General features: G+C 36.1%; 1 protein-coding gene and 1 long non-coding RNA gene across 3 annotated transcripts; one reads left to right on the top strand and one right to left on the bottom strand.

The window, feature by feature from the left end:
- Positions 1–21,327: 21,327 nt before the first annotated feature.
- Positions 21,328–57,949, bottom strand: LOC110271953 (uncharacterized). 2 transcript variants are annotated; one of them, XR_015883673.1, is made up of 4 exons: positions 57,531–57,949; positions 56,836–56,993; positions 56,105–56,201; positions 21,328–21,563 (listed from the first exon to the last, which is right to left on the bottom strand). It is a non-coding gene; the product is annotated as an uncharacterized LOC110271953 (long non-coding RNA). The 2 variants fall into 2 exon arrangements; XR_002362818.2 differs by lacking the exon at positions 21,328–21,563 and having other exon boundaries at positions 53,676–56,201.
- LOC107640552 (uncharacterized) lies at positions 50,320–52,226 on the top strand. Its single transcript, XM_016344064.2, has 4 exons — positions 50,320–50,400; positions 50,529–50,621; positions 50,936–51,304; positions 52,185–52,226. The coding sequence occupies exons 1-4, from the start codon at positions 50,320–50,322 to the stop codon at positions 52,224–52,226; spliced, it is 585 nt and encodes a 194-aa protein (XP_016199550.2).
- Positions 57,950–72,089: the final 14,140 nt, after the last annotated feature.

The following is a 72,089-nucleotide window of genomic DNA, read 5'->3' as shown; positions in this document are numbered from 1 at the left end:
GTATTTATTTCATGTTCTTTTACTTTTTACAATTAAATCTGAGAATTATTGATATCCTGACTAAGAGTTACAAGATAACCATAGCTTGCTTCAAGCCGACAATCTCCGTGGGATCGACCCTTACTCACGTAAGGTATTACTTGGACGACCCAGTGCACTTGCTGGTTAGTTGTGCGGAGTTGCAAAAGTGTGATTGTAATTTTGTGCACCAATTATGAATATTGTATTCTGTATATCCTTTGATTCCTCCGTTCTCTGGCTTATATTCTGTGTTTCTGGCTTGGATTGGGCCGAAAAAGGGTCCAGAAATCGCTGGGGGCATTTTCTGCAGATTTTGTACGTGGCGTCTGTCACGCGTGCGCGTGGGTCACGCGTTTGCATCATCTGGGAGTTTTCCTTGTCACGCGTACGCGTCAGTCACGCGTCCGCGTCATTTGTGTTCTGCTCAAGGTGCGCATCTGCGTCATCCATGCGTTCGCGTCGCTGCATTTTCGTGCTAGGCACGCGTTCGAGTCGTCCATGCGTTCGCGTCGCTGCTTTTTTCTTCACAACTCCATTTTTGTGTTTTTCTTCCATTTTTGTGTGTTTCCTTTTTGTCCTTTGAGCCTTTCCTGCCCTATGAGATCTGAAAATACTTAACACACACATCACGGCATCGAATGGTAATAATGGATAATTAAAATTATTATTTTTAAAGCATAGGAAACATGTTTTTCACTTATATCGTAAAATAAGGAAGGAAAAGTAAAACCATGCAATTTACATGAATAAGTGGGTGAAGAATTGATAAAAACACTCAATTTGAGCACAAATTATATCATAAAATATGGGTTTATCAACCTCCCTGACGATTGGATTTTTGACGGTTTAGAAATTCACAATTGAAATCTCGTTGTAAAGTACAGCTTCTAAACCAACAATAATCCTTTCATACAAAAAGTTGTTTGTCACAAGTAACAAACCCCTAAATTCTATAAACCGAAGTATTTAAACCTCGGGTCGTTCTCCCTAGGAATTACAATGAAGTGTCTTGTTATTGGTTATGGATTGTATTTTGGGGTTTTGGGATAAGAGACATGAAATGTAAATGACAATGAAAATAAACTAACAACTAAAAAAGCACTTGGCAAGGTTGTGAGAATTAGAAGTCCTATCCTAGTTATCCTCCTCAATTGTGACCACAATTGTCCATTGCTACCACTTAGTTAACCTCTAATAATGGAAGAAAGTCAAGTGGATGAATCAACTTGATTCCACAAGTCCTAGCCAACTCCCAAGGGAAAAACTAGCTTTAGTGGTATCTAAATCAATTAGCAACTTCTAATTATCAATCAACAAAGACATTAGATAACTCAAGCGTCACTAATTACTCTACCATAGCCAAGAGGAACAAAATCTAACTAATAGCTATAAGAGACATTTCATCAAAAACATAGAGTGCAATACAAGTGAACACATAAATTTGCAAGAATTAAAGAGAGATCTAACTACAAAGCCAAGAGGTCCACAATAGAAAACTAAATCAATCATGAAACAACAAAGAACTTACCAATTGCATTGAAGGAGAAATGTAGATCTACAAAAGAGAATTCACAAACTACAAACAAAGGAATTACATTAGAAGAAGAATCCTACAAGTGCAATAGAGGAGAGGAACGAAAATTAGAAGAGAGAATAAGAAGAAATAGATCTAGATCTAAGAGCTAACCTAATCCTAATTCTAGAGAGAAGTGAGAGCTTCTCTCTCTAGAAACTAATTACAAAGCTAAACTAAACTAATTGGTAACTAACATATGTTTCCCTCTTCACTCCTTGGGTTAAATAGCATCAGAAATGAGTTGGATTGGGCCCACAAGGCTTTAGAATTCGTTGGCCACGTTTTGCTTTGAGTGAACTAGGTGGCAGCAACGGCGCGTGCGCGTACTTTGCGCGTGCGCGCCACCATACGTGTAGCAACTATGGCAAATCTTATATCGTTTCGAAGCCCCGGATGTTAGCTTTCCAACCCAACTGGAACCGCATCGTTTGGACCTCTGTAGCTCAAGTTATGGTCGATTAAGTGCGAAGAGGTCGGCTTGACAGCTTTCCGGTTCTTCCATTTCTTCATGAGTTCTCCAACTTTTCATGCTTTCTTTCTTCATTCCCTTGATCCAATCATTTGCCTCCTAAACCTTAAATCACTTAACAAACATATCAAGGCATCTAATAGAATCAAGGTGAATTAAATTTAGCTATTTTGAGTCCTAAAAAGCATGTTTTCACTCTTAAGCACAATTAAAGGAGAATATACAAAACCATGCTATTTCATTGAATAAATGTGGGTAAAAGGTGATAAAATCCCCTAAATTCAATACAAGATAAACCGTCAAATTGGGGTTTGTCAATCTCCCCACACTTAAACCAAGCATGTCCTCATGCTTAAACCAAGAATGAAGTAAGGGTATGGCATTTATTCAATGGAAACTAACTAAATGCAATCTACCTATATGCAACTATCTAAATGAATGCAAGTGCTTGGTCAAAATAAATCAATTCCCAAGAAACATATATGCACAAGGGCTAAGGACTAGCAAGTCTAATCCACAATTGAATTGAGTTATTAAATATTTTTACAAACTTGCATGAAGAATGATGATCATAGGTGAAAACATGTAATTGAGCATCAAACCCTCACCGGATGTGTTTGCACTCTATTCGCTCAAGTGTTTAGGGTTGATTCACTCAATTCTCCTCTGTTTCATGCTTTCCAAGATTTATTTTTCTTCTAACAATCAACATTTATTTCATGCATGCATACAAGTATCATGAGGTCTTTTCATTGGTTGTAATGGGGCTAGGGTCAAGGTAGGATGCATATTTGGTCAAGTGAGCTTGAAATTTGAATCTTTGATAAGCTTAAACTTCCCACCTAACCTATGACATCCTATACAATTAAGTTCTAATCTAGCTACCCCTTCTTCACTTTTTCACATACTCATGCATTTTCTTTTCATTTCACAACTCATATGCATTGATCTTATTGAGCTTCACCTTGGGGCATTTTGTCCCCCTTTTTATTATTTTTATTCTTTTTTTCTTTCTTTTTCTAATTTTTTCTTTTCTTTTCCATATTGTTTTTCTTATTTTTTTTTTATATACAAGAACCTCAATGCATAAGGTTTTACATTTGATCAATACATGAGTATGTACCCAATTCCCAATATTTCCAATAACATTACAAAACTACCCTTTTATTCACCCAATATCCCAAGGTTCCCACACTTGAATGATACTCACACACACTAGCCTAAGCTAATCAAAGATCCAAATTAAGGGACAATTATTGTTTTTTCGCTTTAAGGCTTGTAATGTGCTAAATTAAGAACAAAGTGGGTTAATCGTAGGCTCAAATTTGGCTAACAAAGGAAGATTGAAGGTAAGGCCATTTGGGTAAGTGAGCTAAATGAGATGATGGCCTCAATCACATAAATGCATGAATACACAAAATAATGGACATAAAGAATCAAACAAATCAAAGATTACAATCATAGAAAGAGAATAATACACACAAGAAGGAAAGATTAGTGGTTATAAGATGTAACCACATCATTAGGCTCAAGTCTCACAAGCTGTGTTCTTAGCTCAAAACATGTTCCACAATATATATAATTCAAGCAAGTTCTATGAAAAGTTTTCACTCAAATCAATTGACATGCCCTGTAGATAGAAATCTTGAAAAATTCTCATTATTTTGACTAAGCTTATTGTGTATGCATATGAAAAAATAAGAAAATGCAAGTAAAAATCCTAAAATCCTAGAATGAAATGCAAAAGTATTAGAGTTAGAAATTTGTCACCCAAGATTGCCGATCGGTCGGACGACCTCCCCACACTTAAAAGTTTGCACCGTCCTCGGTGCACTCAAAGATGAGCAAGGGGGTACGACGACTCTCCGGATTGCTATGTGTTCTTTCTTCCACTTCCATGGTTGCTTGTGGTGCATTCGTTAGGAAAAACAAAAATATAACACCATAAGATGAGAAGATATACAAGCAAGGAAGCATACATTGTTGGAATGAGGTAAATCACTAGAATGAGGTGAGTGAATTAGTGTGACATTAAGAAATATTAGGTGTGTGAATTCTAAATTGCGCGGTTTAGAATACACATTAGCATAAAAGCTATGTCACAAAAGAAGCATGCACTTCACTTATCCTAGTGTGCTTGAGATGCTTTAAGTAAGCTTGTAAGGTAAGACAAGCATTAGAGAAGCATGAAAGCATTCAAGTCAAACATATGGATGGATATAATCATGAAATACAATGCATTAAGGTAAATGCTCAACATTATCCATCAAGAGATTGCCTAATCAAAGAATACGGTTCAAGTCACATGGTGGCTAGCTACAACATGCAATTCAAAAGAGTTATAAGCTCGAAGACAATTCTCATCACTTGGTAGTTTTCAAAAGGTAAGCATGAAGAACTCAAAACCAAGTAGCAAAATATAACCTCAATCATAGAATCCAACAAAGATTATCTAAAAACATTCATGCTAAAATAGCATTTAGGCAATAAGGGATATAGCAATGTATAGTAAACAAAGTCAATACTCCAACACTTATAATGAAAAGAGAGAAAATAAAATGAAAACTAAACTAAAACTAACTAATCAATTAACTAACTAACTAATTAACTAACTAGCTAACTAACAACCAACTAAAATAAATGGTTATCGATGGTGTTTGGAAGTGTTGGATGAGGGGTAGAAGAAGGAAAGAAGAAAGGAAAAAGGGAGAAATGGAAGGAGGAGAAGAAAAGAAATGGATGGAAGAAAGGGCATCCACGCGCACGCACGCATGGCGCGCGCGCGTCGTTGGCTTATTTCGAGAGTGGCGCGGACGCGTCATGTGCGCGAGCGCGCAAATAGGTTTGTGCCAAAGGCACAACGTTGGCGCGGCGTGGGCATAACTCTCTGGAAAATGTATGGAATGTAGAACTTCTCAATCCACGCGTACGCACGCATGGCGCGCGCGCGTGGATGGTCGAAAATGCTGGAAGTGCGCGTACGCGCCATGTACGCGTACGCGTGGATGGTGCTCTGTTTTTCAAAAAAAAATTTTTCTATGTTTTTGCACCAATCCAAGCATTCCAAACCTCCAAACAGCTACCAAAACACCATAAAACCTTATTCAACATACTTAAACTACCAAACATACTTAACTAACTAAACAAAATATGAAATTAAACTAATTCTACCAATATATACAAAAGAGAAAATGAAAGGATTTTACCATGGTGGGTTGTCTCCCACCTAGCACTTTTGTTTATTGTCCTTAAGTTGGACTTATGGGGAGCTCCTCTCAAGGTGGCTTGTGCTTGAAGCTATCCTTGAACATCCACCAATGCTTGAATCTCCAATAAGCTCCATTCTTCAATTTTAATATCTTCAAGCCTTGATGGAGTTCTTCACAAACCATGGGCTCCCAAAATTGATCCACATATATTCCCGGATCCAATATCTTATTTCCACACCCATCTTCAAGTTGATTATCATTATTCCATTTGGGTGGCATGACCTTAGAATTCTCAATAAAGTGACCAAACATTCTCCTAGACCCAAACAATCTAGCTCTATACCAAACCGTGCAATTAAGCTTTGAACATGCAACCATAATGAGCCTAGAATAATGTTTCCAACCACTAGCCATTTCCTTTTTTCTTTTAAAGCCACAAATATGTCTAAGTTGACCATCCGTCTCAAGCAAACCATATTCAAGGGGAATAATAAAGCTTGAGTATAAGGAATTTACCCACTTGAATGAAAGAATGGATGGTGGTGGCTTGGGGAGAGGTATCTCCAACGTGCTAGCAAGCTTTACTCCCTTGTGTTCTTCCTTATTAATCTCCACCTCTTCATAAGCTTCTTCACCTCCAATCCTTTGTTCATCAATTTCATCTAACTCTTCCTCATCACTCAAATCATAAATGGGAGGTTGAGAGAAATCTACCTCCACATTGCTTTCTATCTCATTGGGAGAAGGTTCTTCAAATTCAAAGGATTCACCACCAAGATGGTTGGATGCATGATCTTCATCACCAAGGGAACTCAATTCTTGCTTCATTCTTTCCAAGTCTTCATTCAAAAATTGTTTTGGAGGTTGTGCACTTTCCTCCTCAACATCAAATTTACTCTTCTTGGAGGGATTTTCTTTGATTTTAGCTTCCCATGGAGGTTCCGCATCTCCTAAGTCTTCAACCACTTCTTCCTTTTCTTTAATAATCATAGGCTCCTCCAATTGTTCTAACACAAAGTAGCATTCCTCCTTTTCCACCGGAGTTTCCAATCTTTCTTTCATGCTATGCTCTTTAATTGGTTCTCCACATGTGACCATGGGAGTGCTTTGAGTGCTCAAGCATTGGGAGGCTAAAATGCTTACTACCTTGGTCAAGGTAGCCATAAATTCTAGTGTCTCCCTTTGCATTTCTCCTTGCCCTTGAAGTATAAGGCTAAGGGTTTCATCCATTGAGAATTGGGGTGGATAAGAGGGTTCATTGTCTTGGAGAAAGAGTTCATTATAGGAAGGTGGTTCTTCTTGGTAAGGTGGTGGTGTGTATTGAGGTGGTTCTTGGGAGTAGTGATCTTGGAATTGTGGTTCCATGTATGGCTCATATGGTTCAAAAGGGGGTTGGTATGGTAGGTAAGGATCATGGTCATATGGAGGTGTTTGTTGAAAATAGGCTTGTGAGTGTGGTTGAGGTTCATGTTGAGGATATGACTCATAGGCATATGGTGGTGGTTCTTGAAAGTCACAAGGAGATTCACCATAGCCATTGGATTGATATGCATCATAGAATGGCTCTTCTTCATAGTGCATTGGTGGAGGTTGTTGCCAAGAGGATTGATCATAAGCATATGGCTCCTCCCACCTTTGGTTATCCCATCCTTGACACACATCTTCATTGTAGCTCCCATCACCTACAACATAGTTGTAATCACACTCATAGCCAAAATGAGAATTCATGGTGAAAAGATAAAATAAAAACAAAAGCTAATAGAAAACAAAAGAAACAAAATTCTACAACTAGCAAATAAAGCAAAAAGCAAGATATTCACACTATTCACATATGTACAATAACCAATAACATAACACCATTGCGATTCCCCGGCAACGGCGCCATTTTGACGATTGGATTTTTGACGGTTTAGAAATTCACAATTGAAATCTCGTTGTAAAGTATAGCTTCTAAACCAACAATAATCCTTTCATACAAAAAGTTGTTTGTCACAAGTAACAAACCCCTAAATTCTATAAACCGAAGTATTTAAACCTCGGGTCGTTCTCCCTAGGAATTACAATGAAGTGTCTTGTTATTGGTTATGGATTGTATTTTGGGGTTTTGGGATAAGAGACATGAAATGTAAATGACAATGAAAATAAACTAACAACTAAAAAAGCACTTGGCAAGGTTGTGAGAATTAGAAGTCCTATCCTAGTTATCCTCCTCAATTGTGACCACAATTGTCCATTGCTACCACTTAGTTAACCTCTAATAATGGAGGAAAGTCAAGTGGATGAATCAACTTGATTCCACAAGTCCTAGCCAACTCCCAAGGGAAAGACTAGCTTTAGTGGTATCTAAATCAATTAGCAACTTCTAATTATCAATCAACAAAGACATTAGATAACTCAAGCGTCACTAATTACTCTACCATAGCCAAGAGGAACAAAATCTAACTAATAGCTATAAGAGACATTTCATCAAAAACATAGAGTGCAATACAAGTGAACACATAAATTTGCAAGAATTAAAGAGAGATCTAACTACAAAGCCAAGAGGTCCACAATAGAAAACTAAATCAATCATGAAACAACAAAGAACTTACCAATTGCATTGAAGGAGAAATGTAGATCTACAAAAGAGAATTCACAAACTACAAACAAAGGAATTACATTAGAAGAAGAATCCTACAAGTGCAATAGAGGAGAGGAACGAAAATTAGAAGAGAGAATAAGAAGAAATAGATCTAGATCTAAGAGCTAACCTAATCCTAATTCTAGAGAGAAGTGAGAGCTTCTCTCTCTAGAAACAAATTACAAAGCTAAACTAAACTAATTGGTAACTAACATATGTTTCCCTCTTCACTCCTTGGGTTAAATAGCATCAGAAATGAGTTGGATTGGGCCCACAAGGCTTTAGAATTCGTTGGCCACGTTTTGCTTTGAGTGAACTAGGTGGCAGCAACGGCGCGTGCGCGTACTTTGCGCGTGCGCGCCACCATACGTGTAGCAACTATGGCAAATCTTATATCGTTTCGAAGCCCCGGATGTTAGCTTTCCAACCCAACTGGAACCGCATCGTTTGGACCTCTGTAGCTCAAGTTATGGTCGATTAAGTGCGAAGAGGTCGGCTTGACAGCTTTCCGGTTCTTCCATTTCTTCATGAGTTCTCCAACTTTTCATGCTTTCTTTCTTCATTCCCTTGATCCAATCATTTGCCTCCTAAACCTTAAATCACTTAACAAACATATCAAGGCATCTAATAGAATCAAGGTGAATTAAATTTAGCTATTTTGAGTCCTAAAAAGCATGTTTTCACTCTTAAGCACAATTAAAGGAGAATATACAAAACCATGCTATTTCATTGAATAAATGTGGGTAAAAGGTGATAAAATCCCCTAAATTCAATACAAGATAAACCGTCAAATTGGGGTTTGTCACTCCCCACACTTAAACAATAGCATGTCCTCATGCTAAATCCAAGAGAAAAAGTGAAGTTAGAATGGTGGAATCTCATGCAATGCAATCTATTCTAAATGCAAACTACCTACATGAATCATGCAATTTTAATTATCACCCACCTATATATGTAGAGCTTACATGTGGTTAATCTAATTCATATTTTCAAGGAATTATATATGTATAGCCAAACCTAGATCATGTTAAAGCACTGTCACAATTGAGTTGGGTAAAAATATTTCATAAGCTTGCAAGACACTTAAATAATTAAGCAGAGATATATGGTGATGAGCTATTGAACCCTCATTGGATTTGTGTTTACTCTCTATTCACTCAGTGTTTGGGGTTAATCACTCTATTCTTTTCTATTCTTGCTTTCTAAAACTTTGTTCTTCATCTAACCAATCAACAAATATCGAATATAGACATACAAAAATCATGAGGTCTTTTAAAGGCTGTAATGGGGCCAAGGTAAGGGTAAGGGTATATATATGATGCTAAGTGAGTTAACAAAGTTGAATCCTTAATTAGTCTAAGATCTCACCTAACATACACATATTCCATATACATTATAATTTCCTTGGGATTCCCAATTTTTTTCACTTTCTTAATACATACTCATGTACCAAATTTAATTTTTGATTCTTATATCATGTGCATTGATTTCTTCACTAAACTTATTATTGGGGTAATTTTGTCCCTTTATTGACTTATTTAACTAAAAAGAAAAAAAAATATATAATTTTTTTTGAAATATAAACAGAACATATATCAATGCACATGGTATTTTTATTTATTTTGGTTTTATATGAGTATGCTCCCAAAATCCTTATTACTCTATTGAATTAATCCTTTTCCTATCAACCCATGTTCCCATGTTTCCCCACACTTAGTGTGCATCACAATTTCTATCTTAAGCTAACCAAGGATTCAATTTAGGGTTTTTAATTTGTTTTTCTGCTTAAGGCTAGTGATGTAGTTATAGAACAGAAGGGGATTTAAAAGCTCAAGGGGGCTAACAAGGGTGATGTAAAAGGGTAAGCTTATTTGGGATAAGTGAGGAAAAATTAAAATGATGGCCTCAATCATCTCTTGGTATGTATCTATATTCTATATTGGACATATAGATTGAAATAAAGTAAAAGATTACCAGAATAAAAAAGAAGGACGAACACACAAGAATAAAATAATTATGGTTAAATAATGTAACCATACAAATAAGCTAAAAAATTCACAGGTTGTGTATTCTCTAGCTCAAAAACCATATATCAGTTATGTATGTCATGCAAGTAGAAATCAAGAGTTCCCATTATACTCAATGTGAATCTTAGGGTGGCCCTTAAAATCTTAGTGTTTTTCCTTGAAAAATGTTATGTAAATTAACCAATCATTTATTGCCATATATATACAGTGTGTGGATTGTTGTGATTCTGTTATACTAAAGTTTTTAGTTTATTCTTTTTATTTTCAATTAATCCAAGTTATCGTATGCTAAAAGGGTAAACTAAACTAATTAATCTATATATTCTATATCACAACTTAATAACTAAAATTGCAACTAAACTAAACTAAATATCTAAGATAAATATATAAATAAATCTAAGTGCAAAATACAGAAATATAGTAAAAATACAAAAAAAAAAGAAAAATGTGCAAGTACTGAAAGATAAATAAGATAAGGTAAAATAAAAATAAAAATACAGAAAAATAAGCAAAATAGGATAAAAAGTGTCTGAAGAGTGGTTCACCAAAATAAAGTATGCCAGAGATGGCGACCTCCCCACACTTAAATAATAGCATCGTCCTCGATGCTTACTCAGGCTGGGTGTGAGAAGTGTCATCTCTGGAAGGATGGGCAGTAGGTGATGACAAGTCATCTTAGCCTAGTTTCACTAGCCTTTTTCTTTTGTTTTCGATTGATTTATACACTTTCTTGAGCCATAAGCAAGCCAATTGGGTAGATTTCCATGTTTCCTTTGATTCAATCAACCATGTATGAATTAATGCAATTTCATAAGATTTTATGCTATAATTGTCATATATTATGAAAGAATAACAAACTCATGATTTTGAGCAAAGCTTTGATGTGTTTGGTTGATTGATGATAGGTGAAAAGAGTTTTGAAGAAGGTTGAAGAAAGAAGAAATGGCTAGGAGCAAGAGAGAACAAAAAGCTTGAGCCAAAGTTTGCCTCAAACTTTAGCTCAAACTTTTAAAAGAGTTGAAAACATACCAGAGGAAAAAAAGCTTGAGCAAAAGTTTGCCTCAAACTTTAGCTCAAACTTTTGGAAGAATTGAAAACACTCCAGAGGAAAAAAAGCTTGAGCAAAAGTTTGCCTCAAACTTTAGCTCAAACTTTTGGGAGAAAAGCTTGAGCCAACGTTTGCCTCAAACTTTTTGGCAAACGTTGGCATCACAAAACCAACACCCTGGAGGAGAAAAGCTTGCGCCAACGTTTGCCTCAAACTTTTTGGCAAACGTTGGCGCCACACTTGCACACCCTGGAGGAGAAAAGTTTGCGCCAACGTTTGCCTCAAGCTTTTTGGCAAACGTTGGCGCCACACACATTTACAAGGGGGCCAACGTTTGAGCAAAAGTTTGACCTCAAACTTTGGCTCAAACGTTGGTAGCAGCAAGCTTAAGCCATCTGGTATAAAAAGTTTGAGTAAAAGTTTGCCTCAAACTTTTACTCAAACTTTTACTCAAACTTTTATGATTTCAACCCGGTTCACAATGGATCTTTCTCCAACTCCAAGAGCAATCAACCAAGGCCTTTATCAACCCAATTCCATCAAGAACAAAGGCCCAATTCAAGGCTTGAAGACCATTTGAAGAAAGTGTATAAATAGCTTAGGATTTAAGTTTTTAGAGAGCTTTTTCGGAGAGAATTTTTAGAACACTTACAGAGAGCTCACCTTTACATTTTTCTGAATTGTTGCTTTAGAATTCTAGAGAATTAGGAAGGAGAATTGATCTCTCTTCTTCCTTGTTCTTGCTCAGCACTCTTTACTTTTCTTGTTTTGGATCTTGGGTGGAGAATTGAAGAAATTCTGTTTCAATCTCACCTTGGGATCTTGTTTAATTTTCAGCATTGAGTTTCCATTTCTGTTAATTGCTTCTTCTTCTACTTATTCTGCTATTTACTTTTCTCTGTTCTTTGCAATTGAATTCTCCATTTGGATCTAGGAAGGCATTGAGATCTAGACTCGGTTATCTAGTCTCTTGGGTCCTGAGATCTGGAGTTTGCATTTTAAATTTTCTGTTTAAAGCTTCCCAAGTTCGTTTACATTTCCGTTTTAGATCCGGTTCAATTCAAGTTACCTTCTACTTGTTTGATTAATGCAATTTACTTTTCCTTGTTTGATTTCTGCAAATCCCATTCCCAATTCCCTTTACAATTCAAGCCATTTACATTTCTTGCACTTTAAGATTCTGCAATTTACATTTCTTGCGTTCTAAGTTTCCGCCATCTAATTTCTTGCTCTTTAAGATTCAGCTTATTTACTTTCTTTGCTCTTTAATTTTCTGCAATCTACCAATCTCCCTTTACATTTCAATCAATTTAGCTTCCGTCGAATACAAACCACTCAAATCAACTTTTGATTTGCTTGACTAAATCAACCACTAAACTAAAATTGCTCAATCCTTCAATCCCTGTGGGATCGACCTCACTCCCGTGAGTTTTTATTACTTGATGCGACCCGGTGCACTTGCCGGTTAGATTTGTGTGTTTGGAATTCATTTTCCAAAAATACACATCAGTAGGTGTCTCGGTGGTGATCTGGGGCTCTGCAGTCTGGATAAGTGTAGGAGGGTGTGTCTGCTGCAGTGGGGGCTCTGCCTGAAGAGGAATCTCGGGATCTGCGGCCTGGATCTGGTGGGGCTCCTCATGATGGAGTGCAGCCTGCTCAGGTCCTCCCTGCTCTGCCTGGGCGTGTGCCTCCTCCTCATGATCATCCGCCTCCGCATCAGATGGCTCAGAAGCGGTGTCAGGCTCAGAGGGGATGTCGCTGCCGGATCAGATCATCAACTTGAGGTGCTCATAGCGTTGCTTCTGGCGACGCTCCATACGATCTAGGCGTGCGAAGAAGCGGTGCACCAGATAATAAATGGGCTTAGGAGCAGGTGAAGGTGCAGTGGGTGGGGCTGGTGCAGCAGTGGATGCAGAAAGGGCATCTGAAGATGTGGCTGCCTCACCCGAGGCAGTGAGAAAAGGAGGTCTGTACCATAATGCCAGAAACTTCCTGTTGTGAGGAATGATCTTCTTGCAGTCTGCAGTAGTTGGCTTCTCATCAGCAAGCTCCGAAGGCACGTCAGCTCGACGGCCTAGCTGGGTGATCAGATAAGGGAAAGGAAGAGTGCCTCTGACATGGACCCTGGCCATATAATACCGGATGAAACATGGAAGATACAGGTCCTTACCCTCCATCACACACCAGATGAGGGTGATCATAGCAGCGGGTACCTCTGTCTCATGAGTGCTCAGCATCACATAGTTACTTAGGATCTGCTGCCAAAGTCGAGCCTCATCATTCAAATATATGAGCTTGATTCCCTTAGGCGTCAGTGTATTCTTTCCCATGACCCATAGGGCAGTAGGATCAAGGGTTATTCTCTGCTTGACTGCATCCCAGTCAAATCTCATGTATCTCATATCTTCTTCAGCTTTTTGGTAACCGTCAGGCTGATTTGACTTAGGCTAAAGGTAGAGGATATCCTCAATAGCTTCCTCAGTGACTAATATCTGTTTCCCTCTGAGGTGCACTGCATCCAGGGAGGTCTTAAAATAGTTACAGTAAAATTCTCTGACCCAGGAGGCATTTACCTCTATCAAGTTCCTTTCCATGAAGAACCAGCCTCTTTGTTTTATCTGTTCGGAGGTGTACTGGCTAAGTTCTTCTGGGATTTTGAGAGTTCTCTCCAGGTAGAGGTCCCTGGTAATGGCAAACACTGGATACTTGAGCTCACAGTATCTGTTCGCAAATTTGATTGGATCAGTTGCAGTGAGGAGCTGGTTGGCCTTTTCCTGCGAGGCTGGTCGGCCTTTTCCTGTAGGGTAAAGTTCTTTTCCGGCCAGGAATCGTCGTGAAGGAGGTCCAAGATAGAGGTAGAAGATTCTCCTCTTTTTCATTTTCATGTAGTAGCCTTGCCTTTTCCTTTCCTTTGGGAATCAGACATCCTGAAAAGCAGAAGTAGTAGGAGAAGCAAGAAAGCAAGTAGGCAAGTAGGAAGCAAAAAGGCAAAAAAAGCAGTAGAAGCATGAAATAAATTAAATATATGTACATTTTGGATTGAATTCGAATGAGAAGTCCGAGTGTAAAAATCACAATCTAAAATATATAGAAGTGGATTTCAAGTTAATTAGGAAAAACAGTAATCATGCCCTGAGTTAGAAAGTTAAAGTTGTTAAGGAAAAAGCCAAAGAAGTTAGAAAATGGAGCTGGTTAGGAGTTAAAAAGGAAGTTAAAGTGAGTGGCATGAGAATGGTTTTCCTAGTTACCAAGAAATTCACAAAGTTGAGGAACAAACAACTCATAATCAGGCAAGGAGTGCAATTTATTGATGATAATTCTGATAAATAAAGAAAGTTTAAAATGAGAATAAAATCATTAATAAGCAATTCAGTACTCAGGGAACAAAAAGGTTTAAGAATGCTAGCCCGTGCATTCATGAATTGTTTTGGTTGCAGCCAAGTAATGCAAAATAATGAGTTTGCAAACCAATACATGAATGGAGTAGATTAAACCAAAAGTTTGCAGAAAATTAGGCAGCATTCCGGCTAAAATTGGATGTTTTCGGGTAGTAAAACAGCAGAAAAATTCAGTTCATATGAAAGTAAATAGCTGAAAGGAGTAGCAAATAGCAATAACATGAAAGAACATGCTAATAGCAGCATCAAATATGAAGAACAACATATGAACAGAATCACCACAACATAATTAGAATTGCGAATCATATAAAAAACAGGTAGCACGAACGGTGAAATTATCATGCCTAAATCCACTAACCACATCCTAGCTACCTAACCACCTAAAATCCACTACAACATGCATCTTTAACTATCCTATTTCGAACAAAAATTGTAAAATATGCAACTAATTGACTAATCAAAAAATGAAAGCGGTGGTTGGCGGAACCTAGTGTGTAGAAACAGAAAGTAGGCTTAGAGAGATGGTGGTGTTGTTGGTGATGCAGCGGTGATGGGTTGCAGCGTGATGGCGGTCGGAGGTGGAGGTATGGGCGAGTTGGTGGGTTTGGGTGGATAAAGTTGAGGGAAGGGAAGAGAGAAGGGGGTGAGGGATGTGTTGTGGTTGGGGGTGTGGTGGTTGGCTGGAGGTCAGGGGGTGGCGCGGTGGTGGTTGGCGCGGCAGCTGTAGGGGTCGGGCGTGGAGGTAGGAGGAAGGGAGAAGGGGAGGGAGGAGAAGAAAGGAAAGAAGAAGAAGGGGGGCGTCGGCGGTCAGGAGCGGCGGCGGTTGTGGGGGTCGAGCGTGGAGGTAGGAGGAAGGGAGAAGGGGAGGGAGGAGAAGAAAGAAAAGAAGAAGAAGGGGAGGCGTCGGCGGTCGGGAGCGGCGGTAGTCCGAGGTGGCGCGGCGGCTGTGGGGGTGGTTGGGTGCTGGGAGAGGAGAAGTTGCAGAGGGGGTGGGGGGTTTGGGGGACGCGAAATGGTAGGGTTTTGCGTGGTTCGGGGTTAAGGATTTTGAATCCACACGAACGCGTGGAGCACGCGATCGCGTGAATTGGGCGAAAAGGGTGTTGACGCGAACGCGTCATTGACGCGATCACGTGAATTGGGTAAAAGGTAAGGGACGCGGACGCGTGAAGCACGCGGACGCGTGAAGCACGCGGATGCGTCGCTGAAAATTGTGCTAAACGCACAGTTCCAACGTCGTTCTGGCGCAACTCTCTGTTTCTAATAGGGTTTATAAAATCCACGCGAATGAGTCGCTCACGCTTTCGTGTGGGATGTGCGAAATGCAAGTGACGCATTCGCGTCAGGGACGTGAACGCGTGGGCCGATTTGTGCTAAAAGCACACCAGCCGCACGATTCCAGCCCAACTTTCTGGGCGTTGGATCTTTACGCCGATTTTCCTTCGACGCCCACGCGTGGCCTGCGCGCTCGCGTGGGTTGATTTTTTTTTTTAATCTGAAATATGCAGTATGCAATATGCAATGCTAATGTAGATGCTATGAATAATTCCAGGTTCAACGAAAGTAATATAAAATAAAAATAAACAAAACGAAATAAAATTGAAGAAGGAACAATCATACCATGGTGGGTTGTCTCCCACCTAGCACTTTTGGTTAAAGTCCTTAAGTTGGACATTTGGGGAGTCCTTTGTTATGGTGGCTTGTGCTTCAATTCATCCAAAAATCTCCACCACTGTTTGGAATGCCAACAGCCTCCGGGGTCCCAAACCAGGCATGTAAAGCCCTTGAGCAGCTTCAAACAGATTCTCAGGTTCCTGGGATGTTGAATGTCAGAATAGATTCCAGGATCCCAAATCTTACTTTTATATCCGCCTTTATCTTGATTTTTATTTTTCCAACTGGGCGGTTTGGAAGTTGCGTTCTCACCAAGATGGCCAAACATCTTCCTAGACCCATTCAATCAAACTCGAAACCAATCCTTACACTTCAAAGTGAAGTGTAGAACTTTATTGAGTCATGCATACCAGCCTTGAGCACAAACCATTTCCCTTTTACTCTTAAAGCCGCAAAGAGCTCTAAGCTGGCCATCTGTTTCAAGTAAACCATATTCAAGTGGAAAAGTAAAGATAAAAGCTAAATATTTTACCCACTTGAAGTTTGTATTGGGCGGTAATGGCCTTGGAATAGGTGTTTCCAGTGGTTTTGCAAGCTCTACTCCCTTGTATTCTTCCGTAAATTCTTCCACTTCCTTGCAGTTTTCTTCAATTTTAATCACATCTTGATCCAAATCTTCGATATCTTCCTCATCGCTCAAATCATAAGTTGGAGGTTGCGAAAAATCTACCTCTGCATCATCTTCGTATTCACTTGGGGAAGATTCTTCCATCTCAAAGAGTTCACTTGCGGATGCAAGTTCATTACTAGGGGAATGTGACTCGTGATCATCACTATCAAGGAAACTTGCTTGTTGAGTTATTCCGTCTAGTTCTTCATAAGATTCCTGCTTTGGAGGTTGTGCACTTTCCTCTTTAGCATCAATTTTTCTTGATGGAATTCTCCTCAATTCTGTCTTCCCATGGAGGTTCAGCATCTCCTAAATCTTCAACCAATTCTTCTTCTTCTATAATTTCAGTGTCCTCCACTTGTTCTAGTACAAAGTCATGCTCCGTACTATCCAGTGGCATTTCTAGTATCTCCTTCATGCTGCGTTCTTCATTAGTTTGTCCACATGTAGCCATGGGGGTTCCTTGAGTGTCCGAATGTCGGAAAGGTAGTCTATTGATCGCTTGATTCAATTGGTGAAGTGTGGCATGAAATTTTTCAAATGTTTCCTTGAGTTGCTCCCTTGATTCTTGGAATGATGGATATGGACATGGTGCGTAGGGAAGTGGTGGTTCTTGGGAGTAATTGGGTTGGAATTGGGGTCGATACGGGTTAGGGTCATATGAAGGTGAATGGTGGTAGTTGGCTTGTGAGTGTGGTGGTTCAAAGCTGCGTTGAAGAGGTGGTTCACAGGCGTATGATGGGGCTTGTCGGTAATTACAAGGGGTTCCACCATAACTATTGTTCTGCCATGCATTATTGAATGGTCGTCGTCCATGATAGTTTGGAAGGTGTTGTTGCCTAAAGGGTTGATCAGATCCTCGTGGCTCCGTCCATCTCTGATTGTTTTGACCTTGATGCATGTTCCTGTTATAGCTTCCATTCATCTCAACATTATTAGAACTAAACTCGAAGCGATAGGGGTGAGAGTTCATAGTAAATAATAAAAATTTAAAACGAAAATAAAAAGAAATAAACAAGTAAAAGAAAATATTTACAATAACCAATAATAAGGCACACAGTTGCAATTCTCCGGCAACGGCGCCAGTTTGACGATCGGATTTCTGCTAATTTAGAATTTTATAAAAATAATCACGTTGATAGTATAGTTTCTGAACCAACAGAGAATCCTTTCGTACAAAAGTTTTGTTTGTCACTAAATCAAACCCAATAAAAAATAAATAACCGAAGTATTTAAACCTCGGGTCGTCTCTCAAGGAATTGCAGGGCAGTGTGATTTAATATTGGTTATGGAAAATTGTATTTTTGGGTTTTGAAATAAGGAACAGATAATTTAAATGACGAGAAAAATAAATTAATAATTATAAATATCTCTTGGAAAGGTATAAGAAATTGAGGTCCTATCCTGACTATCCTTATCAGGTGTGATAAGAATTGGATTTTGCTCCCACTTTTATTAACCTTTACTAACAAAGGAAAGTCAAGTGGACTAATTAATTTGCCCCTCAGGTCTCAGTCAACTCATATGGAAAGACTAGAGTTATTTGAGTACAAATTAATCAACAAAGAATTACAATTTCAATCAACAGCTGAGTTTGATAATTCAAGTGTTACTAATTACTCAACTAAAACAAGAGGGAAAATAAATCTAAATTTAAATTGGAAGCAATCATAAAGAGAATAAAACAATTATTAATCTGAAATACCTCAAAGTATATTAATTAAGAAAATTATAACATGAATGGTTCATAAGTCAAATTGGAACATTAACAAGTAAAAGTATTGGAATAAATAAAAATAAAGGAGAAACGTTAATTGAAGGAAAATATTGAACCTGATATTGAAGTGGTAAAAATAAAAGGAATCCTAATCCTAAAACCTAAGAGAGAGGAGAGAACCTCTCTCTCTAAAAACTACATCTAATCCTAAAATTATGAATTATGAATATTGTATTATGTATATCCTTTGATTCCTCCATTCTCTGGCTTATATTTTGTGTTTCTGGCTTGGATTGGGCCGAAAAAGGGTCCAGAAATCACTGGGGGCGTTTTCTGCAGATTTTTGTACGTGGCGTCTGTCACGCGTCTGCGTGGGTCACGCGTTCGCGTCATCTGGGAGTTTTCTTTGTCACGCGTACGCGTCAGTCACGCGTCCGCGTCATTTGCGTTCTTCTCAAGGAGCGCGTCCGCGTCATCCATGCGTTCGCGTAGTTGCATTTTCGCGCTAGGCACGCGTTCGCGTCGTTCATGCATTCGCGTCGCTGCCTTTTTCTTCACAACTCCATTTTTTGTTTTCTTTCCATTTTTGTATGTTTCTTTTTTGTCCTTTGAGCCATTTCTGCCCAATGAGATCTGAAAATACTTAATACACACATCACAGCATCGAATGGTAATAATGGATAATTAAAATTATTATTTGTAAAGCATAGGAAACATGTTTTTTACTTATATCGTAAAATAAGGAAGGAAAAGTAAAACCATGCAATTTACATGAATAAGTGGGTGAAGAATTGATAAAAACACTAAATTTGAGCACAAATTATATCATAAAATATGGGTTTATCAATAATTTATACGCTTTTTGGCATTGTTTTTACATAGTTTTTAGTATGTTTTAGTTACTTTCTATTATATTTTTATTAGTTTTTATGCAAAAATCACATTTCTGGACTTTACTATGAGTTTGTGTATTTTTCTGTAATTTCAGGTATTTTCTGGCTGAAATTGAGGGACCTGAGCAAAAATCTGACTCAGAGGCTGAGAAAGGACTGCAGATGCTGTTGGATTCTGACCTCCCTGCACCCAAATGCATTTTTCTGGAGCTACAGAAGTTCAATTGGCGCGTTCTCAATTGGGCTGGAAAGCTATATTTGATGGCCCAAACTGGTTTTCAACGACATCCAGAGACCCTTTTCTGGCGTAAAACGCTGGAACTGGCACCAGAACTGGAGTTAAACGCCCAAACTGGCATCCAAGCTGGCGTTTAACTCTAGAAAAGGCCTATGTACGTGTAAAGCTCAATGCTCAGCCCAAGCACACACCAAGTGGGCCCCAGAAGTGGATTTCTACACTATCTGCACTTAGTTACTCAATTTCTGTAATCCTTAGTAACTAGTTTAGTATAAATACTAGTCTTTCCTATTGTATTCGGACCTTTATCACTTTTATCATCTTTTATCAACTTCATGCTTGGCTGGCCTCACGACGATGCCTAGGCTATTTTCTCTTATGTATTTTCTACGGTGGAGTTTCTACACCTCATATATTAAGGTGCGGAGCTCTGCTATTCTTCATGAATTAATGAAAGTACTATTGTTTCTCTTTCAATTCACGTATGTCTCTTCTCCAAGATATACTCTCATTCTTAATTCAGTTAAGTCAGAATGAAGGGGTGACCCGTGACAATCACCCACTAGCTTCATTACTCGCTTAGCCAAGATCTGCGTGCCTGACAACCACAAGCGGTCTACATAATGTTCAATGTAGTCATTGGGCGACAGCTGGAGTATAATCTCTTAGGCCTCTGGTTCGTGACTTTGACTTGCATCTCCTGAAAACAGAGCAGTCGAACTCACAGAGATCAGAACCTTCGTGGTAAAGGCTAGAACAAACGAGCTTCAAACTCACGAATGTTGGGTGCAGTGACAGTGTGCAAAAGGATAGAGAGATCCTATTCCGACACAAGTGAGAACCGACAGATGATTAGCCGTGCGGTAGCTGTGCCTGGTCTTTTTCATCCGAGATGAGAGATCCGACAGATTATTAGCCGTACAGCCGTTCCTGGACCATTTTCACTGAGAGGACGGATGGTAGCCATTGACAACGGTGATCCACCAACATACAGCTTGCCATGGAAGGGAGCACGCATGATTGGATAAAGACAATAGGAAAGCAGAGGTTCAGAAGCAACAAAGCATCTCCAAACGCTTATCTGAAATTTCCACCAACGAATTACATAAGTATCTTTATTTTAATTTACGTTTTATTTATCTTTCAATTATCAAAACTCATAACCAATTGAATCCGCCTGACTAAGATTTACAGGATGACCATAGCTTGCTTCAAGCCGGCAATCTCCGTGGGATCGACCCTTACTCGCGTAAGGTTTTATTACTTGGACGACCCGATGCACTTGCTGGTTAGTTGTATCGGAGTGGTGAAAAGTGTGATCACAATTCCGTGCACCACACACATGCTGTTTCACTTCTTGTGCGACGCATAGTGAGTTGTGCGTACGCACACTCCAGTGTGTGCTTCTCCTTTGTTTTCTTCATGTTTTCTCCCTATTGCATGCTTCTGCTCCACTCTTATCAAGCCATTCCAACCTATTATACCTGAAATCACTCATCAAAACCATCAAGGCATCGAATGGAATGAAAGTGGAATAAAATTGATCAAAATAAGCACAAAAGAGTATGTTTTCACAATTAAGCTCAAATTAGGGAAAGAACACAAAAGTATGCTATTTGGATGAATAAATGTGGGTTTATGTGATGAAATCCACTCAAATCAAACCAAAATATATCATCAAATATGGATTCATCATGGAGCTCCAAAGAGGGATATTTTAGTTTGACTATCTCTCGCAAATATTCATTATCTGGTGGCATAATCATCACTCTTCTCTATCATCTTCATTAATCAAATTAAGAGATCAAATAGATAATGTATCAGTTTCTTATTCCTTCTCTTAGAAACAAAAAGCATTGCTAAAAGCTTACTTCTGGAAAAGGAAGCAATGTACATATATCAAAAGGACCTTGCTCTAAAAGCAATTTATGTTAAAAAAATAAAGAGGTAATCTCATAATTTTCCCTCTCCAGTCCCAAAGAAGAGGAACTTGTGATCAACTAAGTTTCTTCTGACCAATTTTAGGGCCGCGACAAGTCTGGCGAGGACCACCAACGTGTTCCCTACAACAAAGCAGAAGGAATTATAAGAGATAATCATTGGTTAACAAAATAGGAGAGTTGGTCAGAGAAGTTTAAAATCCCAGGTGAGGCTTGAAATTAATTGTCTGTATACCTGCAAGAAACCTCTTAATGATGAGCATAATAAAATTAAGAGTTAAGTACTTTTTTTGTCCTTAAGGTCTGGGGCTAAAATCAAAATCGTCCCCGGCCTTTTTTTATTTTTAAAATCATCCTCAACGTTCATAAACACTTTAAAATCATCCTCTCCTCCAATAACGAATTTTTTCAAACAATTTTACGCTTTAGTTTGTTACTGGTAGTTGATGGTTTTAATGATTTAAAAAAATAACTTAATTTTTTTCTATAAATGATTAGAAAGAAAGAGATTAAATCAAAATATCACCACCAACTAAAATATTAGAACATTTGCTAGGGTTCCAAAGCTTGTAGTGTTGCCATGGCTTTCCAGAGCTCAAGGTCATTTCGGAGTTGCTCGTCTGCATAGAAGAGGGAGCTTCTTTGTGGGCATGGTGAGAGACCTGTGCTGCAAATTTTGGGAACGAAAGATAACCCTGGTCGACAATTTTGGGGCTGCGTCTACTATGAGGTGCATTTTTGGATTTTTGTTCTTGATTGATGATATTGTTTTGTTGTTGGGTGTTGGACTGACTATGGTGGGATCCTGTAAATTAAAGAAGAGTGTCAATTTTTTTGTTGGGCAGACCCAGAAGCTGAAACTGAAGACCCGCATACTGCAAGGTTGAAGAGAAAAATTGTAGGCCTAAAAGCAAAAGTGAAGGAGTTTGAGTGGAAGTTGAAGGTTATTGCAGTGTGGTTGGTTGTCTTTTTTTCTGGTTGCAGATTTCATTGAATTAGAAATAGGGGCTACCTTGTGTAGTACCTCTAAAAATGGCTTGATAAAATTAGTTGAGAAAATCGGATTCTCTGAGTTAGTATGTATTTAGGCTTTTAATAAAAGTGTGTTGTAGCTTGATCTTTTTTGTGTTAATGAAATTAGATTTTGTAGCTTGTCAAGAATTGTGTTAATGAAAATGTTCTTCTGTGGCTTGACAGGATTTGTGTTAATGAAATTGGATTTTATAGCTTGCTCAAGAATTGTATCAATAAAATTGTGAAGCTGTAATTTGACAAGAAATTGTGTTATTCAAATTGGATATGGTAGCTTAAAAAGAATTGGATTAATGAAAATGTGATGATATAGCTTGACAATAATTGTGTTAATAAAGAATTGTATACTTTGACCTGCTTTATTAATGTATAATATGCAATATGCAATATGAATTAACACAATAGAGAACTACAAACAGATACATTAAAACACAACATAATCAATTCATTAATAATCATATGCAATAGTTGTCTTAGTTGACACTTTTACCTCAAAAAAATATTGTCCCTAATGGGCTACAACAACAAAGATTATAACCAAGTCACCATTATCAGCATAAAATTAAATCTAGAGCAACTCTATTATTGTCTAAACAACAAAAAGCATCAAAAATACATAATCAGATTAAGCCAAAATAAAGTCTCAACATACTTAGAATATAATCAACTTAAGCCTACATTTTTCACATAACATTCGACATTTTAGCGTTTTTTCCAAGCTCTTGGAGGCAATTTTGCCATCAACCTCAACTTATATGGAGAAACATGTGGTGCAATATTGCGACTAAGGGACAAATTCTTGATAATTGGTTGGTTTGAGCTTGATGTATCCTTCTCCTTGGGCACTGGAGGTGGTTGGGTTGAACTTCTGATGGGTTTCATCTTGGGCCTTCGGTGGAGAGGAGCTGCTGCTGATGTGTTGGGCTTAAATAATGGTGGTGTGGGCTTGGACTTGGGTTAGGATGACTTGGACCTTGTTGTGGGTGTTGTGCTGGTGGCTGGTTGGGGCTATGATGATGATTTTTGTTGTAGATCTATTCTCTTCCTCCCTCTAGCAGCAGATTGGACAACAGGTAGTGAAGATGATCTCTTTCTTCCTCTATTTGTTTTTTTGACAGCAGATTATTTAGATGGTTGGGCCTAAAAATACAAAAAATATCTCAAATTCCATTTAACCGACCATAACAATAAAACCCTAAAATACATATAGTAAATTCACTTATACGGAGGGGAGGCTTGCTGCATCCTCGCTTCTTGCGACCTAATTAACCATAATTTGAGCACTTCTAAATCTACCCCCTCCTAAACAAGTGACTATGGCTTCTATCCTCAGCTTTCTCAGGTCCTCTTTTCCTCTTCTTCACTGGTTTGTGGCTAGGTTTCTGATAGGGTAGTGGCATAACATCATCAAACTCAGTCTTCTCTCACATATCTGGGCCATTTAGAGGGTATATGACCGAATCATAGCACTTGACATAAGTCTCCTTCTTATAGCAGTCATCAACCTATGCATCCATACCCAGTCCTTTGAAGTTGATAGAGCTAATGGCATGTGTGCATGGAATGCCACTGAGCTGCCATTTCCTACATGAACACTCACGAACAGATAAATCATCAGTATATTTGTTCAAGTCATTTACCACCTCATATGACTGTGCAACAGACTAATAAGGTCTTGATGAATCTATATTTGACGATGTATTTTGATTTGATTTGAATGGATTTCATCACATAAACTCACACTTATTCACTAAAATAGCATACTTTTGAGTTTTCTCTCTAGATTGTGCCTAAATGTGAAAACATGCAATTTTGAGCTTAAATTAGTGATTTTAATCTCACTTTTAGGCCATTCGATGCCATGACATGTTGTTGAGTGAGTTTAGGTCCTAGAGGCAAGTTTGGCGAGGCAAAAGTGGAAGGAAGCATGTACAAAGGGAGAAAGCATGAAGAAAACAAAGGAGAAGCACACAGCCATGTGTGCGTATGCACAAGAAGGAAATCAGCATGCGTGCATGCACACAACAACCTGTGCGTACGCACAAGAACCCAAGCAGAGCGAATCCAGAGCATCGCGAAGTGTGCGTGCGCACAACCCTCTGTGCGTACTCACAAGTGCAAATTTGGCGAAGTGTGCGGACGCACACATCTGTGCATCCGCACAGGTACCAGCGTATGCATCCATTAAAAAGTCATGTGCTGCGCAGTTTTGGGGGTCTCTAGGCCCATTTCTGAAGTGCTGAAGGCTGGTTTAAGAGGCTATATTAAGGGCATGTCAGCACATAACAAAGGGAGCTCACTTGTAGGGTAGAAACACATTTTAGGAGTAGTGTTAGTGTAGTTTTAGGTTTTGCTCTCTTAGGGTTTAATTAGGGTTTTATAGAATTTTATAGTTCAAGTTCTGAATTTTGGATTTTAGCAATCTCATTGTAAGTATTTCTTTAATTTCTCTTTTAATTACTACACTTGTTCTACACTTTCTAATATTTTCATTTCTCTTGCCAATTTATATATAGTCTTGCAATTTTGGTTTTCTAGTTGTTGAATTTGATGTTTGATGCTTATTTTATGTTTGTTTGAGTTGCCTTTATTGATTTTGATCATTTATGGCTCATAGCTTTCATCAATTTCCCAATTTTGCCATGTTTTATGTTTATGCCCTCTATGTGTTTAATGAAATGCCAATTTTGATTATGGGGTAATTTTCACCCCTTGGCTTAGGGAAAATGAGTGTATGGATCACTACAAGAAAAAAGGCCTATGGCCACGCTTTTATGAAGGTGGTGATAAAATAAAGATTTGGCCATGTTTTTTTTGCTACGTTTCAAAAGCGTGGCAAAAGGTGTCTAATGAGTGGATAATTTATACGCTTTTTGGCATTATTTTTAGTATAATTTAATTAGTTTTTACTATATTTTTATTATTTTTCAAGCAAAATTCACATTTCTGGACTTTACTAGGAGTTTGTGTGTTTTTCTATGATTTCAGGTATTTTCTGGCTAAAATTGAGGGACCTGAGCAAAATCTGATTTAGAGGCTGAAAAAGGACTGCAGATGCTGTTGGATTCTGACCTCCCTACACTCGAAATGAATTTTCTGGAGCTACAGAAATCCAAATGGCGCGCTCTCAATTGCGTTGGAAAGTAGACATCCAGGGCTTTCCTGCAATATATAATAGTCTATACTTTGCCTGATTTTTGATGACGCAAACTGGCGTTGAACGCCAACTTCCTGCCCTATTCTGAAGTTAAACGCCAGAAACAAGTTACAAACCAGAGTTAAACACCACAAACAAGCTGCAACCTGGAATTTAACTCCAAAAGAAGCCTCTACACGTGTGAAGCTCAATGCTCAGCCCAAACACATACTAAGTGGGCCCCAGAAGTGGATTTCTGCACTATCCATCTTAGTTTACTGATTTTCTGTAAACCCTAGCTACTAGTTTAGTATAAATATTACTTTTAGAGACTAACTATGTACCTCATGACATTTTACATGTTCCATACTGTATTTCTGACGGCATGAGTCTCTAAATCCCATAGTTGGGGGTGAGGAGCTTGATGCCAAGGCATCTTAGGCTAGTTTCACTAGCCTTTTTCTTTTATTTTTAGTTGTTTTATGCATTTTCTTGAGCCTTAAGTAATCATTTTGGCCAAATAGTCATGCTTGTCTTAAATCATTCAAACATGAAGATTTTTATGCAAATTCCATGAGTTTTTAGTTATATTCCTTGAATGCTATGAATGGAAGAATTCTCATGAATTTTAGCAAGACTTTGATGCAACTGTTTGGATGATTTCAGGGAAGAAGAGGCTAGGCAAGGAAGCAACAAAATCAATAAAGGAAGCTTGAATATCACATGTGGAGTTTAAGTTCCAGTTTAAGCCTAAACTGGAGCTTAAACGCCAAAAATCATGAAGGATAAGAAATGCTGGGATTGAAGTTTAACCTCCAGTTTGACCTCAAACTGGAGGTTAAACGCCAGAATGATAATGCCACTCAGGGAGGAGTTCTACGTTTAACCTCCAGTTTGACCTCAAACTGGAGGTTAAACGCCAGAACCAGGAAGAGTACCAGGGAGCCATTCCACGTTTAACCTCCAGTTTGACCTCAAACTGGAGGTTAAACGTGTTCGACACCTCCAGGGCTACCATTCTAAGCTTCCACGTTTAACCTCCAGTTTGACCTCAAACTGGAGGTTAAACGTGTTCGACCTCCAGGGCTGCCCTTCCTTTATCCACGTTTAAGCTTCAGTTTAACCTTAAACTGAAGCTTAAACGTGTTATATGGAACAGCTTGACCATGCCTTCTTCAAACATAAATAACTTGAGCTACAAAACTCCAAATGAGGTGATTCAAAATGCATTGGAAAGAAGACATCTAGAGCTCTCCAAGCATATATGGCATGCATGGTGGATACTAAAAATTGAGGGAGAAAACAGCCCCGTAATGTGCATAGAAGAACATAGTACCAACATGCAATCAGGCCAGCTGACCTCTTCACCTTCCATGGAGTATAACTCGAGTTGTAGAGATCCAATTGAGGTGCTTCCAGTTGCGTTAGAAAGCTGACATCCATAGCTTTCCAACGAGGTATAATAGTCTATATTTGGCATCAAATTGGCAAGGTTAACAAGAGAACAAAGTGACGACTCAAGAAAGGGGGTGCAACATTTGAGTGTAGTTTAATGGATCATTATCCTTTTTGGATCAATTATGTCACTCAGCCCTTCAAGCAAGCAAGGCCCATCAACAACACCAAATCAAGGCCACAAGAATCATCTAGAATAGTTTATTTTCATTTGATTGTAATTTGCTTTGAATTTCATTTTCATTTTGTAATTTAGGGAGCCTATTTAAAGGCCTTAGTTTCTGCATTTAGACGGGGGGATTGAAGGGGAATCCAGCCCCTGATGGGGACTTTTGGAACTTTTACTTTCACTTTTAGCTAGTTTTCCTTTTCTTTGTAATTGAATTCAGAGCTATGATTCACTAAACCCCTTTCATTGGGTTAGGGAGCTCTATTGTAATTCAATGAATCAATAATAGTTTATCTTCTTCTTCAATCTTTTCTCTTGAATTTTGTTAGAAAGCTTCTCGATCTAATTCCATTGAGTAGTTGTCTTGGGAAAGAAACTACTCATACTTGGAATCCTTCGGAGCCTTGGGAAAGGAATGGAGGATTCATGCTAGAGAAGCTTTCTCACAGTGGATTGGATTGGGGTTTGGATGGATATTGTGACATGTAATCCTACCAAATTGTGGTTCATGAAATTGTGTGGTATAATCAGTGATCAAGCATCATCTCTTCTTATGAACATTTAAACCAAGGGATTGGGAATTTGTTTGTTTTTAGAGAGCATTGGTGAGCCAAGGAATTGGGATCCAATCATATAAGATTGCCAAGCAAAATTCAATGAATGCATTGGTTGAGGAAGAGATTTACATGTTTTGATTCGGAGATTTCAATATCTCCTAAACCCAATGAATTCCCCATTTCTGATTTCCACTTTCTCTTTACATTCCGCAATTCAATTCTTGCAATCATCCCCATTCCCTTTTAATTTCAGCAATTTACATTCTGCTCTTTAATTCATGCAATTTAAGATTCAGCCATTTAATTTTCTTGTCATTTACTTTTCCCGCCAATTTTACATTCCGCAATTCTCATCTCAAATCTTGATTCCGCTCAACTAGAACACACTTCTAATCCGAATTGCTCACTCAACCAATCCTTGTGGGATTCGACCTCACTCTATTGTGAGTTTTTACTTGACAACGATAACCGGTGCACTTGCCGGAAGGAATTTTGCCGATTGTGCAATTTCCTAAATCGTAGCATAACACGTTTATGCGCATCAAGTTTATGGCGCCGTTGCCGGGGATTGGTTTTCGATTGACAATTCTCCAATTGGAAGTTAACTAGATTGAGCAATTTTTCTTTTCTTTTGTTAATAGTTTTTGTTTCAGTTTATTACTGCTAATTTCTGCAAATTTTAATTTGTTTTCTTTGCTTATTCACTTGTTAGCATACTAACCACTAGCTGTTTGTGATATTGCCTCACTATGGGATTTCCACTATCTTTGGATGAGTATTGTTTGAGACTAAGCACATTGCAAAAAAGAAAGGAGTATCCATCATATTTTGGTCAATCAAAATCCATGAGAAACTCTCCACCACCACAGAATGATTCATGTTATTATGCTCATGGTGGGTGGGAGTATCAGGAACAGGAAACGGGGTACTTCCCAGAGCCACAAAATGGTCCATGTTTTGGTGAATTTGAACACTACTCAAGTTGTGGCTGGGAAGATCAAAACCAAAGAGATATCACTTATTCACACCCCATTCATCAAGAGCCATCACCTCTGAATTATCCAACCTCACCTCCTAGTTTTACATATCCAAATTCTTCATCACTTGAGCAATTCTCAGCACAAAATTCCTTCTCAAATTCATACAATTCATTTCACTATCCACAAGACTCATTCCACTACACACAAGAGTCATACCACTACCAACACGCCAACCAAAGACTCTATCAACCCACACAAAACACATACTCCCAGCCACCATATCACAGCCAAGATAATCAACCTCATCAACCTAATCCGAACCAACAATTTCAAGATCAATTAAACAGGATAGAAGGAATGCTTGCAACCATGAGTCAAGACATAACCGATTTGAAAGGCTTTAAGGAAGAATTGATATCCAACTTACAAAATCAAGGTGCTGCCATTCAAAAGCTAGAAGCACAAATTGGATATCTATCAAAGCAAATCCCTACCCACAATTCTTCTAGTGAGACCATGGCAAACCCAAGGGAGGAATCAGAAGAACAAGAAAGGGAGAAAGTCAATCAAGGGAGATCACACTCCAATGACACAGAGAGTTGCAAAGAGGAAGGGTTCATTGAACCACAAATTCAGGAAGCTTTTGATGAACAGGATACTCCAACTGTCCAACAACAACCAAGTTCTGAGATCAAGGATGTGAAGGCAGTAGAAACAAGCACCAAAATGAGGATTGTGACCGAGAAACAAAGGACCATATCCATGAAGAAGAGAAGGTCGAAGAACAATCCAACTCCTGAGCCAACAAGCAAGTTCACTCAAGCCAATCACAAGGGAAAGCTTGCTGGAAAGAAGCATTCACAACAAGGGGCACTAACTAGCTCCTTTATCCACTTGAAGTCATTCCTCTTAACAAACTGGAGGAAGAGGAAGAAAGTCAAGAACAGCATGTCAAGCTAATGACGTTAAAGAAGCGCTTGTTGGGAGGCAACCCAACCAAAGGTAGTTTTTCTTTTCTAGTTATTTCAATAAAAGAGTTAAGTAGATTTATCTGTATTGCAAGGAGCTAAGTTTGGTGTTGCACACCAAAACAATTCAAGGGTGAATATGAGATTCTAAGTTTGGTGTTCCACCAAAAACTTCATTAAAAGCACATTTCTACCTCAGCATGACTAGTCACTAGCTCCAACCAATCAGGGAAACTACTTAAACAATAGTTTAATTTCTAGTTCATAGTTTCTTTTTCTAGTTCATAGTTATTTTCTTAATAAAAGCACATGAGGTTTTCTGCATATGATCCAAATTGCTGCATATGGCAAGGAACTAAGTTTGGTGTTCACACACCAATCTAAGTTCAGAGGCCTACAAACATACATGCATGCTAACCAAAGTGCTTGGGGAACAAGCAACTTCTAATAGCTTTGCAGGAAGACAATCAATCTCATGGAAGGAATATACATCATCATCAAAGAGAACACCAAGGCTAGGAAGGATGCTGAACAACAAAGAAGATGCTAAAAGGTTGTATTGTCACTTAATTGCTTGTACTTTGAATTGCTGATATTGGAAGTTTGCATGCACCCCTGCTTTAAGTTTGAGTCATTGCAGTTTTTGTTTGTCTGTTTGTTTAATTTCCAAATAAGTGATAGTCTAAGTGTCTGGATAAACTTCACTTGCTTAAATGTATGCTTGCCATGCTTGTTCTGTTTCCATAAAATAAAAGAAATGTTTGAACAAAAGTAACTCAATTCCATTTGGTAAGAAATCAAATAAGATTAAGTGGTGGTATGCATGTTTGATTGAATAGTCATCTCACTAAGAAATAAAGTTAGAATTGTCACTTTTAGTGGAAATTAGGATGCTGTCTATGGATCTTGATGAATAAATGTCTTTGGCCATGAAAAAGAAAGAACAAGAAGAAGAAAAAGCCACTGAAAAAGGGCAACCAAAAAGCAAAAAAAAAAAAAAAAAAAAAAAATTTGAGAAAATAAGCTAGGCACCAATGGTTTGAACTTCTGAGACAAATGCCTGTGGTGTTTATGTATTAAGGATATGCTTGGATGAATAGGTTCTGAGGAGTGTTTCAACACTTGGTAACTTGGGTTAACTAACCCGGGATTATCAACCAAAAGTCCATTATCAAGAGCAACCTAAATACAAAACATTTAGTCACACAAAGAGGTGCTGGGCACCAATGTCTCAAGAAGAAATGTGAACTAAAATGCCTGTAGTGGATATGTGTAGTGCACTAATAAGAAAAAGAAAATGCCAAAGGCTTGAGCAACACATGACACTGAGCAACAAGGAGCAAATAAGCTCAAATAAAAAGAAAAACAAAGAAATGAAACTTGCCAAGGATATGTGAATAACAAGAGGCCATAAGCAGTGTTTTAGTGGAAACATAAAAAGTGACTTTCTTACCTAAGAAACAATAAAGTGATGCTGCAACAACTTTCTGCATGAACACCCCATTAATCAATGTCAATTACTTACTGATATGGCTAATGAATTTACTTTCTGTTTCATTCTTTCTTCTCAATAATTCAGAACTTGCTTGGGGACAAGCAAGGATTAAGTTTGGTGTTGTGATGCCAAGGCATCTTAGGCTAGTTTCACTAGCCTTTTTCTTTTATTTTTAGTTGTTTTATGCATTTTCTTGAGCCTTAAGTAATCATTTTGGCCAAATAGTCATGCTTGTCTTAAATCATTCAAACATGAAGATTTTTATGCAAATTCCATGAGTTTTTAGTTATATTCCTTGAATGCTATGAATGGAAGAATTCTCATGAATTTTAGCAAGACTTTGATGCAACTGTTTGGATGATTTCAGGGAAGAAGAGGCTAGGCAAGGAAGCAACAAAATCAATAAAGGAAGCTTGAATATCACATGTGGAGTTTAAGTTCCAGTTTAAGCCTAAACTGGAGCTTAAACGCCAAAAATCATGAAGGATAAGAAATGCTGGGATTGAAGTTTAACCTCCAGTTTGACCTCAAACTGGAGGTTAAACGCCAGAATGATAATGCCACTCAGGGAGGAGTTCTACGTTTAACCTCCAGTTTGACCTCAAACTGGAGGTTAAACGCCAGAACCAGGAAGAGTACCAGGGAGCCATTCCACGTTTAACCTCCAGTTTGACCTCAAACTGGAGGTTAAACGTGTTCGACACCTCCAGGGCTACCATTCTAAGCTTCCACGTTTAACCTCCAGTTTGACCTCAAACTGGAGGTTAAACGTGTTCGACCTCCAGGGCTGCCCTTCCTTTATCCACGTTTAAGCTTCAGTTTAACCTTAAACTGAAGCTTAAACGTGTTATATGGAACAGCTTGACCATGCCTTCTTCAAACATAAATAACTTGAGCTACAAAACTCCAAATGAGGTGATTCAAAATGCATTGGAAAGAAGACATCTAGAGCTTTCCAAGCATATATGGCATGCATGGTGGATACTAAAAATTGAGGGAGAAAACAGCCCCGTAATGTGCATAGAAGAACATAGTACCAACATGCAATCAGGCCAGCTGACCTCTTCACCTTCCATGGAGTATAACTCGAGTTGTAGAGATCCAATTGAGGTGCTTCCAGTTGCGTTAGAAAGCTGACATCCATAGCTTTCCAACGAGGTATAATAGTCTATATTTGGCATCAAATTGGCAAGGTTAACAAGAGAACAAAGTGACGACTCAAGAAAGGGGGTGCAACATTTGAGTGTAGTTTAATGGATCATTATCCTTTTTGGATCAATTATGTCACTCAGCCCTTCAAGCAAGCAAGGCCCATCAACAACACCAAATCAAGGCCACAAGAATCATCTAGAATAGTTTATTTTCATTTGATTGTAATTTGCTTTGAATTTCATTTTCATTTTGTAATTTAGGGAGCCTATTTAAAGGCCTTAGTTTCTGCATTTAGACGGGGGGGATTGAAGGGGAATCCAGCCCCTGATGGGGACTTTTGGAACTTTTACTTTCACTTTTAGCTAGTTTTCCTTTTCTTTGTAATTGAATTCAGAGCTATGATTCACTAAACCCCTTTCATTGGGTTAGGGAGCTCTATTGTAATTCAATGAATCAATAATAGTTTATCTTCTTCTTCAATCTTTTCTCTTGAATTTTGTTAGAAAGCTTCTCGATCTAATTCCATTGAGTAGTTGTCTTGGGAAAGAAACTACTCATACTTGGAATCCTTCGGAGCCTTGGGAAAGGAATGGAGGATTCATGCTAGAGAAGCTTTCTCACAGTGGATTGGATTGGGGTTTGGATGGATATTGTGACATGTAATCCTACCAAATTGTGGTTCATGAAATTGTGTGGTATAATCAGTGATCAAGCATCATCTCTTCTTATGAACATTTAAACCAAGGGATTGGGAATTTGTTTGTTTTTAGAGAGCATTGGTGAGCCAAGGAATTGGGATCCAATCATATAAGATTGCCAAGCAAAATTCAATGAATGCATTGGTTGAGGAAGAGATTTACATGTTTTGATTCGGAGATTTCAATATCTCCTAAACCCAATGAATTCCCCATTTCTGATTTCCACTTTCTCTTTACATTCCGCAATTCAATTCTTGCAATCATCCCCATTCCCTTTTAATTTCAGCAATTTACATTCTGCTCTTTAATTCATGCAATTTAAGATTCAGCCATTTAATTTTCTTGTCATTTACTTTTCCCGCCAATTTTACATTCCGCAATTCTCATCTCAAATCTTGATTCCGCTCAACTAGAACACACTTCTAATCCGAATTGCTCACTCAACCAATCCTTGTGGGATTCGACCTCACTCTATTGTGAGTTTTTACTTGACAACGATAACCGGTGCACTTGCCGGAAGGAATTTTGCCGATCGTGCAATTTCCTAAATCGTAGCATAACACGTTTATGCGCATCAGAGCTCTGCTGTATTTCGATGAATTAATGCAATTACTACAGTTTTCCATTCAATCACGCTTGTCTCTATTCTAAGATATTCACTTGCACTTCACCCTGATGAATGTGATGATCTGTGACACTCATCACCATTCTCAACCTATGAACGCGTGCCTGACAACCACCTCCGTTCTACCTTAGATTGAGTGTATATCTCTTAGCCTCTTGGTTCATGATCAAAGTCTTCGTGGTATAGGCTAGGACTATTGGCGTCCATTCCTGAGATCCGGAAAGTCTAAACCTTGTCTGTGGTATTCTGAGTAGGATCTGGGATGAGATGACTGCGACGAGCTTCAAACTCACGAGTGCTGGGCGTGGTGACAGACGCAAAAGGATCAATGGATCCTATTCCAACATGAGTGAGAACCGACAGATGATTAGCCGTGCGGTGACAGCGCATTTGGACCATTTTCACTGAGAGGACGGATGGTAGCCATTGACAACGGTGATCTACCAACATACAGCTTGCCATGGAAGGAGCCTTGCATGCGTGAAGAAGAAGACAGTAGGAAAGTAGAGATTCGGAAGACAGAGAATCTCCAAATCCTTAATATGTTCTCCATTACTGCATAACAAGTATTATTTAATTTATGCTATTTACTCTTTACAAACCCAATCATTTTTATTATTAATTTCCTGACTAAGAATTACAAAATAACCATAGTTTGCTTCAAGCAAACAATCTCTGTGGGATCGACCCTTACTCACGTAAGGTATTACTTGGACGACCCAGTGCACTTGCTGGTTAGTGGTACGAGTTGTGAAAAGTGTGATTTACAATTCGTGCACCAACTTTTTGGCGCCGTTGCCGGGGATTGTTCGAGTTTGGACAACTGACGGTTTATTTTGTTGATTAGATTAGGAAAAATTTATCTTTTTAGTTTAGAGTCACTAAAATTGCGTCTTCTATTATTGTTTTTGGTTGAAATTTTTTTTAAATCCTTACTTTCTCTTTTTAAATTTTTCGAAAATTTTTATAAACTAATAATTGAGTTCTTCTGTTTGAGTTTAGTTTCATATTTTAAGTTTGGTGTCAACTGTATGATTTTATTTTTCTTTCATTTTTTTTTGAATTATTAGTGCTCAGAATATAAAATTTTTAAGTTTGGTGTCTTTTGTGTTTCTGTTTTCTTAAATTTTTTTTAAAAGTTGTTCTTAGCGTTCATCGTAATATTCAAAGTTTTCCTGTTTGTTTCCTTTGTTTTGATCTAAAAATTTAAGTTTGGTGTCATTTTTACTGTTTTTCTCTTTCTTCATTAAATTCAAAAATATCTTTTCTCTTTATTTTAATTAATTTTTGAATTTTCCCATAAAAAATTTAGATTTTTATTTTAAAACTTTTTATTCTATCTTATCTTAGTTTTGAAATTTCAAAATTCAAAATCTTTTTCAAAAATCATATCCAAAGTTTTTCAAATCTTCTTAATTAAGTAATTATTTTAGTTTTCAAATTTATTTCTCTCTTAGTTTTCAAAATTTATATTTTAATTTCTAATTATTTTATTTTATCTTATTATTTTTATTTTATTTTTAATAATTCGGTTTGTTTTTACTTAAATATAATAAAAATAAAAATATATTTTATTTGCAATTCATATCCATTCCCTTTTATCCATCATGGACCTAAGTGGAAATGAACAGTCCAGAAGAACTCTGGGGTCATATGCTAACCCCATTACTGCTCCATATGGGAGTAGCATCTGTATACCTCCCATCAAAGCAAGCAGTTTTGAGCTAAATCCTCAACTCCTTGTCATGGTGGAGTAAAATTGCCAGTATTCTGGTCTTCCACAGGAAGAACCTACTGAGTTTCTGGCGCAGTTCTTACAAATTGCTGACACAGTGTGTGACAAGGAGGTAGATCAGGATGTATACAGGCTGTTACTATTTCCATTTGCTGTAAAAGATCAAGCTAAGAGGTGGTTAAATAACCAACCCACAGCAAGCATAAGAACATGGAAACAGTTATCAGATAAATTTCTGAATCAATATTTCCCTCCAAAAAGGATGACATAGCTAAGGTTAGACATCCAAGGCTTTAAACAAGAGGATGATGAATCCCTTTATAACGCCTGGGAGAGGTACAGAGGGATGCTAAGAAAATTCCCCTCTGAAATATTTTCAGAGTGGGTGCAATTAGACATCTTCTACTATGGGCTTATAGAAAAAGCTCAGATATCTCTAGACTACTCAGCTGGTGGATCTATACACATGAGAAAGACTATTGAAGAGGCTCAAGAGCTTATCAATATAGTTGCTAGAAATCAGCATCTGTACATAAGTAATGAGTCCTCCATGAAAGAAGAAGCTATATCAACTGACTTTAGTCCTCAGGAACAAGTTGTTGAACTCAATCAGCAACTATCTTCTATAACAAGGCAGTTAGCAGAATTTAAGGAGATGCTACAAGAGACCAAAATTGCTAACAAGGATATGGAATCACAATTGAATCAGACAAAATACCAGTTATCAAAACAGATAATAGAGGAGTGCCAAGCAGTTCAATTAAGAAGTAGAAAAACGTTAAATACCTCAACTCAAAGCAGCAGAAAGTCAAGAAGAGAACAGCTGACAGAGGATGACCAAACCACTGCTCAAAATTCCTCTGAGGACGACAAGAGCCCAAAGAGGAATAATTCTGGCGTTCAAACGCCAAAAAAGGATGAAAAGCTGGCGTTAAACGCCCAACCCATGCTCAGTTCTGGCGTTCAAATGCCAGAAACAGGTAAGGAGTTGGCATCAAACGCCCAATGGAAGCTCAATTCTGGCGTTCAAATGCCAGAAAAAGGTAAGAATTTGGTGTTAAACACCAATCCAGCTTCCAACCCTGGCATTCAAGCGCCAGTGAGGGATCATACACCTACAAGTACTGATAATAATTCCTCTAAGAAGGCTTCTCCAACCACCTCTGCAGGAAATAAATCTGCAGCAACTAAGGTTGAAGAATACAAAGCCAAGATACCTTATCCTCAGAAACTCCACCAAGCGGAATAGGATAAACAATTTGCCCACTTTGCAGACTATCTCAGGACTCTTGAAATAAAGATTCTGTTTGCAGAGGCACTTGAGCAAATACCCTCTTATGCCATGAAAGAGATCTTAAGTCATACGAAGGATTGGAGAGAAATAGAAAGAGTTTTTCTCACTGAAGAATGTAGTGCAGCCATCCTAACAAGCTTACCAGAAAAGCTTAAGGATCCCGAAAGCTTTATGATACCATGCACATTAGAGGGTACTTGTACCAAGACAGCTTTATGTGACCATGGGGCAAGTATCAATCTAATCCCTGCATCCACTATCAGAAAGCTTAGCATGACTGAAGAGGTCAAACCAAACCGGATATGTCTTCAACTTGCTGATGGCTCCATTAAATATCCATCAGGCATAATTGAGGACATGATTGTCAAGGTTGGGCCATTTGCCTTTCCTACTGACTTTGTAGTGCTGGAGATGGAGGAGCACAAGAGTGCAACTCTCATTCTAGGAAGACCCTTCCTAGCAACTGGACGGACCCTCATTGATGTCCAAAAAAGGGAAGTGACCTTAAGAGTCAATGAGGATGAGTTCAGGCTGAATGCTGTTGAGGCAATGAAGCATCCAGACACATCAAAATACTGCATGCGTGTTGATATTATTGACTCCTGGTAGAGGAGATCAACATGGCTAAGAGTCTCGAATCAGAGCTAGAAGACATCTTTAAAGATGTTCAGCCTGATCTGGAGGGGTCAGAGGAAATAAAAGAGCCTCTGAAAATTCCTCAGGAAGAGGAGAAACCTCCTAAACCCAAGCTCAAACCACTACCACATTCTCTGAAATATGCATTTCTAGGAAAAGGTGACACTTTTTCGGTGATCATAAGCTCTGCTTTAAATCCACAGGAAGAGGAAGAACTACTTCAAGTGCTAAGGACATACAAGGCAGCTCTTGGGTGGTCCATAAGTGATCTTAAGGGCATCAGCCCAGTAAGATGTATGCACAAGATCTTATTGCAGGACGATGCTAAGCCAGTGGTTCAACCACAGAGGCGGCTAAATCCCACCATGAAGGAGGTAGTGCAGAAAGAGGTCACTAAGTTACTAGAAGTTGGGATTATTTATCCTATTTCTGATAGCCCCTGGGTGAGCCCTGTCCAAGTTGTCCCCAAAAAGGGAGGCATGATAGTAGTTCATAATGAAAAAAATGAACTGGTTCCTACAAGAACAGTTACAGGGTGGCATATGTGTATTGATTACAGAAGGCTCAATACGGCCACCAGGAAGGATCACTTTCCTTTACCATTCATAGACCAGATGCTAGAAAGACTAGCAGGTCATGAATACTACTGCTTTTTGGATGGCTATTCAGGTTACAACCAAATTGCAGTAGATCCTCAGGACCAAGAGAAAACAGCATTCACATGTCCTTCTGGAGTGTTTGCCTATAGAAGGATGCCTCTTGGTCTGTGCAATGCACCTACAACTTTTCAGAGGTTCATGCTCTCTATCTTCTCTGATATGGTAGAGAAATTTCTAGAAGTCTTCATGGATGACTTCTTAATATTTGGAGACTCATTCAGCTCCTGCCTTTACCATCTAGCACTTGTTCTGAAAAGATGCCAAGTGACCAACCTAGTTTTAAATTGGGAAAAATGTCACTTTATGGTGACTGAAGGAATTGTCCTTGGGCATAAAATTTCAAACAAAGGAATATAGGTGGATCTAGCTAAAGTGGAAGTAATTGAAAAATTACCACCACCTGCCAATGTTAAGGCCATCAGAAGCTTTGTGGGGCATGTAGGATTCTACAGGAGGTTTATAAAGGATTTTTCAAAAATTACAAAACCTCTGAGCAATCTGTTAGCTGCTGACACGCCATTTGTGTTTGACACAGAGTGTCTGCAGGCGTTTGAAACTTTGAAAGCTAAGCTGGTCACAGCACCAGTTATTTCTGCACCAGACTGGACATTACCATTCGAACTAATGTGTGATGCCAGTGACCATGCCATTGGTGCAGTACTGGGACAGAGTCATAACAAGCTTCTGCATGTCATTTATTATGCTAGCCACGTTTTAAATGATGCCCAGAAAAATTACACAACCACAGAAAAAGAATTGCTTACAGTGGTTTACGCCATTGACAAGTTTAGATCATACTTAGTAGGATCCAAAGTGATTGTGTACACTGACCATGCTGCTCTTAAATATCTACTCACAAAGTAGGATTCAAAACCCAAGCTCATAAGATGGGTGTTGCTTCTGCAAGAGTTTGATATAGAAATAAGAGATAGAAAATGGACAGAGAACCAAGTGGCTGATCATCTGTCCCGGATAGAACCAGTAGAAGGGGCGTCCTTCTCCTCTATTGAGATCTCTGAAACCTTTCTAGATGAGCAACTGTTTGCCATCCAGAAAACACCATGGTTTACAGACATTGCAAACTATAAGGCTGCAAGATTCATACCCAAGGAGTACAGTAAGCAACAAAAGAAAAAATTAATTACTGATGCAAAGTACTACCTGTGGGATGAACCATATCTCTTTAAGAGATGTGCAGATGGAATAATCCGTAGGTGTGTGCCTAGAGAAGAAGCACAGAAGATCCTATGGCATTGTCATGGATCACAATATGGAGGACATTTCGGAGGTGAGCGAACAGCCACAAAAGTTCTTCAATGTGGCTTTTACTGGCCCACTCTCTATAAAGACTCCTGAGAGTTTGTGCATAACTGTGACAGCTGCCAGAGAGATGGTCATCTGCCTTACAGTTACACCATGCCTCAGCAAGGGATCTTAGAGATTGAGTTGTTTGACGTATGGGGCATTGATTTCATGGGGCCTTTCCCACCATCATACTCAAATACTTATATTCTGGTGGCAGTCAACTATGTATCCAAATGGGTAGAGGCCATCGCAACACCCACCAATGATACTAAGACAGTGCTGAAGTTCCTCTAGAAGCATATCTTCAGCAAGTTTGATGTCCCTAGAGCACTAATCCGTGATGGGGCACTCACTTCTGCAACAAACAGCTTTACTCTGCTATGGTCTGATATGGAATTAGCCACAAGGTGGCAACTCCATATCATCCACAGATAAATGAGCAAGCTGAAGTCTCTAACAGAGAAATAAAAAGAATCCTGGAATGGACTGTAAGTACCCGTAGAAAGGATTGGGCAAGAAGCTTGGATGACGCTCTGTGGGCATACAGAACAGCATTCAAAACTCCTATAGGGACCTCTCCATACCAGCTTGTGTATGGTAAGGCCTGTCATCTGCCCGTGGAACTGGAGCATAAGGCCTACTGGGCAACCAGATTCCTAAACTTTGATGCTAAATTAGCTGGAGAAAAAAGATTGCTCCAGCTGAATGAGCTAGAGGAATTCAGACTCACTGCTTTCGAAAATGCCAAGCTTTACAAAGAGAAAGCAAAAAGGTGGCATGACAGAAAGCTGTCATCTAGAGTCTTTGAACCAAGACAGAAGGTTCTGCTGTTTAACTCTAGGCTCAGGCTATTCCCCGGGAAACTGAAATCCCGGTGGAGGGGACCATATGTGATTACAAGTGTGTCACCATATGGCTATGTGGAGCTTCAAGACATTGATTCTAATAAGAAGTTCATTGTTAATGGACAGAGAATCAAGCATTATCTTGAAGGCAATGCTGAGCAAGAGTGCTCAAATCTGAGGCTAGATTAAAAGCTCAGCAAGGTCCAGCTAAAGACAATAAAGAAGCGCTTGCTGGGAGGCAACCCAGCCATTAGCAAAGCCTATTTTTATTTAAATAATAATTATATGAGTTTAATATAAATAATCTTCAAGGTAAAAAATCAATTGCATAAGTTCACAGGGTTACAGAAGGATTCAGAGTACAAAACAGGGAGAAGGAGCTCACTGGCAAGAAAATGCCAGTAAGAGGTGTATTTGGGCGTTAAATGCCCAAAAGAAGCATCTACTGGGTGTTTAACGCCAGTAATGATACCTTTCTGGGCGTTAAACGCCAGAATGAGTACCATTCTAGCCGTTTAATGCCACACTTACAGCATCCTGGGAGTTCAGAAAAACTCCCAGTGACAAAGGATTCTGGCGTTTAATGACAGCCAGAAGCAACAGCTGGGCGTTAAATGCCCAAAAAAGGCTACAGAGGGACGTTAAACACCCAAAACATGCAACAGTTGGGCGTTTAACGCCAGGATTGTGGATAGAAGGGAGTTTTGTTTTCCAAATCTAATTTTTTTTTTAAATGTTCATGCTTTCATCCACAATTTCTTGCATCAACATGTTACAAACTCTCATCTTTCAATTTTAAATTCAAAAAAAAAAAAAAACAAAATCTTTATCCTAAAAATCTTTCTTCATTTTTCTTAAACCCCGCTTAAAATCTTTTTCTGGATCCATATATCTCTTAATTCTGTTTCAAATCTTTTTCAAAAAAAACTCATCTATCTTTTTTTTAATTCTTTTCAAGTCTTTTTCAAACTATCATATTATCTTTTCAAAATTTAATCTATCTTTTTCAAAAATTTTCCTATTATCTTTTCAAATTTAAAATTTCATCTTTTGCATATCATAATTATCTTTTTTTCAAATCATATCTTCTATCATATCTTTTTCAAAATTTTCAAACCCACCCCCTCCTTTATAAATCCAAACTTGGCCTCCCCTCTCCTCCACAATTCGAACTTGCCTCTTCCTCTATTCCTCTCCTTTCCTTTCTTTTGCTTGAGGACAAGCAAACCTCTAAGTTTGGTGTGTTGTGTTTTACGTGATCACTGAGCTAAGACTCACTGAGATCATGGCTCCTAGAGGAAAATAAACCACTTCAAGAGGAAAGAAAGAGAATATTCCAAAACCACTTTGGAATCAGGAGAAGTTCTTAACAAAAGAACACTCAGACCATTACTACAGAATAATGGGTCTAAGATCAGTGATCCTGGAAGTTAAATTCGATCTGCAAGAATATGAATATCCGGAGATCCAAGAGTAAATTCGAAACAGGGGCTGGGAAATCCTAGCTAATCCTGAGACAAAGGTGGGAAGAAATATGGTTCAGGAATTCTACGCAAATGTGTGGCAAACAGATAGGCAAAGAAGGGCTGGAATCGCCTTTTACACCTTTCGAACCATGGTCAGAAGGAAATCTATTTACTTCCACATTGACAAAATAAGAGAGATCTTCAAGCTGCAGCAACTACAAGATGATCCGGACTCCTTCAGTAAGAGAATGGTGAGATCAGATAAGCGCTTGGACCAAATTCTGAAGGATGTATGCATCCCTGGAACCAAGTGGACAACCAACACAAAGGGTGTTCCAATTCAACTCAAGAGAGGGGATCTCAAACCAGTCGCCAGAGGCTGGCTGGACTTCATTGGGCATTCCATATTGCCCACCAGTAACCACTCTGAGGTTACCCTCAAAAGAGCAGTCATGATCCATTGTATTATGCAGGGAAACGAAGTGGAAGTTGAAGATCTGATTTCGAGTGAGCTCTACACAATTGCAAATAAGAACTCCAAAGAAGCTAAATTGGCTTACCCAAGCTTAATATCTCTGCAATGCAAGGATGCTGGGGTAAAGATGGGAGTGGATGAGTATATCTCAGTCGAGCACCCAATCACAAAAAATTCAATGGAAGGACAACAGGTGCAAGACAATCCCATCAAAAGGAGGGCACATGAGTTCCTCCCAGAAATCTCTCAGATTGACTACTAGACCCGCCTAGAGGCCTCTGTCACCAAGCTGCAAGAAGCTATGGATCAACTAAAAGAAGAACAGCAAGTTCAAAATAATATGCTCTGCAAACTGCTGAAGGAACAAGAGGAGCAAGGGCGTGAGCTACAGGAGCTGAAACGCCAGAAGCTATCTCTTAAAGGGCCAAGCACCCCACAGACTAAAGGAGCATCCATCTCCTAAAATAAAGGTTGTTGAGTCCTAATCTTAGCCTTAAATTTGTGATAACTTTTACTATTAGAAATCTGCCTTAGAAGTTATATGAGTAGTAGTAATTAGTACCTTCATCTTTTTTATTTATTTATTTTATTTTTCTATCCCCAAATAAGTTATAATTTATCTTTCTTATCATCATTAAACATGAATAAAATAGCAGATTTTTAGAATAAGGAGGCAATTTTATTTTCGAGTTTTAATAAGAAAAAAATTCAAATTATTTATATATGGTGGCAATACTTTTTGTTCTCTGAATGAATGCCTGAACAGTGCATATGTCTTTTGAATTTGATGTTTATGAATGTTAAAACTGTTGGCTCTTGAAGAATGATGAAAAAGAGAAATGTTATTGATAATCTGAAAAATCATGAAATTGATTCTTGAAGCAAGAAGAAACAGCAAAAAAAAAAGCCAATACCCCTTTAAACCAAAAGGCAAGGGTAAAATAAAAAGGGTCCAAGGCTTTGAGCATCAGTGGATAGGAGGGCCCAAAGGAATAAAATCCTGGCCTAAGCGGCTAAACCAAGCTGTCCCTAACCATGTGCTTGTGGCGTGAAGGTGTCAAGTGAAAAGCTTGAGACTGAGTGGTTAAAGTCGTGATCCAAAGTAAAAAGAGTGTGCTTAAGAACTCTGGACACCTCTAATTAGGAACTCTAGCAAAGCTGAGTCACAATCTGAAAAGGTTCACCCAGTTATGTGTCTGTGGCATTTATGTATCCAGTGGTAATACTGGAAAACAAAGTGCTTAGGGCCACGGCCAAGACTCATAAAGTAGCTGTGTTCAAGAATCAACATACTAAACTAGGAGAATCAATAACACTATCTGAATTCTGAATTCCTATAGAGGCCAATCATTCTGAACTTCAAAGGATGAATGGAGATGCCAAAACTGTTCAGAAGCAAAAAGCTACTAGTCCCGCTCATCTAATGAGAATTTGAGCTTCATGTAAAACTCTGAGATGTTATTGCCTCTTGACCTTCTTTCTATCCTATTTTATTTATCTAGTTGCTTGAGGACAAGCAACAGTTTAAGTTTGGTGTTGTGATGAGCGGATAATTTATACGCTTTTTGGCATTATTTTTAGGTAGTTTTTAGTATAATTTAATTAGTTTTTACTATGTTTTTATTAGTTTTCTAGCAAAATTCACATTTCTGGACTTTACTATGAGTTTGTGTGTTTTTCTGTAATTTCAGGTATTTTTTGGCTGAAATTGAAGGACCTGAGCAAAATCTGATTCAGAGGCTGAAAAAGGAGTGCAGATGCTGTTGGATTCTGACCTTCCTGCACTCGAAATGCATTTTCTGGAGCTACAGAAACCCAAATGGTGTGCTCTCAATTGCGTTGGAAAGTAGACATCCAGGGCCTTCTAGCAATATATAATAGTTTATACTTTGCCCGAGTTTTGATGACGCAAACTGGGGTTGATCGCCAACTTCCTGCCCTATTCTGAAGTTAAACGCCAGAAACAAGTTACAAACCAGAGTTAAACGCCACAAACAAGCTGCAACCTGGCATTTAACTCCAAAAGAAGCCTCTACACATGTGAAGCTTAATGCTCAGTCTAAACACACACTAAGTGGGCCCCAGAAGTAGATTTTTGCACTATCCATCTTAGTTTAATGATTTTCTGTAAATCCTAGTTACTAGTTTAGTATAAATATTACTTTTAGAGACTATGTACCTCATGACATTTTACACGTTCCATACTGTATTTCTGACGGCATGAGTCTCTAAACCCCATGGTTGGGGGTGAGGAGCTCTGCTGTGTTTCGATGAATTAATGCAATTACTACAGTTTTCCATTCAATCACGCTTGTCTCTATTCTAAGATATTCACTTGCACTTCACCCTGATGAATGTGATGATCCGTGACACTCATCACCATTCTCAACCTATGAACGCGTTCCTGACAACCACCTCCGTTCTACCTTAGATTGAGTGTATATCTCTTAGCCTCTTGGTTCATGATTAGAGTCTTCATGGTATAGACTAGGACTATTGGCGGCCATTCCTGAGATCCAGAAAGTCTAAACCTTGTCTGTGGTATTCCGAGTAGGATCTAGGATGAGATGACTGTGACGAGCTTCAAACTCACGAGTGCTGGGCGTGGTGACAGACGCAAAAGGATCAATGGATCCTATTCCAACATGAGTGAGAACCGAGAGATGATTAGCCATTCGGTGACATCACATTTGGACCATTTTCACTAAGAGGACGGATGGTAGCCATTGACAACGGTGATCCACCAACATACAGCTTGCCGTGGAAAGAGCCTTGCGTGCGTGAAGAAGAAGACAGTAGGAAAGCAGAGATTCAGAAGACAGAGCATCTCCAAATCCTTAATCTGTTCTCCATTACTGCATAATAAGTATTATTTAATTTATGCTATTTACTCTTCACAAACCCAATCATTTTTATTATTAATTTCCTGACTAAGAATTACAAAATAACCATAGCTTTCTTCAACCCAACAATCACCGTGGGATCGACCTTTACTCACGTAAGGTATTACTTGGACGACCCAGTGCACTTGCTGGTTAGTGGTACGAGTTGTGAATAGTGTGATTTACAATTTGTGCACCAGTGTCAATGGCCACGCTTTTATGAGAGTGACAATTGATGCGAGATTTGGCCACGTTTTTATTTTTCACGCTTAAAAAGCATAGCTGTAGAGAGAAACCGGCACGCTTTTAGAGTGTATCAACAGAGTTTTGTTATTGTGGCATTCAAAAAGCATAGCCGTTTCTTACAAGCCTTTTGGCACACTTTAAAAGCGTGGCCAAAAGGTTCCCTCGAAAAAAAAAGGTAGGGATAAATTAAAAAACCCCTTCTTCATTTAAAGACTCAGTTCACTTAGAGAAAAAGGTTCGTTGTGCTCTGCCCTAACCCCTTCTTGTTCGTGCTCTGCCCTAACTCCTCCATCAAAAGCCCCAACACGACGAGAAACTCACTGCCCTAACTCCTCCACCTTCATTGTGCCTTGCCCTCACTCGCCGTGGATGCTCCCCTTTGCCGCTGCTCCCTTACGTCGCTGCAAAACCCTAACCCCCTAACCCCTTCCGCGCCGCTCCCTTCCTGCTTCTTGCTTCTTTGTAAGTCCTCTTTTTTTATTTCTTTTCCTATTTCACCTTACCCCCTCTCACTCCCTCCCCCCTTTCTGTTCATTTATTTTTTACTTTTAATTACCTGATTCGTTGAAATTAGGATGTATTGAAGGCAATCTCGTTGAAGCAGAAGTGGGATTTGAACGATTTGTGGGTTCCTAATTCGGAATCTATTGGGAACAGGTTCAGGTTTGGAACGTTTCAGAACTTCGAGTTCAGAATTGGGTTTGGGAAAAAGAGCAATTTTTTTGTGAAATTCTCTGACCAGGTTGTGAGTTGGAGCAAGTTGAGGAGGAAGCCCAAATCGGTGGAAGAGGATTTAGGGCCTCTGATTCATCGTGTTAGCTCTACGGCTGTTAATTTGGAAGGTCCTTTTGAGTTGGTTGTTGATGACACTCACAGATTCTCACTATCATTGCCTGTATGATATGATTTCTCATCTAAATTTTAGTTTTCTAGTAGTTTTCTATTGCTGTTCTATTCAGATATCTATGTGGCAGAAGTAGTTGAACTTTTAGTTCATGTTTCTTTTCTTGTTCACTTGGAAGTTGTTGTTATTCTTTCTTATATCGCTGTTAGATTAATTTTTTATATTATGTTTTTTTTTTGAGTAATTTTAAGTGATAGCCAATCATAAAGTTTGAACTTTGAAGGAGTTGTCAGGGGAGTTAAGAGTTTAAAAATCATCCTCTGCATAGAGCACAATTTACAATTAAATTCTTGCTAAAATTATTTAAAGTTACTTATATATTTGAATACTGTTTCATTTTTGTAAATTTAGAAGTAGCTATTTGTTGTCGAGACCATTGTTATCATCACCAAACATGAGTTCATGGTCCTATGTTTTCATTGTGTTTTGGTTTATTTGACTGAATCTTAGTAGAAATGAAGCAGGAATGCACCATTTGGATGTTGCATAAGTTCCTGCACGAATTGTAAAATTAACTTCCAAAATTCAATCCTTGGTTTAAGATTCTTTCCCTTATAAACACACTTCTCTGAGTTCTCTCATCTTTCTTTTATTTCTTTCTCATGGGTTAATCCATTTCCTTTCCTAATATATACGAAATTTATGCCAAGATTAATGAGATATATATTAAGAGAAAATTAAAGGGACGAATAATTGATGATGAAGGACATTAGCCGTAACATGATTTTCAATATGTATATGTATAATATATTGTTATTCCTATATTATTTTTATTTTAATTTAATTTCTTCACCGACAGAAAGCAACAGAAATCTTCAAAATTAATCAGCTATCTAATAGTTACTACCCAATATTTTGAAGCTGATTAATAAGTACTTAGTAGTATTAGCTTTATCCATTTAACTCTCTGCAGCTGACTTTATTATATGTGCTATGCATAAGGCTTTCATGCTGATATGTTGTAATTTACTTTGGATAAATAGTAACAAATTTTTGTTTCTCAAATTCAGGGAGCAATCTCACAAATTTAATTTCTTCAAAGCTCTACCATTTGCACCACAAGACTCCAAGAAACTTGTTAGTTTTTGCTATGTCTGTTGATGGTATTACCTATTTTTTCTTCCTCCTTCCCTGTTTTCTGAATTTTGTAAAGACTTTGGGAATTGATGCTACTGGTGTCTTTGTCTTGAGTTGTTGGATTATTATTACTGGATTTGGATACTAATTCTTGCCGATTGCCACTATTTGTGCTTTTAATATTGAATTTTGTGAATTGGTGCATTTGATTTCCTTAGTTTATGCTATTTGTTATTATCAGTATTAATGCACGCCAAGTGCTCTCTGATATGCCTCTTTGCTATTCCTCTTATCAGTGCATGCTCTGATTCCGATTAAAGTACTAAAAGTAGTTTTGGAAAAAATAATTTATGCGTTACATCAAGTTAAATTCATGTTCAACAAATAATTCACCATAAGAATCACATTTTTTATATCAAATAATATTGCATGCATGTTCACAATTCTGAATTCTTGTTTCTCTATCCAAGTTCATATTTATATATACATTACAATATAACAAGCTAAGGACTCTTTTTCTGTTCATGCATGGAAAAGCTTGTGGGATCCGTTTAAGCGTGACTAAATAGTATAATTAATTAATTAATTAATTAAATAATTAATTAAACGCAAAACATTTAGGCATTTAGCTAACTAATAACAACTCTAGTTGCCTTTTGTCTAAGTAGTTTTCTTTTGTTGCTTTCATTGAGCTGTTGTTATGCTAGTGTATAAAATATATAAAAATATATATATAATTAGTTTTTTTTAACATATAGTATCTTAAAAAAATTGATTAGATTTTAGTCTTTTAAATGGACCATTATCCTACAATATTATTATATGACTAAAATATTAAATGTTGATAAATGAAAACTCTTAACAAAAATATAAATATGATCTGTTCTTGTATGTTTGAATGGATAAAAATGAATCTAAAGCTAAGGGTATGAAATTATTTTCAATTCTTTTATTCTGCTGCTCCTATGGTACTGCTTTGTTTATACTTTGGTTTCTTAAACTTTCAACTATTTTTAACTATTTCTTGCCATATGCTACCCACATTACATATGATAGTTTGGGTTGTAGAGTTCTTATTCTTTTCATACTGCATTTTTTGAATATTACTTGGAAATATTTTTTAGACTGCAAAATATAGAAGAAAGTGAAAAAAGGGCACTACAGGATTAACACTCTGATTCTGAGTTGTTTGCTCATGTCTTTCCAATGTGATTGCTATGGTCAGAAAATTCTGTGAGAAAAAAGAAGGTTGAATAATACACTAGAATTAAAAAGAAAATTGCATAATTTTTCATGCTTTGCTGTTTCTATTTGATGGAGTAATCTTTAATTAATACAGTTATTCTTAGGTAGAAGTTTATTATTATTATGATTACCTTATGGCTTGAGAATGATTGTATTTAAAGTATACTTATCAGGGACCTACAATTAGATTATTGAAAAATCACAGCCTAGATATACTTTAATCTCAGAGAAATTAAAGTTGAGACATACTTGCCAGTTTTAAGTCAAAATTGAAATAGTACTAGTAATTCATAAAACAGTTTATATAACAGCGAAAAATAATCAAGAAATGTGTTTATATTCTCAAAAGAGTTTATATTCATGAATTTTTTATGTTTTAAAGTAAGAAAAAAATTTAATTATGCTTTCTAGCAGGCTTTTGATAGTTATCTATCAACTACTACTACCACTTCTTTTATTCTGCTTCTCCTGTGGTATTGCTTTGATGTTGCTGTGGTACTGATTATCTGCTGCTGAATCACTATTCGCTGCCGCTGCTACCTTTCTAATTCTGCTTTTGCTACGCTAATACTTTGGTGCTGTTGTGGTACGGATTAAGACAGTATTTAAGGTTGGTTCATGCGAGTTTAAATACATCTATTAATTTGTTATTGATGTTATGCGGATAACTTAAGTGCTTTCCTGAGGTACTCACTTCAGGACCTTCTTTAAGAATTGCTAAAATTTAATTTTCTGATGCTATTTTATGTCCAATGCCTTCAAAGTATTTTGGAGACTTGGAAAATATTGTCTCTTAGTTAATTAGGAAGCTAGACTCGCAGTTAGTGAGACTAGCAGTAGAGACTTCAAGCTAGAAACTTAGCTATCTATTTGAAATATATAGGTTTTTGATGGATGTGTCCAAGAATTGGATGGATACACCACATCATGAAAAAGAATATCAACTCGGTGTAGAAAAGTTTTTACACTTTGCTTTTTCATCACCGAAAATTCCTCAAGGAGAAGAAATTCAATACCCATGTGCAAAGTGTTGTAATAGACTTTGGTTAAGGAGAGATGTCGTGTATGACCATTTAATATGCGATGGAACAAAATGATTTAAGTTCTGATGATGAGGGAGAAGATACAAGCGAGCTAAGTGCAAGTTCAACGAAAAAAGGAATGAGTCTTGACATGTATTTAAGGTACATGGGATAAATTTGGAAGATGAAGATGAGAAAGATGAGGAAGATGAGCTTGATGATGCTGCAAATGATGGGGGTAATGGTGGACAAGCTAGTAATAAAGGTGTTTTTCTTGTTTTACCTTATTGTCAAAATGTAGCTTGTATTACTTCTAAGTTGATTTGAGTTAAAATTCTGTTATTTTAATCGGACTTAGGCACAATAAAGAAAAAAATTTATGGAAAGACTATGTGCAAAAAGCTTCATGCCACTTATTTTAATGATCGACGGGAGGTGGAATTTTTTGGAGAGCAGCCTATAGGTCCAACCAAGGAGGTCGTATCTAACCTCAACCAAATTTTGGGCACAACAGTTAGAAATCCTCGTTTTGTGACTTTGCTATATACTAGTTGGCATGGTGTGCCTAAAAACCTCAAAGAGGACATGTGGGAGTATGCCAATGTATGTAAATATAGCATTATAGATAATTTTTTTAAAATTTATTTGTTACTTTATTTATGCCAACCTTTGACATTCTAATTTGTTGTCTTGTTTAGCAAAAATTCATTCTTCCAATAACTTCAAAGCCGTGGGTAATGAAGGGATTTTGTCGTGCATGGAAAAAATACAAAGGCGAAATAAAAAAGGAACATTTCTTGAAGTACAACACAAAGAAAGAAATGATAAAGAATCGACCGTTAGAGATCCTTGAGGTTCAATTTTGCAAACTAATTCGGTATTGGAGTCTTCCGACTGTCAAGGTAATATTGTCTTTTAGTTCTTTATGTGATTAAACTTGGTGTTTTGAAAAAAGGTAATGTGATTTTGAAAAAACAAGAAAACATGTTTATTAAGAATAATAACATCTCTTTTTCATGTTTATATTTAGGATGTGTCTACTAAAAATGCTGAAAATAGGTCAAAGCAAACATGTCCTCACCCGATGGGTTCCACAAATTTTGGAATAGTGCGCAAGCAGCTGGTAATATAACTTATTTTTTTGTGATTTCTCATATATATTCATGTTGTACTTTTCTAGTTAGTATGCTTCATGTAAATTTTTCTATATGTACTCTAGCACGACTCTAAAGAGAACAGTGAAGAACCATCAAGAGTTGAAGTTTTCATAGCAACTCGCACAAGTAAAAAAGGAAAAGAAATTGATGCTAAAACACAAAGCACAATTGTGAGTTGTTTGTATTTGTATTTGGATTTGTACAATATAAATTCTATAGTGATTTCTATTAATATTGAGTTAATGCAGCTTTGTATTTTATTGCTCCTCACTTTTGACAGGCTGAACTTCAAACCCGCATAGAGGCAGGGGAAAATAATGAGGATGCATTTGTAGGAGTGCTAGGAAAGGACCAACCAGGTCGAGTTCGTTGTTATGGGGCTTCGATTACAAGAATCTCTCTTAAAAAGGATGAGGAGATTCGACAAGTCAAAATTGAATACAATGACAAGGTTGAATCATTAGAGAAGAAGATGGACGGTGTATGTAGTTTATTAAAGGTATTGGTGCACCAAGTCAACCCTGGAATGAGTGAGGAAGAGGTAGCAGCCTTAGTGCAAGCTGCCCAAAATTCTCATTTGGATGCCTCAAGTAGCAGACCAAGAAATACTCATCGCTCCTCCAAATCAACTCATATTCCACCCAAAGATGTAAGTAACTATCTTTGGATATTCGATATATTTCCATTCAAAGTTGTTGACTTATTGTTGTTGTTGATTTTGGATATTTGATAGTGAGATAAAAGATTATAAATGGTGCTAATGGTGTTGAATTGGAATCTGAATTCAAAGTTGTTGACTTTTCAGTAGTGTTTTGTTTGGTATCTAGTGTGGCATTGAATCTCAATTTTGGAAAACACAAGAATTCTTTGAAGATTTGCACTTTTTCCTAATCAAATTGGAAAAAGGAAAAGAAAAGAAACCATAATTGAATTTTAATGGTTTTATTTGTATTGATTTTTGTAGACTCCAGAAGGAATTAATGGCTCTCATGGTATATCTCATTTTGCTTGATTTATTTATTGGGGATTGGTCTTTTCTTTCTTTCTTTTCCCACCTTAAATATTAATCAGAAGAAGGAATCAGTTATAGAATTGATCCATATGCAATTTGTATTGATTCTCCAGTTGCTAGTATAAACTTATGGTGCATGTGACTGCAAGTGCAATATAGGGATACAAGAATGGTTAATTTGGTTGTGAAATATATTAGGAGTTAGGGTGATACATGCCATTGTTGAGTAAAACATGTGACAGTTGCAGTAAAAAAAAAAAGGGAGAGGGGGCAGTTTGATTGTTAGCTTCCTATATCAGTACCCTTTCCCTTTTTTGAAAACTTTAAGAACAAAAAAAGTATAGTGCCTTTCAATGAAAGAAAAGCCTTTGCTGGTTACAATTATTGTACTACTATAAGGCAGTTTGTTGATAAAACAATTATTGCTACTAACATTGCTAATGTGTAATATATGTCTTTTCATTTTTTGGTTTGGTATAAGATGCACTAACACACAACAATATTTAAAATTATGCAGGGCAGTGCTGAAAACAATTTCTCTCACAATGATGATCAGTAATCATGAAGTTTTATATTTTGTAATGAAGTGTAAAGGAAGTAGATAATGTAACCCATGTTGGAATTGTAATTCATGTATTAGGAAATTGCTAGTGGATGAGACTTTGATTTTTGGTATTTTGTTAGAGTATATCATGTGATCAAACACTTTTTCTGTGACAAGTTTATGAAGTAAGGATTAGTTGATTTAAAATTAGTAGTCATCTTTTAAATTTTAAAATTATCTATGATTTTGTAAGGTTTATAAAAAAAGAGTGCCAATAGGTACTGAACTAACTTACAGCCACGCTTTAAAAGAGTGGCCATATTGTACAACAGCAATTAACAGCCACGCTTATAGCTGTAATTTAGTTCAGTACCTATTGGCATGCTTTCAAAGCGTAGCCATATCTCCACTTGTTGCCACGCTTTGAAAGCGTGGCCATAACGTTACAGTGGGCATCAACAGCCACGCTTTAAAAGTGTAGCTGTATCTCACAGCTATTGGCACGCTTTAAAAGTGTAGCCATATGTCTTGCTATTGGCACGCTTTTAAAGCGTAGCCATATGGCATGCTATTGGCACGCTTTAAAAGCGTAGCCATATTTCACACATATGGCCACGCTTTTAAAGCGTGGCGATCTTTAAAAGCTTGGCAAGAAAAAAAGCATGACGATAGGTCACCAAAAGCGTGGCGATAGAGCAACTGGCACCCTTGCAATTGTGACCCTTTCAAAAGCGTGCTGGTAGCTCAAAAAGCGTGGCGAAAAGCTATACGCCTTTTTGGACTTTTCGCCATGCTTTAAAAGCGTAGCAAAAAGCTTGTTTTCTTGTAGTGGATTACTAGAGCCATAATGTCCAACATTTAGTGATAATTCTTGGGTTGTTAATTGTTCTTGTTTCCACTAACTTGTTGCTAAGGTAATTAGCAAGCAAGCTAGGATTTGTGGTTTAAGAAAACTTATGCTCATTTAACTTACTCTCCAATGTGAGGGTTGACTTAGTGAGATTAATCCATCATAATTATCATAGTTGTGGTTATGGTAAGGAAGGGATTCCATAACTCATCCCAAGTCAAGGTTTTATTTATGTTTTGAACTACCTTTCCATCAATTTTGAGTGTTACTTGTCCATATTACATACATAGTTCTTTAATTCCTTCATTAGTTTATTAATTGCAATTTTGTCTAGTTCTTTTATCTCTTTATTTGTTGCTTCCATCTTATTGAAAACTCCCCTTGTTTCCCACAACCAAAATTGTGTGCACTCCTTGGCATTAGTTCTTAGGGAAGACAACCCGGGAGTCTAAATACTCTCAGTTCATATTTGCTTTGAATTGCGACAATCTTTACAATAATAATTTGACTATTGGCCAATTGTTGGTTCGGAGCTATACTTGCAACGAAAGATCTATTTGGAGAAAATCCTAACCTACAATTTGGTCCTAGTCAGGTCTCTACTCACAAGCTGACCTGCCCCTTCTCTCTACTTTCTTCCTAATTCGAGGTAAAATTATACCACTAAACTTTTGAATTCTTTCTCTATTAACAACCCATCTACTCATCAAATAAACCCTAATTTCTTCTAGCATAGTTACAATAGGCTTTTTCCTAGACTCTACTATTGTACCATTAAAGCTTTCACACATGTTATTTACAAGAGTGTTACATTTAGAATAATAGTTAAACCTGGGTCTACTCCAATATTTGGGAGCAATAGCATTCAGATGCCTGTGAGCTTCAATATTGACCTTTTGGATGACTACCGTCTCTCTCTCCCATTCCTTCTAGTGTGTAGCCTTTGCACATCTCCACATCAATTGCTTCAAGTGAAAGCCAGGAAACTTTTTCCTGAAGTTACTGTACAGATGTCTTACATAGAACCTGTGGTCTACACTTGGGATAACTTCGTCAAAAGCGGATAGTAATCCATAAAAAAAGAGGTAAAAGTTTGTGTTATTACAATGTTATTTATCAGAATTAAATGAATTACTAAACATAAATTAATACAATAATTGTTTACCTTCTGTTGATCAGACCTGAAGGTTGATCTTCTAATAGTTTCATAGCCAAAATCATCAATTAGCAGGTGGAGAAACCATTTCCAGGTGTCTTTGGTCTCTACCTCAACAACGGCATATGCAATAGGAAGCATTTGATCATTAGGGTCCCACCCTATCGCAGTCAACAACTGCCCCCCTTGAGGTGTCTTGAGAAAACAGTCATCCAATCCAATAAATCTCCTATAGTGCAAAAAACTCTTTTTGCAAGCATCTAGATATACATATATTCTTTGAAAAATGCAGAAGTTGTTCAATGAAGAGTGTTGAACCTCGTTCTCAAAATCAGGGGACCTCTGTACCTTGAGCTTCACTGTTGACCCTGGGTTAGCCCTTAGCAACTTTGAGCAGTAATCAGCTATCCTCTTATATTGAGTCTTGTGAGTTCCTTGTATTTCATCCAATGCAACTTGTCTTGACCTAGCTGCCATTGACGTTGTCACAGTCAGATTCCACATCCTTTGTGCCTTGTTCACCAATTCCTTTTTCTTCACTTTTGAGTTTTGCTCCATCTTCTTTTTAAAAGCTCTACTCAGCCACGGAGTATGCAATATTCCAACCCTATGTGTCTGGTCACAAGTATGCTTAAGATTCATAGACCTAAGCTGCCAAGTTGTTTCCTCACCATTTTTACATTATATAACCAAAAAGGGCAATCCTGTTGACAAACCACCCTCACTCTAACCAAGTCAAGCTTGCCATCCCTGATCCCCCTTCTTGATTGTACTGCATAGGCTATTACAGTGTCTTTAAATTCCTCTCTTAAAGAAAATACAGTTTCTACCTCCCACTTATAGCTCCTCATGTCTTTTACATCCTTATGAATTGGATACCTCCTACTTTCATAGTCATCTTTCTCTTCTCCATCTTCCTTATCTTAACCACCACCAACCTCATGCTCTGAATTCAATTCATCACTATTGAAGCCTTCCTCATCATTGAAATCACCATTCACAACTCCTTTGCCTTTATCAACCCGAAAACCATCCTTAACACCTCTTAGTTCCTCAAACCCACTCTCATAATCATATTCCTTTTCACTATTTGTAAAATGAATGTCATATGCACTGTCAACCTCAAAATTAGATAGAAGAAACTCCTCATCGTCACTGTCATCATCACTGTTTAATTCATTTCATGTATTTTCAGCAGCTACATTTGGGTGCACCTTATCTCCTTCATTAATTTGTTGCAAATTATCGAATTGGACCTGTTCACCTTGTTGACCTTCATAAACTACCAACTGATTCCAAGGATTTTCCTCTATTCTGCCCCCAACATCAATATACCCAACTTTAGAAACACCTTCAGCATCGGCAACCTCATGCACATCTCAACATGACTCCTCAATTCTGCTATTCTACACATCTCAAGTGCACCTCTATCAACAACAAATAACTTTAGAGCTTTCTCTAACCATTCAGCTGTTGGATCCTTATACCAAAGAGCTAATATGTTAGAATTTTTGTACCCAAATTGCCTTAACTTTGCATATGCCTCAAATACAGACCAACAATCACTCTCAACATCTTCAATAAGTGTCTTTTGTCCCTTATATACTATAGTGTCCCATTATCATACCCAGATCGATTCCCATGATAGATAGTTAGATTGAAGCTTCCCATCCTCTAAAATCAAAGGTCTATGAGGTACAAAACGAAAAAAGAAAAAAGTTTGAACCAAACCCTAGCAGTTTTAGAAAACTAATGGAATCCATTACAACATTATTAAATACAAGCTCCACAAAGCCGAAAATAAATCGCAACTTTCACAGACAACACCAAGTTTAACAACTTCACTACAACAGCAACGCATTCAATAATGCAATGGTGCATACATACCTGAATCGCAATGACAACAGCGAAACAACCTTATTCCACACCCTTGCTAATGCAGTCCAAATGCAGGAACTATACCCCCCCAGGCGACGATGAACCTCTATTAGGGCATCATTGAAGATGAAACATCAGTTTTTGAATGTGTAATGTAAATGAGAAAGTGAATAAGTTCGGCGGGAATGTAAAGAAGCGTTAAAGACACAAGGGGCAAAACTGACCAAAAAAATTTGCTATTGGAACGGAGGATGATTTTAAAGTGTTTATGAACATTGAGGATGATTTTAATAACAAAAAAGGTCGGGGACAATTTTGATTTTAACTCCAGACTTTAGAGACGAAAAAGTACTTAACCCTAAAATTAACAACACATGAGAGTTGTTAAAGACTGACAACACTTGAAAAACTTATTACCATCCCTATTCTAAAGTTAAAGATGAAGCATATCAAATCATGTAACTTTAGTTCTTTGAAACTTTTTTCTTCTATTTTTTAAATACATTTCAAAAAACTTATATTATGTTACTAAAAACTTATCACTCAGTTCACTATCATTAATATATCCCCCAGGTGCTTGTAACAAAATTCATGTCCAATACCATTATAGTTTGTATAGGAGATTTGATAAATGGAGCCTGTTAATTTGATTAAAGATATTGGACCCTTTTTATTCTTTTAAATAAACTACTTAAAATAAAAGAAAAAGTACAAGAATAACAAGGCATTTCAATGGTTACCGCTTGAAAGCTGAGGCATTTAAATGCATGATGGTACTCCTTTCCTCAGCGAGTTCATTGTCACAGCCTCACATGTGCTCGGATGAGATCTTAGGGAAAGATCCAACTGGGGAATGAAGTCGAACTTTCCTGTGCAGTTAACTGTGGGAGTTTTGAGACTGCAGTTTAGACGAATATACTAGCATCATTATTTTCAATAGTGGCTTCAATCTTCTGCTGCGTTAGTTTCAAGCACTAGGAAGATATTTTTTTTTAAGTTCTTAAGAGCATGTAATTAGTTTCAAGCACTAGGATTCATACGATTACAAGCTTAAACAAGATAAAAATCTTGCATAACAGAGAATTAATATGGAAAATAAACACCAAAAATAAAGAATTGAATCATATTTATGATTTAAGCCTGCAGTTTCCAGAAAGACAACACTCTTACTATAAAAAGAAAATTAATTGAAATTGCAATATTAGACTATCACTATCTTATGATCAGTCTAATAAGTTTTAACTTCATCTGTGAACAATTGAACACTCAATCATAAAGTTTAAGGGAGAAAGATCACAGAATTACTAAGAAAAGCCTAAGATGACAATCGATCACTAATTATATGCAAAAGTTTTTACCAGTAATTAAAGAGATTGAAGGAATTAGAATGAAATATTCTCAAAAGAACAAAGGAAAAAGAAGGAAAAGAACCTACCTCACAAGTCTGCTGGAGGAGAAACTCGCAACATAGTAGCACGATGGACAAGATTGCCGGCATAGGAGAACGCCACTGGAAGAGACGTTGTTGTTAGAAGAGACATCACAGGAGGAGACGTCGCCAGAAGAGATCATCACTGTTAGAGGAGACGTCGTAGGAGGAGATCGTCGCTGGAGGAGACGTCGCAAGAGGAGGTCTTCGTTGCAGGAGATCATCACCAGAGAAAATCGCCGCTGGAGGAAACGTCGCTAGAGAAGGTCGTTGTTAGAGGAGAATGTCTCCAAAGGAGAACGTCTCCAAAGGAGAACGTGACAGAAGAGATCGCAACAGCGGAACTTCAACCTTTCTCTCACAATGGCAACGTTTCAATGTATAAGGAGAGTTAGATTAGGGTTGAAGTTTTTATATACAGTCATAATGGCGGTTTAAAACCGCCAGAAAATCACCAAAAATTGCCATTTTAACGCAAATTAATTATGCCAACAAAATAAAATGCCACAATACTTAAATATTAAGACGGGTCTATAAAATCCCATATTATTAATGTCATTTTAAACTATTTTTTGTAGTAATTATTCTATTTATTAATATGATAAATCCTTAATTATAAAATATAATGTATTTTTTATTAATTTATTCATCACCTATAAATGCCTTATACCTTATTTCATATAACTGATAAAATTGAGACACAAAAGGTTATGTTTTCGTTTTTTATTTTTATTTTTAGTATCTTTTATTTTTAGATTTTTTAAAAAAATATTATAAAAATAATAAAATTATATTTTCAATTTTATTTTTATTTTTTTACAAAATTTTAAAAATTAAAAATATTAAAAATGAAAACAAGAAATAAAAAATGTAAACCAAATGCATCCAAACATACATGTTCTCTTCATTCTCTCTTGTTTCTTGCAAGGACAACTGTTGTTGGAGATGTGTTTTTATTAATAGTTTACTAAAGATTTCTTAGCTAGTTCTATTAGTAACCGCCATTGATGATGTGAAAATCCACTACCATCTAACATGCTATTAACAGAACTATCTATCTAGCAAACATTTATGTTCTTCTCTTCATATGAATTGAAGTTTTAATAATATGACGATTGTCACAAGCGTGCGTGCATGAGGATAACTTCTTCCGATAAATTAAACATAATCTCAATCATTTTTAAATAGAGTATAGTTATCCTCACGATATAAACTATTTTGTCAACTATAAAATGTCAAGGCATATAACGAGAGTGCCTAGTTAATAAAATATATATGTATATGTATTATATATAGACCATATTTTAATCTAAACATGAAATAATTCAACGTCAGAAAGGTGAGAATCCGACGTAACATCATACGATATCTCTATTTGCAATAATTGAGAGCTTGCTTCCACTCAAATAATGGTTATGAGTATTCCACGTTTATTTAAGTTTGTCCGCTCAAAGTGTAATTTTGAGTTGGGATACATACAACATATAGTTTTCTCATATTTATATCGTGTATATATAAAGTCTAAATAATTAAATACCACTCTTTTCAAAATTTATTATTCATTTTTCTATAAACTACTTTTTATATGCCATTGTTTTCGCGCCATGTTGACATATTTTATTGTTTTTTGCTGAATAGGAGGTTCTAAATGCAAAAAATGCTTTAGTATAAAAAATTTTAAAGGGAGCCACACAAAAGGCTCTAAAGTCTAAACTAATCGGAACAATATCTTCCAACACAAAAAAATCCTAAATGTAAAGGCGTCCTCGATACGAAAGTGCCTTAATTGATTTAGCAAAATAAATTGATAAAAATACACATAGCATTAGTTGAGTACATAAATAATTCGAATTTTTACACTATTTATACCGTATTTATGTTAAAAGCAAAGATTTTGAAAATTAAACCAATCATCAAACTGTTTTAATTATTAATTTATTAGTTTATTGATTTAATTATAGTTCAATTGAAAAGTAATTTTATAATAAAATAATAAATAAAATATAAATATATACACTAAAATATAATTATAATTTAATATAAATTTTAAAATATTATATTTAAATTAAAAGTATTACATTAACTACAATATTATAATTTTATCTAAATACAAAATCAAAAGTCAAATAACAAAAAAAATTAAACATAAAATATTAAAATTTATTATCAATCATCAAAATCTGCCTAAATTTATTACAGATTTGTTTTGTTAAAATTATCGTCACTTTTATTTTCACTATTTAAACCAAAAAATCAAGTGATACAGCATATATAAAATGTATTATTACTACTGTCATTATCATTACCACTACTATTACTTTGATAAAAATTAACATCAATATTATCTAACATATATTCATTATAAATAGATGGATCATACTCCTTCTTATATCAAATAATTTTTTATGAAGACAAAAAAATATCAATAATGTTATTTATGTTTAGAAAATTAAATTTTTATTTAGTAACTAATTAATTAATTAACTAACTGATAAGTTGAAGAAAATATACTATTAATACTTAATAATTTTTTATTAAATTGATTTATTTATTTTTAATTTAATATTAAATCAAATTTAACAAGATAAATATTGTTGCAAGTTAAATTAAACAAAATAAAATTTTTTTTCAAACATAAACTTCAAAAAAATTGTCTATCTGGGCAAATATAATATAATAATAAAAACAAGAGTGAATACCACATCCGACCCCTGACAATTATCTCGAAAGGACAACGAGGTCTCAAAAAAAAACCACCTAATCTGACCCCTGATTTTTTTTTGGACTGATTAGCCCCTGTGCTAAAAAAAATAACATTGACTTTTTTTTGGCATAGGGACCTCGTTGTCCTTTCGAGATAATTATCAGAGACCGGATTGGATTTTTTTTGTCAAGGGCCTCGTTGTCTTTCAAGGTAATTGTCAGGGGTTGTTTTGGGTTTTTCTATATATATATATATATATACTTTTTTTACTTTTGTTCAAAATTCCAATGGGGCAAGACCCCTCTCTTCATAATAGAAGTGTATATGGTCCTGTCCGATCCGAAGATCCATTTCAATCCCAAATATTTTAAGAATTAATTTGGTGTAATTTTACCCGGTTTAAAGTTGGGTAAGGATCTCAAAAATAGATCCGGTTATTATTTCGGGTCGGGTCCGAGCCATAACTCAGGTCACCTGAATTCGGTCCGGTGGCTCGGTCATCATACACAATTAATATTTTGTGTTATTAGTGATGAATGATGACTATTCTTATGTGGAATTTAAATATTGTAAACCTTAAATTTTGTGTTATTAGTCATTATAAGACTATAAGTTAATGTTTTATGTTTAAAATGCATAAGACTAACTAGACTAATACATAATATTGTGTTATTTGTATTGATTTAAATATTTGGTGTTATTAGACAATATTAGTATTGATTGTGATTATGCTTTAATTTTAGAGAAGGATTGGTTCTTGTTATATTTTTCTAAGTGAATTTTACCATGTCAAATAATGGTTGGAGTCTTGGTATTTTCACATGCTAGCTTACAAGAAGGTAATGTTAACGGCACGGTTTTTACTCGGTTTTTATCCGATATAATCGTGGCCCGAAAGTGTGTAGATTTCATCGGGTCTAGAGCCAAGTTCGAGTCTAACAAATAGGCTCGGTATATATTTCGGGTCAGGTCTAAGTCACATCAAATCCAGTTTCACCCGACCATGAATACTCCTACTTCATAAGATGCACCGTCCATCCATAAATGATCTCTCTTTAAAATTTTTAATTCATATGTTATTATTTTTGTCTTATTAACATATTTTATTATCTTTCTGTGTTTACTAAAGATTTTTGCTTCAGAAGTACTTTCACAGTAAAAGATCCTAAATGAAATAACGCTTTTAAATCAAGGTTCTAAAATTTGGCTTGAATCTACTCGTCAAATTGTAAATCGGCGAGAAAAGCAATTTGGTCAAAAAGCATAACTGTCTATTTTAAAAATTGTAATTGGACTACTGAACTGACCAAAAATTTCATGGTGGAATCGAATCCGAATCCGGCCGATTTTCACATTTTGGAAAAAAACGATGTTGTTTCGTTTATTAATTAAAAAAAATGGTAATCCTAAACCAGGCTCAGCACTCACTCACTACTCTTTCTCTTTCCTTTGCCTCTTGGTCTTGAGCTCCTTCCTCACTTCCTTACTTGCTCCATCCAGTCATCGCTGTATAACCACCACCGTCGCAACTGCTTGAAGCCACCTTCTCCACTACGGTCGTCTCTGCCATTGCTCGAATTCGCCATCCATACTGCAACTTATTGATTCATGCCGTTCCTCTATCGCACAGCCGTTGTCCCGCCGTGGTGGCTCTGGTCCACCGCAGTCCATTCATTCTATGCTCCAGTTCCTCCACACTCCACCCTCTTCTGATTCAGTTCCGTCGCGCACAATCCTCATCAGCTCTAGTTTCACAATAGTCCGAGCCACATTTTCTCCAGTTCAGCCGCATCCATCCTTTTGTCATGCTCCTTGTCCTCTATTCTCGAGAAGATATTTTTATTGTAATTGATGTTTTAATTGGTTTAAGATTGTTAATTTGTAATTTTTCATTTTTATTCTTCAATTATTGTTGTTTTAATTGTTGTCGTTAGTCATTATTGATATGTTATGGTTCTATTGTCTCTAATTTCTTTTTTGGTTTTTAGTTTTACAGTGATTTTCTTTGACTTTCTTATGGTTCTACTATTAATTTTTTTTTTTGTTATGTATTATTCTATCTATGTTGAGATTATTAAGTCGCTATAATATTGGTACTAGATTATTGGTAATTTTTAGGTATGAATAAGAACATCAATTAAAAAGCATCTAGGGATAATAATGTAGAGAATAAATTCGACTTCAAATCCTGTTGGTTCAAATGAAGTTTCTCATCCTATTGATTCCAACAATATTTTCAATCACAAACTTCTAATATTCAGAGAAAAATGGATCCAACTTAGAGATATGTTGCTTTAGAAGTAATGAACGGAAAGTCATATATTTGAACGAGGGAGAATTAACAGAATAAAAAAACAGTTGACAAGATAGGTGGAGATATTAAAAAGTGTCCTAAGGTTTCTTATGATGTAGAAAAATAAATAGAAGGTTTATTGAAAGAAATTCAAAAAAGTAAAACTAGTAAAAGCTGCAATATGATCCAATTGATTATGAAAGTATCAATTTGGTTGATTTTTAGGTGACGGAAGAGGTTTTTGAAAAAAAGTTTGATCTTATTAATAATGTTAAAGACTTACTACGTGAGTATTATAGTTTATTTTCTTTTGATAATTTATTAGAAAATTTTAACTCTTAAATGATTTTGTTTGTAATAGTTGTTTTTGTTAAAAAAATTATGCAATAAATATTGTAATAAATGAGCTTTTTAATTAAGTGGGAGATAATTAATAATTGAAAATTGCAATGATTAATAGTTTGGAAGATTTTATTATTTTATATTAATACACTTTTCACATATAAGTTTTGTTTTTTTAAGGTTCTGAAAATCAAACCAAATTGACTGGTTCGATTGAGTTAATCGAGAACCGGTCACTTGGCTAGTCTGATTGACCTCCAAAACTGTCCTATAAAAAAATGATCGAATCGATAGTTAATTGGTGAACCAACTGAACCAACCTGATTCTTGAAAGTCGTAGTTCAATCTTCACTATCAAAATAGCGTCGTTTTGATACTTAAAAAAATGAAAACCCAAAAGGCCAAAATGAGCATAAGACAAGCAGAAGTGCAAAACACTTCCCTCTCCTTTCTCTCTCCCCAAATCACAACCGTAATTTTTGTAACCCCTACCATCAGCAAAACCACGCCTCCACCATCAGCCCCTACCACCCGGCAGTGACAACCACCAAGGTCTGCTCTTCTCCTCGAGTAAACCTCGCCAATCACCATTCGAAGGTCTACTCTTCTGACTTCTCTTTGCGTTGCCAAAAGGTCACGCCTCTATTCTCATCGTCATCGGCCGCCTCTATGCTCATTGTGGTGGATGTCTCTGCTTGCCGTCTTTCTCACTTTGAAGCGTGAATGTCTCTCCTTGCCCATCACTTTCTCTTTTTCGATAAGTGCTCTTCCACTACTTCTTCCGTCCTTTTTTTTTCTTGCATTAATTTTTTTTATTCTGATTTCTGAGTTAATTTTTTTATCCTTGTTTATTATTTTTATTCTTATTAATTCATTTTGTGAGTTAATTTTTGTATTTTTATTAATTTTTCTGATTCTTGTTAGTTTGTTCTCTGAGTTAATTTTTCTGAAATAATTTTGTTGATTATTGATATAATTGTATGGATTGACATAATGTTAAAGTTCAGATTAATTGAATGGATTAACATAATCTTGAGGATCTTGATGGTACCTTTTTAATTATGTTAATTATGTCCATAGTCTTAATATTCAGGTTCATGTCCATAAGTATGTTGCTCTTGATGCCCAATGGTAGTTCTCCTTACCTTTTTAGGGTTTGTTCTGTTTTAAACCAAATTCTCTAATTTGATGTAATACACTTAGTCGTTGCTGATTAGAAATTAATTAAAAAAGTTTTATTTTTGAAGATGGATAAGTGATTTAAAACATCTTTATTTATAAGATGTTTGAATTTGTTTGTGAATAATTTAATGATAAATTATTATGTAAAAATTATAAAATTTTAAATATTTAAAATTATATATTTAATTTTTAATTATTTTATTTTATATTTAATTAAACCGGTTCAATCATAGTTCGATCCTGGTTGAATCATTGTCCGGTTTAGTTTTTGCAACCTTGTTTCTTTTGTAATTATATATAATTCTAACTTCAAATTATAAATACTAGTGTAATAATACGCTTAACGTGCCTATTAATCAGCTATTTTATTTAGAATAAATCTCTACATTTAAGTCATAATCCTAACCAAGTCCAACCAAGTATTTTAAAGGGTTAAGTATGATTTTGGTCCCTAAGTTAGGGGCTGAAAATTTTTTTTGTCCTCGACCTTTTTTTTGCTACAAAATGGTCCCGAAGGTTTAACTTAGTTTTAAAATTGTTCTTTTGACCAAATTTTTTATTTTTATTCTGAAAATATCCCTAACTAAAAGAAAAAAAGAAAAAAAAGGAAACAAGCTAAGGGGGACGGGAATCACGCTTCGTTTGGGGGGAGGGGTTTCCAGGGAAGAGGGTGGGGAAGGGAAGGTAGGGAAGGGGAGGGGAAGCGCCGCTGCTCCTCGCCGCCGCCGCCGCCGCCGCTGCCGCTCCTTGTTGTTCGGTCACACTAATGGGAGAGGGGAGGGGTTCCAGATCTCACTCACACTAACGACACGAGATGAGAGAGCAGAGGGAGAGAGAAAGAGAAGCGGAGAGGAAGAGAAGAGAGGAACGGAGGCGCTGAAGAAGACCGCGTCCAACCACGCCCTACCGTCATCCTCATCGCGAACCGCCGTCATCGGTCGCCATCGAGCCATGTCCCATCGCTGCCGCTGGACTAAGGTCACGTCGATGCCAGCAAATCCGCGAGGTTGGACAGTCATCGATGCTCCTCGTTGGACGCCAGCAGATCCATTGGTGTTTCATTGTTGTTGCTTCTGCTTTCTGCTTCTCCTTTCTACTTCTGCCTTCTACTTCTACTTCTACTTCTACTTCTACTTCTATTTTTGCTTTTGTTGTTGCTGTGATTCCATTATTCATTGTTGTTGTTGTTTCATCGTTGCTGATTTTGCTTTTACTTTCTGCTTCTGTTTTTGCTTCTGCTTTTATTGTTGCTGTGATTTCATTATCCATTGTTGTTGTTGTTGATTCTGCTTCTGCTTTCTGGTTCTGCTTCTATTTCTCCTTCTGCTTCTGCTTCTGCCTCTGCTTTGTGGTTGATTTTGGAGAAGAAGGGGAAAGGGTATTTTTGTCCGAAGGACAATTTTAAAACTAAATTAAACTTTTGGGACCATTTTGTAGTTAAAAAAAGGCCGGGGACAAAAAGATTTTCAGCCCCTACCTTAGGGACCAAAATAGTAATTAACCCTATTTCAAATTCACGTGCGCACGTTCACTGCCATCGCTTCTTCTTCTTTCAAATTCGCGCAAGCAGGTTCTTCTTCTTCCCTTCTTCTTCTTCTTCTTTTCCTTTTTCGTTATTTCTCTTTCGTTATCGTCATCACCAACAACACCAACATTTTGCTAACATCTTTATTAGTTCTTATTTTTTCTGGTACTATTATTAAATAATTTTGGTTCATTTTTTAGTTTATTTGAGGTCATTTGGATCCAGAAATAAATTCGATGTATTTTTGTTGATGATTGAGTTTTTTTACTGATTGTTCAAATCTGAACTAATTTCGGTTCATTTGTGAATTAACTGAGGTTCACCTGATGTTGCTATTAAGTATTGACCAAATTTTTTATTCCATAAGAAATTTCAGTTCATTTCTTAGTTTAATTTAGGTTCATTTAGTTTCGTCTCGTTTGAATTTGCTAAACTTGTTCATGTGTGGTTATTCAGTTAGTTTTTGTTCAAATATGAACTAATTTTGGTTCATTTGTGAATTAACTGGGGTTCACTTGATGCTGCTGTTGAGTATTGACGAAATTTTTTATTCTTTAAAAAATTTCGGTTCATTTCTTAGTTTAATTTAGGTTTATTTGGTTTCGTTTTGTTTGAATTTGCTGAACTTACTCATGTGTGATTTTTTAGTTAGTTTTTATTCAAATTTAAACTAATTTTGGTTCATTTATGAATTAACTGAGGTTCACTTGATGCTGCTGTTAAGTATTGACCAAATTTTTATTCCTTAAGAAGTTTCAGTTCATTTCTTAGTTTAATTTAGGTTCATTTGGTTTCATTTCACTTGAATTTCTCCTCCTCATCTTTCACTTCTTCTTCTTCTTCTTTTTCATCTTTTTTCTTTATCTTTTCCTTCTTATTTCATTTTCTCAAAATTCTTCTTGATTTACTGTCTTGAGAGAAATAAAACTAAGAGGAAGGAAGAGAAATACGAAGAAGAAGGAAGAGGAATGCGAGAAGGAGGAAGAGAAACACGAAGAAGTAGAAGAAGAAGAAGGAGGAGGAGAGAAACACGGAAACGTTTACGTAGTTGGAGCATGAATACAACTAATGAAACTTATTTTTATTGGGTTTGGACTAACTTAATTGGTTGTCAAAAAGACTTGAATGTGTAGCAGCTCTCTTTTATTTATTAAATATGTGTAAAAAGAGTAAAAATACAATTAATTGAAAACTTAGAATAACAAATTGTTTATAATTTATAAGATTTTGAGTTCAAGTTTTGAAAATAATAAAAAAAAATTAGAAATTATATGAAATGACAATATTTTAGAAAAGAAAGTTGTGCACTAATTCTTTTCCATTTCTATATCTTCATTACATATAGTGTAAATATAGATATTTTTTAAAAAATAATTTAATATATTTTTGTCTCACTACTAAAATTTTTTGAGTTTTTCATTGGTGGTAATTATGTATTTTTTATTTTTTTTATAAATTATTAATTCAAATATTGAATCATTAAGATATTTTATTTATATATAGATATGAACAGTTAAAATTTTACAAAATTTAGAAAAAAAAAAATTATTATCCTATGTATATTTTTAGAAAAACAAGTTTCTTGAAATTTTACTACCCTATGTATATTATATTGTTTAACAGACTGATTTTTTCTTGTCTAACGAATGAATGCTGATTCAATGAATCCTAAAATAGTTGAGTATATGATGATAACGTAAGCCTATATGTGTGTTTATGAGAAACTAAACACAAAGAAACAAAAGCATGTCCAAAAATCGTTGCCCACAATTCACCAATTATTTTTAGTTGTAGTTATCATGTCAACGTAACATTGTTATTCTTTTTTTAGGTTTGCTCTGTGCCGTTCATGTCAATATCAATTTCAATTATTTGCTTATCTCAATGGCACTTATATTTGTCGACATTTATTTAAAATTATATTTATATAATGATCGATAATGCTTGCAAGAATCGTTTTTACACCGTATCATATCTTATATAAGATCTGTCGGATAATAAAATTAGTCTGGATTTCATATTTCATTTATTAATATTTAAATGTGTTTCTTTTTATCAGTAGGTTTAGTTTTATTTTTTGCTTAATTATAACAATTTTTTCTATAATTCACTTGGGTTAATAAAATTGTTAGTTCACTTCTCTACTTAATCAAGTGTCAAGGGCCGAAAGTTTCAAATCTTGCAATTACGTATCCAGTAATTTATTGATCAGCGACAAACTTTTAAATGAAGCTATGAATCTCCGATAGATTCACGACGAATTAGTCTTGATCTATCGAATTAAAAAATACTATAAAAAAATTTTTCATATATAATAAATTTGATATTATAAAACTATTTATCTTAAAATTTAATTAATAAATAAAAATATATGAATAATTATATCTAAAATGTCTCTTAAAAAAATTTCTTTTAGGGTTAGTAAAAATTGAATACTAAACATTTGGTTCATAGAATTCTCATATTATATATATATTTATTTATTTATTTTAAAAGTTTAAGTTATTGATAGAGAGATATATTAATAATTATATTTATCAGTATTTATAACTCATAATGATTTACAAAAATGTTTTTTAAACTCTAAAAAATATAAACGCTAAAAAACTAAAAAAAATATGTATTTATGTAATTTATATATATTATTTTATATATTTTTTAACAAAATAATCAACTATCAAAATAATCATATTTTATATCAAAATATTCAAATTTATCATAATTAAATAATTAAATATCTTTATAACAATATAATTAAATTATATTTTTCATAAATATCAAGGATATATTCTTATTAGGTGGTGGTTTATTTTTTATATAATGCATATGTAACATGATTATTAAATTTTACCCACCTTTGTTTATGGTCTTCCTCATTCGGTGACCATACCTTACCAAAAGAAGGCACCGATAAAATGTTTTCCATATCTTCAATTCCTCATGTTTTTTAATGGGAGACCATCACCTAAAGTAACCCTACCTAATTCTTTTTAAGGGTATTACAATTTGGATTTATTCAATCTGAGAGGAAGACTCTCGAACCTATTAATTTTGGACAGTTTCTTTTTTATTTTTATTTTCATATTTATTTATATTAGCTATTCATTTGTTATACCATTGTTGATCGAAAAATTATTTTTCAATTAAAGCGAGGTAGTTCGAAGTGATGAAGAAATTGAAGAGTTCAGATAGTTTTCAAAAAAATACACGCATAAGCGTGGGTTGAAGGTTATCGACGCAGATTCGATTATATTTACTTTATTAAATTGAATAGGCCAAATCGAACAAGATTTTTGAGACAGGTAACCGATTAAGATGTTCGAATAAGTAGATCGAGCAGTTATGGTAGTGAAAAAGTTAGAGGCTTTTATCACGCGAGAAAATCATGGAAAATGTGTACAGCTAAAAGACAAAAATGGTTATCAAGGAGTATGCATTTCAGATTGTGATTCTGTGATTAATGGTAATTAGTTGTCAGTTACCAAAAGTAGATTATAAATACGAAGAAGTTTTACGGTATAAAGGTTGGAACTTTAACTCAGAAAATACTCAAGCACACTCACATCCCAGAGAATCCCTGAGTCTGCGATCGAGTAACTTTTCTGTAGGGTTCCTTCCATGTTTTCTTTCTTTTAATTTATCTTCTTGTAAACTTTATCTTTCAAGCAAATTTATCTTTCAAGTATCCTTTATCTTCTTCGTCCAATTTACATTTCTGCACTTTAGATTTTCATGTCAAAGCCCTTTAACCCAGACAAAGACATTTTATTACTTTTTTTCAATTTCAGTGCAAACTTTTCCGTTTTCAGCACATTTTCGTTTCGAAAACTTTACCTTTTTGTTTCTTTCATTGATTTATAAAGTCTAATTTATTTTTATACCCAATACTCATCTAATCGAAGACATTTTGATGCACTTTTAAAAAACTGATACTTATACAGAAGAGTAAATTTTACTCCCAGACTACTATATATCGAACCACCATCGATTTGCTAAAAATCGACAAAACAACCGCATATTATATGTATATATATCAAACAAAGCTTTTAATTAATTTTATAATATATACATAGCAAACTTTTATCGTCTCCGTTTCGGGCAGTTTCAATTTTATTTATTTTTATCTCTTCAATGTTATCATTAAAAATACTAATGAAATTTTCTTTTCTTATGTTCTCTCTTTTCTATTATAACCCTAACTATTTTTTGTGTTATTATCTCTCTTTTCTATCACTACAAAAAATTACAATATTTATATAAAAAATAAAAAATATTAATTTTGTTACGTACTAAATAATTTTATAAAAAAAATAGTTATTATAAAATTATTGTAATAAGTTTCATTATAAAATAATTTTGTAACAAACAAATATTACAAAACAAAATAATATTTTGTAACAAATTGTCTTAATACAAAAATTAAAATTTATTATAAAATTAATAACAATATTTTACATATAAAATTTTTTATTTACAAATATTGTGTATGTGTTTCATTTTCTTTTATCTAATCCCAATTAAATTAGGGATTAATATGTTCACACTTCGTACAGAAAAGCAAAAATAAAAAATAACTCTATATCTGATGAGACGCAGAAGCTGATGAATTAAAAATTATTAAAATGGTTACGTTGCAAGTATAGTTCTTAACTCACCGAAAATCTGCCTATCAATTTAGAAGTATGTCACAGAGAGTTTGAATTAAAAATTACTGAGAGTTTTAAGTCCCAGGTCGTCTCCCAACGAGTTGTAGAAAAGTGTGCTATCTTATTAATTATATGTTCAAAAAAGTTGAGTTAAGTAAATTGGAATTTAAATTGAGAAAATTTAATTAATATGAGTAAAAGTCTTGACTGGGAGTTGATTGGTTGGAATTTCTACTATTGATGGAGTGATTGTAAGATTAATTTATAATTAATGGTTGTTCTGTTTAGTTATCCTTTACTAGGTAAGGGAAAGTCAAACAAGTTGGAATGCCAGATCTGTTCACAAGTTGCAACCCACTTAGTTCAAAGGGATTGGCGTTGGTGACAGGATAGCAATCCAACATTTAACCCAATTACAAATTTTTTCTTTAATCCTTCCAACTCAAGAGTTCCTTTTAATCAACTCCCCATCAAGTAAAGAAACTACTCACGCATTGTAAATAATAAATCCATAGCACATGAAAGGAAATTAAAAGAAGACATGATTATTGGAATTGAAATTGAATTAAAAAGAAATAATCCTTGCATTAATTAATCATAAAAGTATTCAAATAACAAAATTGAACAAAACAAAGAACATGGAAGAGTGAAACCAAGTTAAGAAAACGAACTAGAATGACGAAGTCTTGATGATGAATTAACTCTTCTCAATGTTCCAATGCTAAGATCAATTGAAAATTAAAAATTCTAAAACCTAGAGAGAAAAACCTAAGAGAGTAAAACTAGATCTAAAACTGTCTCTGAATGAATGTGTTGTTCGTTTCTGCATATTCTCTGACTCTAGTCTGTTGTTCCAGGCCGAGAACTGGGTCGAAATAGGGTCCAAAATCGCCCCTAGCGAATTCTGCAGATTATGCAGATCGCACATGTCACGCGATCGCGTCATCCATGCGGACGCGTCACTTGCGCTTTTCCTCGCCACGCGTTCGCGTCGTCCACGCTACCGCGTCGCTTGAGCTTTCCAATCCGCGCGGCCGCGTGAGCCATGCGGCCGCATCGCTGCGATTTGCTCTCCTTCGCGCGGTCGCGTGAGCCATGCGACCGCGTCACTTCTCGCTGGTTATCTCCTCAAATTCTTGTGTTTCTTCCATTTTTGCTAGCTTCCTTCCCAATCTCCAACTCATTCATACCCTATAAAATCTGAAACACTTAACACATAGATCACGACATCGAATGGAATAAAGGAGAATTAAAATTAAATAATTAAAGTCTCTAGGAAGTAGTTTTCAAACATGTAATAAATTCCGGAAAGAAATCTAATATGCATGCTAATTTAATGAATAAGTGGGTAAGGATCATGATAAAACCACATAATTAAACACAATATAAACCATAAAATAGTGGTTTATCAACCTCCCCACACTTAAACATTAGCATGTCCTCATGCTTAATTGAAGGAGATAAGGAAATAAGTATGAACATGTTGAAACTCATGAAATGCAATGCAAACCTATATATATATATATATATATATATATATATATATATATATATATATATATATATATATATATATATAAATAAATGCAACTATATGGTTCTTGCCCACTTGATCAAAAGTAAATAAGCTCTTCAAAACAATTACAAATCAAATTCCACTAATTCTATCATTATACAATAAAATGGATAAAAGTGCAAGAAGATAGCTCATGAAAGCAGGGAACATGAAAATTCAAGTATTGAACCCTCACTGATAATGTATGTATGCTCTAATCTCTAGTGTATAGGGTGATCACTCTATCCTTCTCTAATCATGCTTTCTAACTTTTGTTCTTCTCCTAACCAATCAACAACAGCTAATATACCAATGCAA

The sequence above is a fragment of the Arachis ipaensis genome, chromosome B5, assembly GCF_059453495.1.
Source record: "Arachis ipaensis isolate K30076 ecotype BB chromosome B5, ASM5945349v1, whole genome shotgun sequence".
Taxonomy (NCBI): Eukaryota; Viridiplantae; Streptophyta; class Magnoliopsida; order Fabales; family Fabaceae; genus Arachis; species Arachis ipaensis.
This window is presented reverse-complemented; position numbering and strand designations above follow the sequence as displayed.

What these genes read in the sequence shown, in the direction of transcription:
- LOC107640552 (XM_016344064.2), top strand. Translation starts at nt 50,320, where the DNA reads ATGATAAAGAATCGACCGTTAGAGATCCTTGAGGTTCAATTTTGCAAA. An exon ending in GGAGTCTTCCGACTGTCAAG is followed by an intron (nt 50,401 to 50,528) that starts GTAATATTGTCT and finishes GTTTATATTTAG; the next exon opens with GATGTGTCTACTAAAAATGC. An exon ending in GAATAGTGCGCAAGCAGCTG is followed by an intron (nt 50,622 to 50,935) that starts GTAATATAACTT and finishes CACTTTTGACAG; the next exon opens with GCTGAACTTCAAACCCGCAT.